This window comes from Gossypium raimondii, chromosome 11 (genome assembly GCF_025698545.1).
Source record: "Gossypium raimondii isolate GPD5lz chromosome 11, ASM2569854v1, whole genome shotgun sequence".
In the NCBI taxonomy this organism is placed as follows: Eukaryota; Viridiplantae; Streptophyta; class Magnoliopsida; order Malvales; family Malvaceae; genus Gossypium; species Gossypium raimondii.
Genome location: NC_068575.1, coordinates 49,523,920 through 49,596,008, shown reverse-complemented (window position 1 = coordinate 49,596,008; position 72,089 = coordinate 49,523,920). Strand labels below are relative to the sequence as shown.

The 72,089-nt window shown below is 32.4% G+C and overlaps 5 protein-coding genes, 1 non-coding gene and 1 pseudogene across 8 annotated transcripts; all 7 read left to right on the top strand.

Annotated features, from left to right (window-relative positions):
* The first annotated feature begins 35,879 nt into the window (after positions 1-35,879).
* On the top strand, positions 35,880-40,281 carry LOC105803346 (serine carboxypeptidase-like 20). Its single transcript, XM_012635471.2, has 14 exons — positions 35,880-36,349; positions 36,467-36,612; positions 36,889-36,965; positions 37,079-37,201; positions 37,287-37,389; positions 37,486-37,523; positions 37,612-37,713; positions 38,224-38,304; positions 38,409-38,651; positions 38,926-38,991; positions 39,062-39,183; positions 39,554-39,667; positions 39,853-39,898; positions 40,022-40,281. Exons 1-14 carry the CDS (start codon positions 36,219-36,221, stop codon positions 40,103-40,105), a joined length of 1,476 nt encoding a protein of 491 aa, XP_012490925.1. The 5' UTR covers positions 35,880-36,218; the 3' UTR covers positions 40,106-40,281.
* A 1,420-nt stretch (positions 40,282-41,701) lies between these two features.
* Positions 41,702-45,170, top strand: LOC105803347 (poly(A)-specific ribonuclease PARN-like). The gene is made up of 8 exons (XM_012635472.2): positions 41,702-42,112; positions 42,404-42,534; positions 42,736-42,930; positions 43,017-43,129; positions 43,272-43,388; positions 43,471-43,585; positions 43,684-43,899; positions 44,055-45,170. Exons 1-8 carry the CDS (start codon positions 41,784-41,786, stop codon positions 44,693-44,695), a joined length of 1,857 nt encoding a protein of 618 aa, XP_012490926.1. The 5' UTR covers positions 41,702-41,783; the 3' UTR covers positions 44,696-45,170.
* A 228-nt stretch (positions 45,171-45,398) lies between these two features.
* LOC105803349 (uncharacterized) lies at positions 45,399-50,059 on the top strand. 2 transcript variants are annotated; one of them, XM_012635474.2, is made up of 9 exons: positions 45,399-45,823; positions 45,910-46,059; positions 46,216-46,430; positions 46,530-46,600; positions 46,709-46,868; positions 48,604-48,778; positions 49,171-49,329; positions 49,462-49,550; positions 49,747-50,059. In XM_012635474.2, exons 1-9 carry the CDS (start codon positions 45,463-45,465, stop codon positions 49,840-49,842), a joined length of 1,476 nt encoding a protein of 491 aa, XP_012490928.1. In that variant the 5' UTR covers positions 45,399-45,462; the 3' UTR covers positions 49,843-50,059. The 2 variants fall into 2 exon arrangements, with proteins under 2 accessions (XP_012490928.1, XP_052480032.1); XM_052624072.1 differs by having other exon boundaries at positions 45,674-45,823; positions 45,915-46,059.
* Positions 50,060-51,957: 1,898 nt separating this feature from the next.
* LOC105803350 (uncharacterized) lies at positions 51,958-52,781 on the top strand. Its single transcript, XM_012635475.2, has one exon. It carries the CDS (start codon positions 52,098-52,100, stop codon positions 52,575-52,577), a length of 480 nt encoding a protein of 159 aa, XP_012490929.1. The 5' UTR covers positions 51,958-52,097; the 3' UTR covers positions 52,578-52,781.
* Positions 52,782-56,061: 3,280 nt separating this feature from the next.
* On the top strand, positions 56,062-56,152 carry LOC128035183 (small nucleolar RNA U30). Its single transcript, XR_008191584.1, has one exon. It is a non-coding gene; the product is annotated as a small nucleolar RNA U30 (small nucleolar RNA).
* Positions 56,153-61,602: 5,450 nt separating this feature from the next.
* Positions 61,603-62,055, top strand: LOC105803352 (calmodulin-like protein 3; annotated as a pseudogene).
* Positions 62,056-64,978: 2,923 nt separating this feature from the next.
* On the top strand, positions 64,979-68,303 carry LOC105803351 (uncharacterized CRM domain-containing protein At3g25440, chloroplastic). 2 transcript variants are annotated; one of them, XM_012635478.2, is made up of 4 exons: positions 64,979-65,253; positions 66,096-66,420; positions 66,616-67,023; positions 67,413-68,303. In XM_012635478.2, the coding sequence occupies exons 1-4, from the start codon at positions 65,087-65,089 to the stop codon at positions 67,947-67,949; spliced, it is 1,437 nt and encodes a 478-aa protein (XP_012490932.1). In that variant the 5' UTR covers positions 64,979-65,086; the 3' UTR covers positions 67,950-68,303. The 2 variants fall into 2 exon arrangements, with proteins under 2 accessions (XP_012490932.1, XP_052479030.1); XM_052623070.1 differs by having other exon boundaries at positions 65,107-65,253; positions 66,118-66,420.
* Positions 68,304-72,089: the final 3,786 nt, after the last annotated feature.

Below are 72,089 nucleotides of genomic sequence, written 5' to 3'. Positions count from 1 at the left end.
ATGCTACATACTGTAGAAGTCGTATACCAAACGCACTAACTTTTGGTTCCTTATCTATTTGAATTGAGGCTTTTACTTACATCAAAGTATACGAGTTACACATACATAGTCCATCATTCACTCAAGATTAATGTATGACACACCATGAACGTCACAAGTGAATAAATTCATAAACAAATTCTAGATCTATTTCAACTAGGGTCCAATCTGATATATTGCCAGTCTAGTCAGCCACATCTATGTCTCTATCTTCAGGGAGTCATTCGTTTTGATGCCCAAGACAAAGCATTTCCCCAATTGGACTTGATAGACGACATATTAGTCTTTTGATTGGTTTGCTTATTTTCAATTAGACTAAGGACATGTTTAGGTTCGTCTACTAATATAAAATGTCTTTTTGTATTACGACCCAACCACATAATATCGCTTAGTATTAGTTAAACATCAGACAACCAGTGAGCTAATATTTGCTTCTATTTTGCTTTGCATGCAAAAATCACGTGAGGAAATATAAAAAAAATGTATTAATGTAATTCATAAAGAATTTTATTAACCAACTTGGACTCAATACAGAAGAGGCTCAAAACCCCCCATAATAATTATGATGGGTGGCAACCCTAGTTTATTTAGCTAGGGTTTGCCACCCCTCTCTCCTAGTAGAACTAAAGGACTTGTTTTTCTATCAGATAAGTATTATTTGTATTCTACTAATTCAACTAGGATTCTTCTCTCTCTTTATAAATAGATGACATTGGTAGAGCTATTTCCACATAAACTTACAATATTATTATTTTGCCTGAAAATAGTCAGAATTTATTTTTAAGTATAAATTCTATTTTTTACGAATAACAATTCTACCAGTTTCTATTTAGAGAGTGTTTTACTTTCTTACTGAAAGTAAGAAAATTATTTATAGTTTTGTGTTTGATTCGTAATTGTTTGAGCTCACACTCAAAATGATTCATGGTATGAGAATAGTGAAGAAAACCATTCGGTTGAAAGTAGGGAACATCAATAATCTGTCTCGCACAAAGCACGAGTACTTTTCGAGAAAATTTTATTGCTATAAATATCACAAAACGACTCATTTTTCAAATTTTTAATTTTTTTGCTGTGATAGAAAATCGTTTTTAAACTGAATTTTTTCCAACAAGAGCTTGGGGAGCTTAAATACTTCCAGGGGATAGAAGTAGCGGGGTCAAGAGGTGGAATCGTGTTGAATCAACGCAAATATGCTTTAAAGCTTATTGCTGATGTTGGGTTAGTATGAGCCAAACCAGCTTGTACTCCTTTGGAGTAAATTTTGAAGCTATCTTCAGTAGAGTATGATAAGTTTGTGTTTCAATAAAGTGATGATGAGTTCATTGAGGAAATAACATTCTATCAAATACTTCTGGGAAGGTTGTTATATTTAAGTAATACAGGACCAGACATATGTTATGTTGTTCGGCATCTTAGTCAAATTATGCAAAGACCAAAAAAATCTCATTATGAAGTAGCAATTCGAGTTGTGAGATATATCGAAAAGGATCTGGAAGAAGCATTTTCTTTGCTGCAGCAAACATTAACAACTGATTGCTTATTGTGATTCAAACTAGGCATGTCCAATGTCAAGAAAGTCAGTTAATTGTTTCTGCATCAAGCTAGGCAAGTCACTCATTTCTTGGAAATCAAAGAAACAAACTACAATATCAAGAATCAAGATCATCGGCAAAAGCAGAATACATGAGCATGGCATCCGCAATTGCTGAGTTAGTGTGGTTGTTAGGGTTAATCATAGAAATTTGTGCTAACACTACACCAGAACAGGTTTTTAGCGGCGTTTTTTAGGCCTTTAGCGGCGCTTTTTAACGCCACTAAAGACATTTGCGGCGCTTGAAGAAGCGCCACAAAAAATGCCGCTAAGGACAATGTCGCTAACTTTTGCGGTGCTTACAGAAAAAAACGCCGCTAAAAATCATGTTCTTTAGCGGTGCTTAGAAAAAACGCCGCTAAAGATCATGTTCTTTAGCGGCACTTGGGAAAAAACGCCGCTAAAGATCATGTTCTTTAGCGGCGCTTGGAAGAAAACGCCGGTAAAGATCATGTTCTTTAGCAGCGCTTAGGAAGAAAACGCCGCTAAAAGTAATGTTCTATAGCAACGCTTGGTCAAAAACGCCGCTAAAAGTAGTGTTCTTTAGCGGCGCTTATTTCACAAACACCACTATTTGATATGACTTTTAGCGGCGCTTTTTTAAAAAACGTCACTAATTTTGGGATTTTTTTAAAATAAAATTTTCTGTTTTTTTTAGCCCTCCTGCAACAACAAATCAAAAGCAACCAGATCTAAACTAACCAAAAACATTAAATTTATATAATATTTCAAATTAAATGACAAATAATATTAATTGATATAAATAAAAGTGAATTCATAGTTTTCTTTACAAAAACGTTAAAAGTTAAAATGATAAAAATATTTATGCAATATACACTATGACGGCGGAAGTTGCGACTGCTGAAACATCTTCATCATAATCTGAAGCTGCTGTTGAAGTTCGTCGTACTTTTTGCTCTGCTCTGCTTCTCTCGATGCCGCATCTTTTTGAAGTCATAGCTATAGTTCTTCATATTTCTTTTAAACCTCTGCTTCTATCACTGCTTTTCTTGCTGCTTTTCTCTCTGTAGCCTCTGCTTCTCTCGCTGTAGCCTTTGCTTCCCTCGCAGCCGCCTCTGCTTTAAGTTGTTGCTGAAGTTCTTCATATTTCCTTTGAACCTCAAATGTGGTCGCTTGCATCTGAGCCATCTGGTCTTTTAACCTCTGAACTTCAGCTTGAGATTGACTCCCCGAAGCCATGTATTGGTGCGAGCTGGATCCAAAATATTGGGTTGGGCTGATAAAAGATCCTTGAAATCGAACCCGACCATACTTTTCAAGACCCAAAACTTCAGTAATAATCCGGTTATCAATGTCTTCAAGATGAACAGAACTATCACTAGAAGCAATCGCTTCAGACTCAAATCTTTTTCCTTTAGTTTTTCCTAATAAATAAATCACATAGTTAGGAACGCAATATATATTAAAAAAACAAATGCAATATAACAATAGTCGCATTACAAGCAATGAATTAAACGATTAGAAAATAAACATTATAAATAACTAAAACAAGTCAAATCGTATTAAGCAAACGTACCATAATTTCACCAGCTTCAGGAGTTATAGCAGATCCATCTTTCTTCTTATATGTAATTTCAAAAAGTTGAAGGCGTCCAACTTTTTGACCGGACGACGTTCCTACAATATAGTAGTAAAATATTATTTAATAGAAAGTTATACATAATTGAGAATATTAAAAATTAAAATACCTCTTGCCTCACTACACATGCAAAACTTCTCGACCTTACTGTGTGAGTGAATTTTTATTACTTTAACGCTTTTCCAACTCATTCATGATCCTACGTTATAAAATTTTTAGTACGTAAATAGTAAATATTATAAACCAAAATAATTACAATAGTTTGGAAGTACGTCGTACCTCGCCTTTACGAGAATGCCAAAATCTAACCGCATCTTCCCATTGGTACCTCAACATACCCGTGGGACATTTTGCAATTTCTCATCGAGGTTGTTTTGTCTTATAATAATTTTTCTTCAAAGTACTTTTATTGTCTCTCTATCTTTTCCCAATGCCTTCTTTACATAAGCATCCGAGACCTCTAAAGCAAACCTCGCACAAAAACACAAGTTAATAAAGTAAATATAAATGAAACTATTTCCCAAGCATTACAGATGACATTAACATTTTGTTACCTTAATATTATCGAGGGCTTGGTTTTTGTTGCTATCGGGCATTTGACGCCATGACTCGTAGTTGATAGGCAACATATTCGCATTTCGTGCTAAAATGCCCATATATCCTGCTAAAAGTCGAGCTTCTGATCAAACAGGCTGACCAAAACTGTTTCTGCATACCTTGACACGCTCGACTGGATCTAACTTATATAACTCTCTAAGTAGCGTACGTCCTCGACCTCTGCGCGTCCCACCATTTTCAGCTACAAATGGTATATTATAATATAAGAATTTGAAAAATAAATCAATTATAAGTCAACGCGCATGTAATTAATGTAAGTTACTTTGAACTTCCGTAGGATCCTCAGGTGTAATCGGAACATTCGAAGATCCAATTGCTGTCTATTGTTCAGTACTATTTGTGCCTGCCGAGTTTGGATCATTTTGAACAATGCTTTCCCTTATAATTTTTCTTCTAGGCATTTTATCTGCAATACACATAAAATGTAATTAAACTTAATAACTAATTATAACAATAATAGCACATATACAATAGTTGAAATATATAATAAGACCAAGATTTAATACTATTGTAAGTTACATATAATTAAACAATCGTAAAATCTTACTACATCATTATTCGTAAATATCTTCATCCGTATCCTGACGAACCCATTGAAATTGTGCACTAATACTAGGGATATTATCGTTTAAGTTTTGTTCTAGAAATGACAAAGTTTCTGATCTGTCGTCGATGTTGTCTCTACTTCCACTGCCCATGTCAAACAAGTCTCTAGGGATGTTACGGAGTACAACGTACCAACCCTCATCAGTTGGATCTTTTGAGTAAAAAACTTGTTTGACTTGACTTGAGAATACATACAGCTCATCTATCAGTTGTTGTCCTGTGTGAATCAATCGGTCAAAGTTCACCATTGTAAAACCAAATTGATCTTGCTTGATTCCACGAGCTGTATTAACATCGGCCCAATCACCTCGAAATAAGACAACTTTCCATTTGCCGTAGTAATCCAACTCAATTATGTCAGTAAGATGTCCGAAATATTCCATATTTCCCTCGACAGGATTATTGTCCCTAGCACTAGCATAACTTGTAATTGCAGAATTAACAACTATTCTACAATTTTGCGTTCTCCTCAACCTCTCGCGATATTTTGTATGAAATCTGAATCCGTTGATGAGGAACGTACTATATCTTTTAACCACTCGATTTGGACCTTGGGAGAGCCATTTAACTTCGTCGTTTACGCTCTTCCCACTCCAAACCTATTGAATGGAAAGTAAACTGAGTAATTAAAAATGTTATGAGAAAGCATTATAATTTGTAAGCGGAAGCTCCAACTGCATACCGTTTGGCTTAACCATTCATAAAAAGATTCTGTAAACAACTTATTGATATCTCGATGTTGTGTTCTTCGGGAGCGCTAACGAGATCTCAATATTTGTTTGTACTCACTATGTTAAAAAAATGTGATCTTTGTTAGAAGATAAACAATTTTTAGTTTGATAAATATTTATAAAATTTGTAAAACTTACTTCCGTAAAGGTTCCAATGATTCGTGGTGAAACAGAACATATCGATGTGCTTGAACCCCCGATAAATGATCTAATTCTGTAATTTCAACTTTGCCGATTGGTTCTCCAAAACTTTGGAACAAATAAGTATCGGCTAAGTTATAGTCCGTGAGTCCAAGATTCCTATTTGGTCATTCAACCTTGTTTCGACATCTTCCAAATATCTTGAGCGAAGGTCATACATTCCTCGCCAAGTAGCCTTCAAAGAATCGATCCTTCGGATATCACGGTTGCGCGAGAAGACTTTAATTTGGATAGGAACCTAAACACAATATACAACATTATCAAAAGTTGTAACTAAAGGCATAGAGGTGAATGAAGGAAAATTTTAAAAATACTTCTTTAACACCTTTCTATGGGATACATCCATCGATAGAAAACGAGTCCGCCAAGAATTGCTTCATGCGGGAGATGAATTATCAAGTGAACCATAATGGTGAAGAAGGAAGGTGGGAAGATTTTTTCCATGTTGCATAAAGTCAAAGCGGCTCGATCCTGTACCTTCTGAAGTTCTTGAACATCCAAAACTTTGCCACAAATGGCTTTCATTATGTTGGATAGTTCAATGATACAAGACGTCAACTTCTTGGACATACAACATCGTAGAGCAACTGGCATTAAATCTTGCATCAAGATGTGATAGTCATGTGATTTTAGCGAATATAATCTTCGATCTTTAACACTAACACATCCAGAAATATTTGATGCATACGCATCTGGAACCTTTATATCCTTCAACACCATGCAAAATAGTTCTTTCTCCGTCTTGGACATTAAGAAAATAGAAGGCGGCAACTGATATTTCCCATTCGAAAGTGGATTGGGATGAAGATCAGGCCGAATTCCCATTTGGACTAAATCAAGTCGACTCTGAAGATTGTCTTTTGACTTTCTGTCGACGTTCAAAATTGTACCCACAATGTTCTCGCAGACATTTTTCTCAAAGTGCATAACATCAAGATTGTGTCGTAAAAGGTGATGCTCCCAATAAGGCAACTCAAAAAAAATACTTCTTTTTTTCCACAAGTCCGCCTCATTAGGATCGTCCTCTTCGTCGGAGTCATCATCAGCTTCATCATTTGATCTTCTGTTTCTTTACATGTTTGGCGGTTGGTTCATCTTCCCATAAATGAAATTCATTTCTTCCAACATGAACAAGATTTGAGAGCCAGCGTCTGCGAAGGAGCTTCTACGAACTCTTGGTCTTAGTCAAATACGAACTCAAATCTAAATCTATGATTTTTCGGTAACCACCGACGATGCCCCATGTAAGAGAACTTCTTCCCATTGTACAACCATTGCGAACATGTTTGTGCAGCACAACAAGGACACGCGTAACGACCCTTGGTACTCCAACCGGATAAATTGGCATAAGCGGGAAAGTCATTAATGGTCCACATCAAAGCTGCACGTAAATTAAAGTTCTCTTTTATCAGCACATCGTATGTCTCGACACCACCCATAATTGTTTTAACTCTTCAATAAGTGGTCGTAAATAAATGTCGATATCATTCCCGGCCCTTTCTCCCGTGGATAATCATAGATAAAATAAGGGAAGATTGCTTCATGCAAATCCACGGAGGCAGATTGTAAGGAACAAGCACTACTGGCCAAGTACTGTACGCAGTACTTATGATCTTGAAAGGATTAAATCCATTAGATGCTAGCCCAAGCCTCACACTCCTAGGATCGCTTGCAAAGTTTGGAAATTTATTGTCAAATGATTTCCAAGCTAAAGAATCTACCGGATGCCTCATCTTCCCATCATCGGTTCGTCTATCATGGTGCCACGTCATAGACTCTGCTGTCTTCGACGACATGAAAAGCCTTTGAAGCCTTGGTATCAGTGAAAAATATCGTAAAATCTTGACCGGCTTCTGTCTTGGGTGTGCAACATTTTCATCGTCGTTCCCATCTTCTATGTTTCTATTTATCCAACGTGATTGGCAGCATATATGACAGCACTGTTGGTTTCTCTGATCGTCCCAATACAACATGCAGTCATTCGGGCAACTATGAATTTTGGTGTACCCAATACCTAAGTCTTTTATCATTTTCTTCATATCTTTGCATGATTGATGGATTTTTGCAAACGGAAACATTTCTCTCAAAAACTCTAACAGCATTGTCAAAGAGTTCCCGGTCCACCCTCCCAAACATTTTAACTGAAAAAGATGAATACAGAAAGACAATTTTGAGAATTTTGATCCCTCATACAGTTCTTCGTTCATGTCATTAAGTAGCACGTAGAACTTTGCCGCGTCTCCATTCGGCTCTTCATGATGTACACTTCTTCCAGGTTCGGTAAAAGCATTTCCACCGAGATTACAATCATCAGATGGCACAAAGTCGGGTGGGAACGACTGTAAACCATGACTGTGAATATTAAATGCTTCCCGCAACATCCCTTCCATGTCATCCCCTCTAACAGACTGATGGTAAGCAGTACTATCATAGTATACATCCATCCTTGAAGAGGAAGTACTAGACGGGCATTCTCCATGAAAAAACAATTGTTTATAACCCCAAACAAACCCATCAACAATTAGATGCTCGTATACAACTTCACGATAATGCCAGTTTATGTTGACACACTTCTTACACGGGCAAAGAATCATGTTCTCTTGGCTTGCATATTGAAATGCAAAATTTAGAAAAGTTTGTACTCCATTTCGATAACCGTCGCTTACCCTTGACAAATTCATCCAAGACCGGTCCATTTCTTATTTCTTGAAGCCTAATCTTGACAATAAATTGCACGGGTTTAGGATTTAGGAATAAGTATAATTAAGCTATGTAAGTTATGTATTATGTAAGTTATTTAGTATGAAAATTATGTAAGTTGTGTATTATGAAAATTATGCTATGTAAGTTATGTAAGTCATATAAGTTATGTATTATGTAAGTTATGTAAGTTATTTATTATGAAAATTAAGTAAGTTATGTAATTTATGAATAATTAAAAAATGTAAGTTATGTAAGTTATGTATAATATTAATTAACTAAGTTATGTAATTTATGTATATTAATTAAGTTATGTAATTTATGTAGAATATTAATGTAAGTTATGTAATTTATGAATAATTAAAAAATGTAAGTTATGTAAGTTGTAAGTTATGTAAGTTATGTATAATATTAATGTAAGTTATGTAATTTATGTATATTAATTAAGTTATGTAATTTATGTAGAATATTAATGTAAGTTATGTAATTTATGAATAATTAAAAAATGTAAGTTATGTAAGTTGTAAGTTATGTAAGTTATGTATAATATTAATTAATTAAGTTATGTAATTTATGTAGAATATTAATGTAAGTTATGTAATTTATGAATAATTAAAAAATGTAAGTTATGTAAGTTGTAAGTTATGTAAGTTATGTATAATATTAATTAATTAAGTTATGTAATTTATGTATAATATTAATGTAAGTTATGTAATTTATGTATATTAATTAATTAAGTTATGTAATTTATGTATAATATTAATGTAAGTTATGTATAATATTAATTAATTAAGTTATGTAATTTATGTATAATATTAATGTAAGTTATGTATAATATTAATTAATTAAGTGATGTAATTTATGTATAATATTAATTAATTAATTAAGTTATGTAATCGAGGATGTAAGTGGATCACTCCCCTTTAATATTTACTACTTTTATCATTTCAACACTAATTTGATTTTTAGATCATTTTCACTTTCAACTTCATTTTCACTTTCAATTTATGTATAATATTAATTAATTTGATTTTTTCGATCATTTTCAGTTTCAACTTTTTAGATAAAACGGTTAGATAAACTCTTAAAAATTTAATGACATTAAAGTGACAACTCACGTAATAATTCATATTTATTGCATAAAAATCAGAAAAATAACAAAAATTTTAAAATTTCAACAAATTTAAAAATTTTCATAAAAACAAATATCTACAACGGTAATAAAGTATACATTATATGAAATGTTATCAATATCATTAAAATTTTAATATAAGTATTTTTTTGCAAAATAAAAATAATTTAATTAAGTTTGAATATAGAAAGAAATGTTAAAAATAAAATTAAGACTGAAATGACGAATAAGCGAATACTAATAATAAATTTATTTTTACGCTTTACGTTAAATAAATTAATAATATATTTATAATTAAATAAAACAATAAAAGCTAATTTTTATTTAAGTAATGTAATATATATATAAATTTTAAGTAATGTAATATATTTAAGTAATGTAAGTTATAACTTTTAGTAAGTAATATATTTAAGTAATTATGTAATATATTTTAGTAAGTAATGTAAGTAATGTAATATATACTGTAATTTCAAGAAGTCGTGTATTTAACATTCATTAAATCGGGTAGCCCATTTTACAATGTATATACAATATCCAAATCTCGTGTAAGAAACAAACAATGAGAGAACTAACAAACTCATTGAACAAAGCGAAATGACATGTAGGAACTCGGTGTGAATTAAAGGAACTTTTTTGTTCTCCATGTGTTCTATATCAATGTTTTAATATGTGTCCGGAATCCAGATATAGCTGTCAGATGGATACTTTAGGAACAATCGAAGAATGAAGAAATCGTGTAACATAGTTTAACATTGTTTACCAACTACACAGAGCTAATTACAGAGTGCTGGAAAATCGATTATGTTCTAAGAAAATTACTTTCAACAATTTTTACTACAACATGGAGAAAAATTTAAAATATATAAAGAAGGAAGAGCAGCTAAAGCATTTACCTGTAGATGCAGTTTTATACTAAATTACTCCAAATCCTCAACAATATATGAATAAATTAGGCTTTGTCCAGCCCCACCCAATAAGTTTTTCTTAAAAGATATTTTAAAATGCACAAAAATTTCCAAGCCGTTGCACAAAACTGTGATGATTATTTGAGGAAATTCACAGTGAAGTCAACTAAAATTAGAGATTGTCGAAGAGTAAACTTTTGTAGTTTTAGTTCAGTTGTTTACCCCTTTTTAGTAATAACTAAATAAATTCAACTCTGAAATCAGAAGGAATAAAAGTAAGGACATTTTGATTAAAATAATATCAGCAAACTTACCTAAATTATCAATAAGGCAGTAACAAATGGTTAATCCACAATTTTGAGTTCTCCGTTCTTTAACAGTTGGGCAAATGCAGTGTTACTTCTGGGGAACAAAACTTGAACATAAGAACAACTGTTATTTTTAACTCTTCAACAATGAGAAGAACAAACTAGAAAGCAAACACAGACGATCGGTACTTCTTCCCAAACCCTAGACACGCAAAAATTCCCAAATTCCCCAAATTCCCAAACAAACTGGTACAAGCTTGGTAATTGAACTTGGACTCTAAACCCCAAATTCCCAAATTACACTGAACCCAAACCCAAAATCAAGATACAGTGTTTTAAAAGAAAAAAAAGCTTACCTTTTAACCACAAATTCCGCAACCTTGATAGTATCCTGTCAAGATTGACTCAACTGTTGCTTCGTTTCTGATGATTTATGAGTTCTCCTCTCCCTTTTTTCCTTTGTATTTTCTCTTTCGTTTTTATCGCTTTCGTTTTGTCTTCTGCTTCTGTTTTTGTTTGTGTTCTGCCTTATAGAGAAAATGATAAGTTAAAACACGATAAACAGAAACGGCGTCGTTTTGCCAAAATTTTAAGACACCATTCCGGCGTTTCTTAGAAAAACGCCACTATTGCTTGTATATTTGCGGCGTTTCCAAAAAACGCCACTAAAAATTGAAGTTATAATCTGAAACGGCGCCGTTTAATAAAGCTTTAATGCATATTTCTGGCATTTTCTATAAAAAACGCCACTAAAAAATAATTTGCTTAAGCTAAACGCCGTCGTTTAGCTAATATTTAAGGTCACTTTTGCGGCGTTTCCCGCGAAAACGCCACTAGAAATTAACAGAAACGGCGCTGTTGAATTAATATAGAGAAAATGCTAAGTTAAAATTCAAATACAGAAACGGCACCGTTTAGACATTGTTTTAATACCCTTTTGCGGCGTTTACTGAAAACACGCCGCTATTGATTCCAAAATTTCTGGCGCTATCACCAAAACACCACTACTACTTAACGTACAACAAGCCAAACGGTGACGTTTCAAGTAATTAATTCTAAACTTTTTATAAGTTAAAAATCGTGTAGACAGACGGCGTCGTTTACTCAAATTTTAAAGACACTTTTGCGGCGTTTCTTGAACAAACGCCACTACTGCTTCCCACAGTTGCGGCGTTTAACCCCTAAAACGCCACTAAAAGTTTAACTATTCATTCGAAAACGGCGCCATTTTCGAAATTTTAGATTTTTTTATCATTTTTTGTTTTTTTTATTTCATTTCTTATGTATTTGGTCCTAAATATATCCATCCATATAAAATATATCAATATATTTTTTAACTTATTTATGAATTCTATTTAAAATAATATTTAAATATATCAATTGGTACTTTAAATTGATTTTTTAAAATATTATTTAAAGAAATTAATCTAAACTAACCTAAAACCCTTATCCGACCCCTAAAATCCTAAACCTTAAATTCTAAACCACTAACCCTTAACCCGTAACTCATAACCCCTAAACCCCTAACCCTTATATCCCAAACCTTAAATCCATACCCCCTAATCCTTAAAATAGCACGACCATCCAAAATAATCCCTAAATCTTTAATAATCATAAAATAGTTATAATTGATTAAACAATAATTAATAGTAAAAACTTTTTGTAATATTATCTTTATAATATTTATTTTTTTTGTATAAAGTTTGAAATTTATAATATTTAATTTTATTGATAAATAAATAAATTTAAACTATATACTCATAATTTCAATATATTAAATTTATTATTATATATTTTAGAAATATATAAGAACATATTTAATATAAAAATTAATAAAACTAATTAATCTAAACTTAAACTCTAACATAATCGTTGAAACCCTAAACCCTAAATCCATAACCCCCTAACCCCTTACCCTTAAATCCCCTAACCCCTAAAGCATAACCCTTAACCCCTACATCCCCCTAACCCCTAAACATTAAATTTTCAATTACACAAACAAACGGTGACGTTTTCACAAAATTGTAGACATATTTGCGGTGTTTTCCCAGAAAACGCCAATAATAGAGTACATCATTCAACTGAAACGACGCCGTTCTGATAGAGTTTCAAGAATATTAGCGGCGCTTCCCTATAAAACGCCACAATAGAAACTAATTCCTAACACGTAACGACGTCAGATATTGCAATATTTGTATGCTTTTGACTAAAACGCTTTGTAAGGCTACCTTTTATGCGTTTTTATATAGAAACGCCACTAAATTTCTCTTTTTTGTGTCTTACATTTAAATAATTAATTACCTATTTATTTAACAAATACATAATTACCTACTTATTTATTTGTTTATTTATTTATACCAATATTATTTTGGTCCTATATATACAAATTAAATAATTAATAACTATATATATATATATATCCATATATATCAAAAATATCAAATGGCCATTAATTTGGGTTAAATGTTTTAAATAATTAACAATCTTCAAATTATAAATTAACATGCATCCATAAAATGATCATCTAAGTACCACACACCTATTATTTATATATATATATATATATATATATCTATTAATTATAATATAAACCATACTAAACTTCAATATATTAAATTTATTGATCTGGATTTATTTTACAAATATATAAGAACATATATATATTTACCGTAAAATTAATCAATCTAATATTAACCTCTTAAAAACCCTATCATGACCGTCTAAACCCCGACCAAACCCAAAAATTCCCTAAATTAATATTCTTTAATAATCACAAAATATAGTGAAAATCTATTAAACAACAAGTTATATATAGTTAAAAATGTTGTACAAAGTTGAAATATGCTAGCAATATTATCTTTATGACAAAAATTTTCGTATGGATCTAAATATAAGTTTTATCATTTTGAACTTAAGTATCGATATTTTTGCATCCGGTATTGCTACTTAACCATATATATATAGCCATATATATCAAAAAATCAAATGGTTAGGGTTAAATGTTTTAAATATACAAGATAATTAATTGTATCATTTAACAAGTCTCAAATTATAAATTAACCAATCAATCGACATGCATAAAATGATCATGATTTACCTATTATAATATTTAATATATTAAATTTATTCGGATCTATTTTACAAATATATAAGAACGATATATTTACCATAAAAATAATCAAAAACTAATCTAAATTAAACCTAACACGATCGTTGAAACCCTAAATCTCAAACCCCTAAACCTCTAACCCCCTAAATTAACCTTAAATCCCAAACCTTAAATCTATACCCCGTACTCCTTAAAATACCGTCCATAAAAAAAATTCCCTAGATCTTTAATATATATAATAATAAAATATAGTTAATAATTATTTTTTAAAAATATATTTTGTATAAATTGGTGTTTTATATTAATTCCTTTGATTTATTTAGTCGAACAATACTACCAAAATTTATTACTCTTATAAAAAGTTAATTCTATTTTTAATTTATTCTTTACAATACAACAATTTAAGTTTTATTATATTTTATTTTATTCATAATTTAATATATTTTCTCTCGTAAAGTAGTTTAAATCAACTTTAATTGAAAAATAGTAATAAATAGTTAGTCATATATATATACGACTTCTCTTTAATAAAAACTTTTTATATTAATCAATATTATTTGTTAATTATAATTTAAATGTAAATTGTACCACTATATAATAAATAGAACAAAATATTAATTATTTCAACTTATAAGATTTTTGTTACTATTAGCGGCGCTTCGGCAAAAATGCCGCTAAAGGTAAATGCATTAGCGGCGCTTAGCTACAAACGCCGCTAAAGACAAGAGAATTCGTGGCGCTCAGTTAAAAACGCCGCTAAAGATCCGAGCATTAGCGGCGCTTATATAAAAACGCCGCCAAAGGCCAGAGAATTAGCGGCGCTCAGATAAAAATGCCGCTAAAGGCCAGAGAATTAGCGGCGCTTAGATAAAAACGCCGCTAAAGGCCAAAGAAAATCGCAAAAACGACGTCGTTGGTCTTAGGTTTTTGTGGCGCTTTATATAAAACGCCGCTAATTCCTATTTTTAGCGGCGCTTCTGGGAAATCGCCGCTGATGCTCTACCTTTAGCTGCGCTTTGGCTAAATCGCCGCTAATGCTCGCTTTTTTGTGGCGCTTTTGTTCCAAACGCCGCAAAAAAGTACCACTAAAAGCCTATTCTGGTGTAGTGTAACAATATCAAACCAGCAATGTTATATTGTGACAGTTAAGCTACGTTACAAATTGTTGTTAATCTGATTTACCATGAGAGGATAAAACATACAAGACAGTTTGGTTCAAACGAGGCATGTATCTATTAAAGAGCAACATGCTAGATGTTATGAGAAAAGCACTTGGAATGTACAACATGAAGAGATTCCAAGTTGGGGTGAAAGATATTGACCACCCTCCACCTTAAGGGGGAGTGCAGAGAGTTGAAGGTTGTTAGTTAGTTGTTAAATAGTTGGTTAATTGTTAGTAGATTGTTAATTTGTTAAGTTATCAATTAGTCATTGGTAGCTTAGTATAAATAGTCTTCTGACTGTAACTTTAGATGACATGCTTTGAGGTATTTATATTGAAAGTGTTAGTTTAATCTTTGGTATTTCTCTTTTCATAAATCACTAATTCAAGCTATTGTTAGTATTTTAACACTTTCAATATAAATATATATATATATATATATATATATAATTTGTCTATTAGTGTTTAACTAAACCCAAAGAAAAATATCTAATAAGTTTTTGGGAAGAGAAAGAACTCAAAAATACCCTTTCATTGCAATTTTCTTTATTCAACAATGGTAATTTGTGAAAATTTTAACAGTTTTAAAAATAATAAATAAATTAACTAAATCAATTTCCACAATTTCAAAAACATAAAATTATAATTAAAAAAAAAGTAGTAAATTAAACTTACCATGCAAAGGCGGAAAGGTTGAAGGATTTAAAATAACTTCTAAGTTTTCTTAGTTGTGGTTTCGGTGGAAGAAAGAAAGATGAAAAGAACTGTTTCTTTCTTTTCACTTTTGTTAGTAATATTTCACACATATCATAGTTTAATTATAATTATAATTATAATATTCTTTATAAAAACATCACACTTAACCGTCGACTATATAATTAAAATTGTCTATTTTCCATTTAAACATTAGTTTAATTCCTATATAAATCCTTCAGCAATTAAAAATCTTTAGCGATTAATAATTTTTACGATTTTTACAATTTAATCTTTATCCAATTAACAAAATTAAGGGACCGAATTTTAATTAATTTTAATACTAACTTCATGGATATTAAATAATAATATTTACAGACTCAAACATCGGAATTGAGATTTTGAAATCATTGTTTTCGATACCACTAAAAAACGGGTTGTTACAATAGATGTGCTAATGGGCCGAGCCGACCCCATGCAAGGTACCTGGACCAAATTTTCAAGCTCGAAAAATCGGCGTTCCATGGGTTCGGGGACGAAAAAATTAGAAAAATGATGACTTTTCGTTTTTCGGCCACCGCAGACGGCGGTACCTTGGCCCTTTCGCGTTTATTCGTTTTTTTTAATTTACTCCCTCCCATTTTTTTAAATTTTTTAAATTTGGCCCCAGAATTTCGCTCGGTATTCGATCAGATCCTTGTGCGAAACGGTGCTCATGGGCGATGGGAATAATTTTCTTTTCAGTCCCCGCACTTTTGCACGTGATTTGTTTTAATCCCCCAATCGACCCTATCATTTATTTTCTTCCTAGATTGGCCCCCAATGTATTATTTAAATTGCATTTTAATCCAAGGTTTTTATTTATCTATTATTCTATCTGTTTACCTATCCACATTTTTATTTATTATTTATTTATTATTATTCCTTCAATCATTGCATTAAGAAATAAACTTTAAAACATTTTTTTATATATGCCCATGGTGCGTTTTTTTTTTTCCCTTATGTCATCTTGTTAAATATAATTATATTAAAACACAAATAAATATAATAAATATTTTATTGTGTTAAATATAATTTTAAAATTTTATATTCGGGTTGAGTTATTTAGTTGGGTAAGTGTTTTTTAAGTTTTGGGTAATTGATTGAATTGTTACTGGATTAGTGATTTAATATAATTATAAATATATATATATAATTATTATTTAACATATATAATTAATATAATATTTTTATAACATAATATATTCAAACTGGGTCGGGCTTAGGCAAAAAATTTTGCTCAGTGCTCAACCTATATAGAAAATGAGATTAAACCTTATCTAAACTTATTTTTCGAGTCTTGTATTTTGTCCAAACCCTCTCTTTTTTTAGTGAACCTTCGAATTAAGACATATCATTCAATTTATCCACATTTAATGGGTAATTTTAATTACCGCATGTGTTATTGATATCTGATCTAAATCAAAGTTGATCTAAATCAAAGTTGATATATATGCTTCAAGAATCGAAACATATCACATGCACTTTGCTTTGCTAAAAATATTGTCCTATTTCCCCTCGTCTCCCGGAGTATTAAACGGTTTGTATAATAGAAGTGATCGAGTAATGGCTAAGGTTTTATTTTATAATACACGTATTTTTTTTATTCAATAATACACATTTTTCAAATTTTAGAAATCTTTTTGGATTGAATTTTAGTTTTATTAGCATGAGTATTTGTCAATGCAGGAATATGTGAGTTTAAGTATGCTGAAGCCAGCCAGGGGCGAAGCCAGAACAATTTTTTAGGGGCAAATGAAATTTTAATTTCTTATAGACCTGTCCATGCGCCGGGCGGCCCGGCCGAACCGACAGCCCACCCGAAATATGGGAGGATTCAAGCAAAAATATAGGCTCAAAATATGGGCTTGGGCAAAAAAATGAGGCCCGTTTAAAAACGGGCAGGCCTCAGTATCACTTTTTGGCCGGGCCCAGCCAATTCCAACTCGAATATAATAAATATATATTTTTTAATTTTAAAATACTTTTTTATTTTTTATTTTTAAAATAATTTTTAATGTTTATTTTAAAAATGGGCCAGGCCGGGCCGGGCCGGGCTTATGATATTTTTCCCTGGCCGGGCCTGGGCAAAATTTTAGGCCCATATTTCGGGCCGGGCCGGGCCCAAGCCTAGGAGGCAGGCCGAAAATTTTTTCTGGGCCCAGCCCGGCCCATGGACAGGTCTAATTTCTCATAGCCTATATATTTATAATTTTTAAATAATTAAATCAAATCTTTATAATTTTAAGAGGGCCAAAGTGTAATTTTACTTTTATTAATTTAAAATTTTTAAAAAAATTAAAAGGCTTAAATAGCAATTTTTTATTTTAAGCCCCCTCCTCTGATTAAAGCATATTATGCTCCTCCTATTTATGAATTAAAGAAAGAGTTTTATAGATATTATCTAAAAAACAAAATAGATATAATCAGAACATGTGATAAAATTATTTAAAAATAAAAATCTTCCTATATATAATTCAAGAGAGAATCATCAACCTCAACGCCTTACCTTAAGCAAATCCCGAAAGCAGTGTTGTTGACATCCGGTAAACTATATAAAACTGTCATTAATTAGATTTCAATTTTTTAATTTTATATTACAAGAATTTAATATTTTTGAACGATAGTTATAATGTCTTATTTTTGGTTATTTTTTTTAATATTAAACGTTTTCTTTTCATAAATATAAAACCTTGAAATGTGAATCTGATCAACGACATATATTTTAAAACCTAAATGGTTTATAAAAATAAGTATAATATAAATTTAGCCCTCAACGTTTATATTTTCTATTAATTTGATTTTATTTTAAGTTAAATTTAACTATTAACCTTTCAAAAAAGTCAAATTGCTTTTCTTTAATAGAAATATCAAATTAAACATTAGTTTTTAACATAGTAGGCTTGACAGCCCACGTTGTACTCCATGTGCACTTCATGTTAACATGATATTATTTATCTTATATGTTACACCAACAAATAATTTAAAAATTAAATAAAAGTAAATCAAATTCAAAAATATAAAACTTCATTAAAATTAGCATGAAGTACAAATAGATTATCATGCAAGCTGCCACATTTAAAATTTAATGTTTTAGTCCGTATTTTTGTTAAAAAATATCATTTGGACTCTTTTAAAATATTGATGATCAAATTTAATTCTTTATTAAAAATTGAGAGTCGAATTTAACTTTAAAAAAATATATAAGTGTTAAAATACTAAAATTAACATTATGATATAAAAATATATAATTAACTTTTTGGTATATATAATCACATTGCTGAAGTGTCTAGGTAGGTCAACTTGGATCAAGAAAGGACTATCAACCTTATACAAACAAGACACTTGTACGGAGAAGATCACACCAAAGTCCAATGGATAGATTTTGGGTGGGTTTGGATGGACGGTGAAGTATGGTGCGGTGCATTTAGCTTATTTTTTTGTCTCATGTTGCAGTGTCATTAGAATATCTAATCTTACCGTCACCTCTATTTTTACAGTAACCGCAGATAAACGCACCGTCCATCCAAACTCACTCTCCATCTATTATTAAAAAGACTCAAAAGCTTGTTGCTCCAGTATTGATACTCTTCCCAAACCTCTCTTCAACACTCTCAACACTCTTAAACTACATCACTGGCAGCTTTTGACATCCTATATAAATAACTCTAACACCACATTTTATATTAATATTTTCTTTCAAATAACAGCTCTTTTTTTTTTAAAATAATTATCAATGAGGACTACCCTTAATGGCAAGGTTAAGACTTTAAAAATTTTAAGATCCTACACTTTACATATTTAGTTATTGTATAGATTTATTTTAGGGTGAGTTTGGATGGCGGTGCGTTTACCTGCGGTTAGTGTAAAAGTAGTGGTGGCGGTAAGATTAGATACTGTAGCGATACTTTTGCGTGAGACAAAAAGTAAGCTAAACGCACCGCATCACACCCAATTGCCCATCCAAACTCACCCTTAGCTCCTGATTATCAATTTAATTGTGTTTTATAATGATTGATTCTAATTACATTTTTTTAATATATTTTTTGTAATTGCAATGTGACTGTAACTTACATGTATTAATTGGATAATATATTTTGGCAACTAGGTTTGTTTTAATAAATATATATAGAGAGAGAGATATATTGTTCAATTTAACACTTGAACTTGACAACTAGGTCCGTTTTGGTCTCTGAACTTGAAAAATATAAAATTTTGATGATGTGGCACATTGAGATCATGCCATATCATCACTTGAAAATTAAAAAAAATGTATATAAATTTCTAGGTGATGATGTGGTACAATCTCAGAGTGTCATATTCATTGTTTTAATAATCAGATTGGTGGTTGAACAGGTCAAACCACCAGTTCTCGATCAACTAGTTCAATCGATTCAACTGTCATATCAACAATAATTAAATAAATATATAGTTAAAAAGTTATAAAAATAAAAAATTTATTAAACCGATTCAACTTGTTCAACTGACGATTTTTGTTCCAATTTTTTGTTTTTATCAATTTCAAATAATTTCTAGATTAATCAATTCAATTCCTTTGTTTGGACCATTATATTGATAAATTCTTGATTTGTCTAATTCGACCTTATTTCAATAACACTAGAAACATCATTAAGTTGAACATTATGTGATCACTAATCCAAGATCTACAAAGAGCTTCTTCTTTTTCATTTTAAGAAAATCAATATAAGAATTGATATTATGTATTTACCCTTTTAATTTTCTTAATAAAATGTATTTACCCTTTTTAAATACCATTAGGAGGACTTAATGAAACAAAATATACTTTCTAAGAATCATGAATTTTGTTATTATTGTTGGGCATAATATAACAGTATAGTAGAGATTGACAAAATGAAGCTCAATGGTAAAAAAAAATAAAAATTGTGTGAGAAAAAAATCCAAAAAAGATAAATAAAGTTAAAATGAGAAATAGAGTCGAAAAGAAGAAGTAAATGTGACCGTATTTGGGATTAATGTGACCTCCTACTCCACGTAAGTTTATTTTATTCATTTCGTGAATTTATAATATCTTTTTAACAGAAAAGATAATTAACATAATTGAGCCTACATCGAGATGATATTATTGTTGTCGCAATATGTGTTTTATCCTTCGATTTATAGATGTGGGGTAAAAGATTGTCGATTGAACCTTAATTTTATTAAAATTATTGTTATTATAATAATTAAGAGGACATAAATTTAAACACAATTAAGCATACTTTTTTTATTTAATGATTGATTATTAATAAAAGTAACCATTAGATAAATATATAAGGAGAATGATATTTAAAAATTATCCACAAAAAATTAATTGTCATTTAACTAAAAACCCTAAAAATTTTTCTATTTTTTTTCTCTTGTTTTTTATTTTTCTATCGCTCGCCTTTTTCCTCTCCCATCAACCCTTTCTTTCTTTTTCTCATTCACTACACACGTCTTCTCTCTTTTCAGCTTGTAGGTCTATTTATCTTTAGTGTCTTCACAAGTTGTGATGGACAGATGACGGTGCCTGTAATAGCTAGTTTCTGAGTCTGTTCGGAACAGTGGTTTCGGGACCACTTAACCGAATCAAAATATTTATTTTACTATTTTAATAAGTTTTACAGCATGATGAAATTATAGTATAAAAATTTCATTAAGAAATTTTACCGTTTAAATACTTAATTTAATTAAAAGTATTTAATCGCGTCAAATGCAAAATTAGAATGTTATATGTAAAGGTACCTATTTGTTATGACTTTTATTATATAGAGTCCTTATGTGGTAATTTAATCATTAGAATATTGCATGGTCAAAAATAGACAGCCATTAGGTGTTTTGTAATTTTTAACTATTAAGGTTAATATGGTCATTATGTTAATAAGTTTTTTTTTATAATAAAACAAAACATGAAAAATCAATGATCCATTCTTCTATACTGCCGAAATAACAAAGGAAAAGAAAGCTTATGAGCAAAGTAGGGTTCGGCACTTTTGGTTGTTGATTAAGATCAAGATAAACAAATACCGGAACTTGATCGGGGGAAACAAAAGTTAGACGGGTAGACAAAAGTATTCGAGCAAATACGAGGTAAGTTCGTGTAGCTAGAATTGAATTATTAAATATTTGTAATTGTCCAAAAATGAATGTATGTAAGTTGAATGAATGATCCACTTGAATTTTAAATTACCGATATGCTATTATATTACTGTTTACATGAATGCAAATGAAATGTTACAAATACTATATACGTTATATAGATTTGGTATAATAATAGGCATTGAATATTAAATTTTGAGTATTTAAATGTATGTATTTAATTATATTAAATATATAAATACGCATATGAATTGAGAAATTGAGCTATTGATTTTTCATTTTTTAATTGATGAAATTGGATAATACTGAGCCCGTTTGAACTTTAGAAAATCGTCGAATACGAGTGACTTGTCACTAGGGTTACTGTTTGGTCGAGCTCCTGCATTTGTTGCGGACTCACCACAGCTTGTATGAGCTTACCGTTTCAGCTCTACGGAGCTTACCGTTTCAGCTTGATAGAGCTTACCGTTTATTAGCTCGGAATGAGCTTACCGATCATGGCTCGAAAGAGCGAAAATGACAATGAATTGACGAATTTCTGATAAATACACTTATAGTGTATCACCCGTGTATCCTTCGATGTTCTAATAGGTTCAACGGGCATAATTACTGTTACTGGTCATATGAATAAGTTATATAATTATTTGGATGAATTACAGGTTACACGATTAGGATGGAATTGATATAAATGCTATATGATTTACATGAATTATTTGTTTTATGAATATATGAATTATATGGACAACATGATATATTTAGCTATATAACTAACTCGTGGATGGTGATGTTAATAGACTTTGTGGACAAATGAGTTGAATTTAATTGTTTAAAATGCTTAAATGTTAAATTGGCAAGTTTAATTCTATATTATACGACTTACTAAGCTTAATGCTTACTTCATTTATTTTTTTATGTTCTATAGACTTCGGAAGCTAGCTCGATTTTGGACTGGGTCGGAGATTTGCTATCACACTATCCAAGCAATTTTCAGTACTTTTGGACCTTATGTAAATAATGTAAATATGGCATGTATAGTTATTTTTTTTTTGTTATGAATTTTGGGGTTTGATCAAGCTATGTGATATGGCTTGAGTTGGAAATGTTTAGTTTAGAATGGAAACATTATGTGTTATGTTCATTTTGGGTGCACTTTGATTAATGGTATTTTGGTATATTTGAATATATAAATGCCTTGGTTGAAATACTGGAATTGGGTTGGTTATATTTGAAATTTTGCAGGGGGTTTAATGTAAAAATAAGTTTGAAATCTTTAAAATTTTATAAAATAAAAATGAATGAATGAAATCAATTAGTAAAATTTATATGAATTATGATTTACTTTAATATGTTGGTTGTTTATTTTTAAATTATGTGTAAATTGTGTGATATGTCCGGTAATGCCTCGTAAACCTGTTCCGGCGACAGTTTGAGGGTTAGGGGGTGTTACATTTAGTGGTATCAGAGCTACGATTTAGTCGATTCTAGGACTACCGTAGTGTTTACGAGTCTAGCTATACATGCCATATTTAAACTGCGATAGTGTGATATCTCCTGACAGCTTTTGACTTATGTTTTATATAGTAAATAAATCCAAATCGAGCAATGGCCGACGATGTAGAAAGTAACGCGCCAGCTTCCACTCAAGGAACTGCGCCTTCTGAATCGAGCCCTGTTACGGGCGGTCAGGGAGAAGCTAAACAAGCTTTCTTCCAAATGATGTCTGAATGGCTTTTTGAATTTGTTCGAGCAAACCCGGATGCTCAACAACCTCCACCCCGTCCAGTTCCCCAACCAAACCCTGAAAATATACAAGGTACGGATTCTTTACGATTGAATAGACCTCCTGTTGATAAGATACGAAATCAGGGTCAAGAATTGAGCCTCGACTAGTGATGATCTTGAGAGGGTGAATTCGCTTGAGAATACAATCGAGTTTTCGATGAATTAGCCTGTACACCAGAAGAATGCTTAAAATATGCTATTTCATTGTTGAGAGACGCAGCATATCAGTGGTGGAATACTCTAATATCTGTTGTTCCACGAGAAAGAGTTACATGGGATTTCTTCCAAAATGAATTTCGAAAGAAATATATTAGCCAGCGGTTCGTCGACCAGAAAAGAAAAGAATTCCTTGATTTGAAACAGGGCCGTATGACGGTAAACGAATATGAAAGAGAATTCGTACGACTCAGCAAATATGCTCGTGAATGTATTTCTACTGAAGCTATCATGTGTAGAAGGTTCGAGGATGGGCTGAATGAAAATATTCGATTGTTAGTCGGAATTCTTAAATTGAAAGAGTTCGTTATGCTGGTTGATAGGGCTTGTAAAGCCGAAGAACTTGCCAAAGAGAAACGAAAAGTTGATTTTGAAGCAAGAGATTCTAGAAAGAGATTCGCGAGTAAACCGCATCATTTTGGATCAAAGAAATCTAAATACTTCAATTCCTGTTCCACTGCTTCAGCGGGTATATCAATCAGAGAAAGAGATGCAAGATCATTCAATCCGAAGCCCCAAATGACATCCATTGCTAGTGTGGGCAGTATGAGAAATTAAGGACCTGATTGTAAACATTGTAACCGAAAGCACTATGGTGAATGCGGATCGTTAGATCATTTCTTACGAGATTGTCTTGAAAGATCTACTGCTGATAGAGAACAAACAGTTAAAGTGGGTAATACTACTACCAGGGGTAGACCACTCCGAAATGCAGGGAATCAAAGTGGAAACCGCAGTACTGCACGAGATTCAAATGTGAGATCAGAGACCCGAGCACCTACCCGAGCTTATGCTATACGCGCACGCGAGGAATTCTCGTCGCTTAATGTTATTACCGGTACTTTTTCTCTTTTTAACACTAATATAATTGCGTTGATAGATCCATGATCAACCCATTCTTATATTTGTATGGAACTAGTGTTTAGAAAGAGTTTACATGTTGAGTCTACAGAATTTGTAGTTAGAGTATCGAATCCATTGGGTAAGTCAGTGTTAGTTGATAAAATTTGTAAGAAATGTCCATTGATGACTCGGGGATACTGTTTTCTGGCTGACTTGATGCTCCTACCATTTGACGAGTTTGATGTGATACTGGGCATGAATTGGCTGAATTTGCATGATGCAGTTGTAAATTGCAGACGAAAGAGTATAGAACTGAAATGTCAGAATGGTGAAATTCTTCAGATTGAATCTAATGATTCGAGGGAATTACCGCTTGTGATATCTTCTATGCGAGCTCAGAAATGTGTAAAAAAGGGTTATGATGCGTATTTAGCATATGTACTGGATACTAAAATGTCAGAATTGAATATTGAATCTGTACCGGTTGTCAGTGATTTTCTAGAGGTATTTCCAGAAGAACTACCGGGTTTACCGCCAATCAGAGAAGTTGAATTTGGCATCGAATTGTTACCAGGTACAACACTGATATCGATAGCTCCGTATAGGATGGCACTTACAGAATTGAGAGAGTTAAAAGAAAAGTTACAAGAGTTAACAGACAGAGGATTTGCAAGACTGAGCGTATCACCTTGGGGTGCTTCGGTGTTATTTGTTAAAAAGAAAGATGGATCAATGAGAATGTGTATTGATTACAGGCAACTAAATAAAGTAACTATAAAGAATAAGTATCCTTTACCGCGAATTGACGACTTATTTGATCAGTTGAAAGGGGCTGCTGTATTTTCAAAGATTGATTTGAGGTCAGGCTACTATCAGTTGCGAGTTAAAGATTCAGATATACCGAAGACTGCCTTCAGAACACGATACGGTCACTATGAATTTTTAGTTATGCCTTTTGGTTTGACTAACGCTCCTGCGGTATTTATGGATTTAATGAATCGAATATTCAGACCGTATTTAGACAGGTTTGTTGTTGTGTTCATTGACGACATTCTGATCTATTCCTGTGATGAGACGAAGCATACTGAACATTTGAGAATTGTGTTACAGACCTTGAAAGATAAAAAGTTATATGCTAAATTCAGCAAATGTGAATTTTGGCTTCGGGAAGTCGGATTTCTGGGTCATATTGTTTCAGCGGAAGGCATCAGAGTTGATCCAAGCAAAATATCCACAATTATAGACTGGAAACCACCGAAAAATGTATTTGAGATCAGAAGTTTCTTGGGATTAGCGGGATACTACCGGAGATTTGTAAAAGGATTCTCGATGATTGCAGTACCGTTAACTCGATTACTTCAAAAGATGTAAAATTGAGTAGGCGATAAGTGTCAATGAGTTTTGAACAGTTAAAAACACTGTTAACTGAGGCACCGGTTTTAGTTCAACCTGAATCGGGTAAGGAGTTTGTGATTTATAGTGATGCATCACTAAACGGATTGGGTTGTGTATTGATGCAAGATAGAAAAGTTATAGCTTATGTTTCCCGACAGTTGAAACCACACGAGAAGAATTACCCAACACATGATCTTGAATTAGCTGCAATAGTATTCGCATTAAAGATTTGGCGACACTATCTGTACGGTGAGAAATGCCGAATATTTACAGATCATAAAAGCCTGAAGTATTTGATGTCACAAAGAGATTTGAATCTGCAACAACGGAGGTGGCTCGAATTACTGAAGGATTATGAGTTTGTAATTGATTATCATCTGGGAAAAGCTAATGTTGTAGCTGACGCTTTGAGCCGTAAGTCTCTATTTGCTTTGCGAGTAATGAACACTCGGATGATGTTATGTGATGACGGAGCCATTCTAGCTGAATTAGAAGCTAGACCGATATTTCTACAACAAATCTGCCAAGCTCAGAAAAATGATAGAGAGTTACAAGCCAGACGAATCCAATGTGAGTCTAATTCTGATTCTGAATTTAGTATTGGAACTGATGAATGTTTAATGTTCCGAAATAGAATTTGCATACCTAAATATGCTGAATTAATTCAGAAAGTTTTGAGCGAAGCACATAGTAGTCGCTTTTCTGTTCATCCGGGTAGCACTAAAATGTATAATGACCTGAAACAGTTGTACTAGTGGTTGGGAATGAAACGAGATATATCAGAGTTTGTATCGAAATGTTTGATCTGTCAACAAGTAAAAGCCGAACATCAAGTACCGTCAGGATTATTACAGCCGGTGATGATTTCGGAATGGAAATGGGACAAAGTTACTATGGATTTTGTATCGGCATTGCCTCTGACTCCGAAAAAGAAAGATGCAATCTGGGTTATCGTTGATTGATTGACAAAATCGACTCATTTTATACCGGTGTGTACAAATTACTCCCTGGATAGATTAGCTGAATTGTACTTATCTGAGATTATACGATTACACGGTGTACCATTGTCTATTATCTCTGATAGAGATCCAAGATTCACATCGAGATTCTGGAAGAAATTACAAGAAGCTTTAGGAACAAAATTGAACTTCAGTACAGCCTTTCATCCTTAGACTGACGGTCAGTCCGAAAGAGTTATACAGATACTCGAGGATATGTTGCATTGTTGCATACTTGAATTTGAAGGTAGCTGGGAAAAACACTTGCCTCTGATTGAATTTGCATATAACAATAGCTTCTAGACAAGTTTGAAAATGGCTCCGTATGAAGCTTTATATGGTCGTAAATGTCGGACACCATTATACTGGATAGAATTGAGTGAGAAAAAAATTCACGGGGTTGAATTGATTAGAGAAACTGAAGAAAAAGTGAAAGTGATTCGAGACAGTTTAAAAGCAGCCTCAGATAGACAGAAATCATATGTGGATTTGAAACGTAAAGAAATAGAGTTTCAGGTTGGAGATCGAGTATTTTTGAAAGTGTCACCGTGGAAGAAAATTTTTCGTTTTGGCCGTAAAGGAAAGTTAAGTCCGCGATTCATTGAGCCGTATGAAATTGTTGAAAGAATAGGGCCTGTAGCATATCGACTATCATTACCGTCTGAGCTTGAAAAGATACATAATGTATTTCATGTTTCGATGTTACATCGATACCGATCTGACCCATCACATGTGATCTCTCCCGTTGAGGTGGAAATACAATCAGATTTATCGTATAACGAAGAACCGATCAGAATTCTAGCCCGAGATAATAAAGAATTAAGAAATAAACGTATAGCACTTGTGAAGGTTCTTTGGCATAAACACGGGATAAATGAAGCTACGTGGGAACCTGAGGAAGCTATGCGAAAACAGTACCCTAATTTGTTTACTAGTAAGATTTTCGGGGACGAAAATCCCTAAAGGAGGGGAGAGTTGTAACAGCCAGTTTCTGAGTCTATTCGGAACAGTGGTTTCGGGACCACTTAACCGAATCAAAATATTTATTTTACTATTTTAATAAGTTTTACAGCATGATGAAATTATAGTATAAAAATTTCATTAAGAAATTTTACCGTTTAAATACTTAATTTAATTAAAAGGATTTAATCGCGTCAAATGCAAAATTAGAATGTTATATGTAAAGGTACCTATTTGTTATGACTTTATTATATAGAGTCCTTATGTGGTAATTTAATCATTAGAATATTGCATGGTCAAAAATAGATGACCATTAGGTGTTTTGTAATTTTTAACTATTAAGGTTAATATGGTCATTATGTTAATAAGTTTTTATTATTATAATAAAACAAAACATGAAAATCAATGATCCATTCTTCTATACTGCCGAAATAACAAAGGAAAAGAAAGCTTATGAGCAAAGTAGGGTTCGCACTTTTGGTTGTTGATTAAGATCAAGATAAACAAATATCGGAACTTGATCGGGAAACAAAAGTTAGATTCGGTAGACGAAAGTATTCGAGCAAATACGAGGTAAGTTCGTGTAGCTAGAATTGAATTATTAAATATTTGTAATTGTCCAAAATGAATGTATGTAAGTTGAATGAATGATCCACTTGAATTTTAAATTACCGATATGCTATTATATTACTTGTTTACATGAATGCAATGAAATGTTACAAATACTATATACGTTATATAGATTTGGTATAATAATAGGCATTGAATATTAAATTTTGAGTATTTAAATGTATGTATTTAATTATATTAAATATATAAATACGCATATGAATTGAGAAATTGAGCTGTTGATTTTTCATTTTTTAATTGATGAAATTGGATAACACTGAGCCCGCTTGAACTTTAGAAAATCGTCGAATACGAGTGACTTGTCACTAGGGTTACCGTTTGGTCGAGCTCCTACATTTGTTGCGGACTCACCACAGCTTGTATGAGCCTACCGTTTCAACTCGACGGAGCTTACCGTTTCAGCTCGATATAGCTTACCGTTTATCAGCTCGGAATGAGCTTACCGATCATGGCTTGAAAGAGCGAAAATGACAATGAATTGACGAATTTCTGATAAATACACTTATAGTGTATCACCCGTGTATCCCTCGATGTTCTAATAGGTTCAACGGGCATAATTACTGTTACTGATCATATGAATAAGTTATATAATTATTTAGATGAATTACAGGTTACACGATTAGGATGGAATTGATATAAATGCTATATGATTTACATGAATTATTTGTTTTATGAATATATGAATTATATGGACGACATGATATATTTAGCTATATGACTAACTCGTGGATGGTGATGTTAATAGACTTTGTGGACAAATGAGTTGAATTTAATTGTTTAAAATGCTTAAATGTTAAATTGGCAAGTTTAATTCTATATTATACGGCTTACTAAGCTTAATGCTTACTTCATTTATTTCTTGTGTTCTATAGACTTCGGAAGCTAGCTCGATTTTGGACTGGGTCGGAGATTTGCTATCACACTATCCAAGCAATTTTCGGTACTTTTGGACCTTATGTAAATAATGTAAATATGGCATGTATAGTTATTTTTTTTTGTTATGAATTTTGGGGTTTGATCAAGCTATGTGATATGGCTTAAGTTGGAAATGTTTAGTTTAGAATGGAAACATTATGTGTTATGTTCATTTTGGGTGCACTTTGATTAATGGTATTTTTGTATATTTGAATATATAAATGCCTTGGTTGAAATACCAGAATTGGGTTGGTTATATTTGAAATTTTGCGGGGGGTTTAATGTAAAAATAAGCTGAAATGCTGCCAAAATTTTTATAAAATAAAAATGAATGAATGAATGAAATCAATTAGTAAAATTTATATGAATTATGATTTACTTTAATATGTTGGTTGTTTATTTTTAAATTATGTGTAAATTGTGTGATATGTCCGGTAATGCCTCGTAAACCTGTTCCGGTGACGGTTTGGGGGTTAGGGGGTGTTACAGTGCCAGTCGTTCGCTAAAACTCCACCAGCCACTAGTAGTTTTTTTTTGGAAAGTGGGTGGCTTTTTGTCAACTTCTTAATTTTTTCTGGTTTGAGAGTATTTCAGAATAATAAATGATTTCACGTGTCGATTTAGACCCGTGTTGTCTTAAGTTTTATATATTTTTTGTTTGTTTTTCTATTTTTTAATAAGTCTTTAGTTTTAGAAGTTTTTGTCTACTCTTGTAGCACATTTTTTAGTTTTACTTATGCATGTAATCTTAGTTTTACAAGTGATTTTATGGATGATTTTGTTGTCGTCCTCTCTAATTTGGTGAATGCTCGATTATTTTGTTGATTTTTGCTCGCTGCTTTGGACCATCCGGGCTGATTTCCTTATCGTATTAAGTGCTTGCGATCACTCCAAATATGTCGTGCTTGAATTGTGACAAAGTCAATTGTCAACGTATCATAATGTTCTATTGATGCTGAGGCTAAAGTCTTTTTTATGTTGATGGGCTTGTCCTTCACCATCTACGACAAGTCTTTGCTATTTTTTTTCTCTCTGAATTGTATGGTTTCATTTATTGAATGAATTAATGAATTTACCTTTCAAAAAAAATTTATCTATAAAAATTAAAGACAACCACTTATATTTTAAAGTAGATAATAAATATTTCACCCGCAACTCATGCTCTCTCTCCCTCTTTTTTTATTTGGAAAAAATCAAAATGAGAGTTGTTCTGATGTATTCTTTTTATATTTGGTTATCAGTGCTATAGTTATTAGCTTCTATTGTGGTCCGCCCATTTTTTTTTTTTTGAATCCTAAGCCTAAAGAACTCAACGAGTCGCACACTAAGCATAACAATTATATCAAATGATCAATCAAATTTTTATTTAATCTTATAGAATTTTCTATAGAATTTAGAATTGCTCATTTTTTTTATGTTCAATCAAAGAATCAAAGAATTTGTTATTTTTTGTTCTATCCCAGAATAGAACGTAAAGACAAGTAAAGTCGTATTTTTATTATTCTTGGTCCATCAATATCCAAATTTTGATTCCTAATGCCCCATAGATAGTTTGAACTCTATAAGAGCAATACTCAATTTTCGTTCCAATGGTTTGTAGAGGAACCCTACCTTCTCGGATCCATTCGACATATGAGATTTCTTTTCCGTCGATACGCCCTGCGATTTGTATTTGAATTCTTTTTGTATCCACTTACTCAGTTAATTCAATAGCCTTTTTCATTGCCTTTCGAAATGAAACTCGATTCTTTAATTGTCCGACTATAAATTCGGCAAAAATATTAAGGTGCCCATAAGAATTTCCAATTCTTATAATATCAATGTTGAATTTTCGGCTCATACAATTAAGTTCTTTTTACATATAATTATATTTAGCCATTTAGATACAATCGGGAGACAATTAAACAAAATATAGTTGCTAAGAATCATGATTTCTTTTATTGTTGGTCATAATATAATAGTATAGTAGAGATTCACATATAAGTTTGGCACCAAAATGAAGTTCAATGGTAAAAGATAATAATTTTAATAAATTTTATGAGAGAAAAAGCCCCCAGAAAATAAAATAAATAAAGCTTGAGAGATAAATAGAAGTGATAGTATGTAAACATAAAAATATTAGTATTTTTATAATAACAAAAGAAACTAATATAAATAATATCATCACAAATACATACATATATATATATATTTAAATTTAATCATTTGATATGTTTAAAATACCATATAAAATTGTCGATTGAGTCTTAACTTAATTGACATCGAAATTGTTGTCAGAAGCGCATTTTCCTCCTATCTAAGGGTTGGGAGTGGTTATGAATAGTTCTAGACATTATATCCAAAAAAAGTATATATGAAAGAATTTATAATGAGATTAATGTTACAAAAGTACACATAAAATACATATATATATACAAAAGATTATATATATTGAATAATATTTGGAGTATTGTCGAGGCTTGAGATTCATGCTTCATCACAATTGAGTAAAAAAAATAGTGGAAGTCATAAATAAACAAAATAATTTTATTCAAATGCAATTAAATATTAATTATAATTGTTATATTTTTCAAATTTTAAATTTCGAGTTTAGGGTTTAGAATTTAAGGTTTATATCGTGTTTTAAATTTATGATTTATGATTTTGAGTCCATATTTAAATAAATTTATTACTATTTATTAATTATTATATTTTGGAGGTTTGAGTATATGGTTTATGATTTAAGGTTAGGACTTATGTCTAATTTGAGCTTTTGAATTTTGGTATATATTTAAATAAAATTATTAAGATTTATTTTTAAGTTTTCTATCATTTTTATATATCACCAATGGTAAGGTGTGGTGCTGTTGCTGACAGGCAATGCATGAGAATCTGACAGTACATCAAATATTTATCCTATATAAAAATACTAATAATTTCTTTCCTTATACTTTCAGTTTGATTCTAGCATAATGCCAATAAGTGGTAGCGATTTGAAAAGCAAGTAAAACTTGGTCCCTTCGATGTTTCATTTTCCAACCCCTTAGACGGGCAAATTCAGAACCTCTTTTTTAGCGGGGGCCAAAATTTAATTATAATTTTTCATAGATTAAAATATAAGTTTATTATGTATTAAATTATAATTTCATAATTTTAAAGAGACTAAACAAAAATTATTTCATTTTTATGGAGATTAAAGTGTAATTTTACTATACATATTAATTTATAAAAAGACTGAATTGAAAATTTTTCATTTACTATATATTAATTTATAAATTTTTTATTCATAAAAATACTAAATTGCAAAAAATTCATTTCTACCGCGTCTGAGATTAGAAAGAGGCCAATCAAAGACATTGTGTGGTTACTAATACAAGAAACGAAGTATCCAATGTGCAATTTGTAGTCCTTTTGCCCCTTTAAAACAATTATCCCATGTGTACAATTTGGGGGACCGGATCAGACAAAATATACTTGCTAAGAATTGTGATTTCTTATTATCACAAATATGGGTCAAATTACACATAAAAGTCCTATTTTTTTTAAAATTTACCGAAATAGGCCCTGTATTTTATTATTTACCGGAATGGGCCATTTTCCGCCAAATCGCGTCCACGTCAGCGCGATGTCAGGGGACGTGTCAGCAAATCGCGTCCTCGTAGGCGCGATTTGTGTCCACGTAAGCAAATCGCGCTGATGTGGACGCGATTTGTCGACACGCCCCCGACATCGTCTTGGACGTGGACGCGATTTCGGGGAAAATGACCCATTTAGGTAAATTTTTAAAAAATAGGGCTTTTTTTGGTATTTTGCCCAGCATCTTAACCAACTAAGCTAAACTAATTAACTGACATATTATAAAAATACTGTTATTATCTTAATTATATTACTTACGTTCTAATGATTTATCAGACGTATTCCATACACGTGTCAAATTAGAAAAAATAATACAACAATTCTGTAAAAAAAAACTGGTGTTTACTTCAAATAAATAAGGAAAATAATGATTTGAATGTTTCAAAATTCAATTTTAAACCGAAAAAATCAAAATTTAGACGCAAAAAAGGATCTTTTTCGACGAAATCGCAAAACCGCCTTCACCGTTTGTCGTAGCGTGATCTCGAAAAGTTATTCGAAGTAAAAAAAATCGTCTCAATCGGACAACCGAGCCAAAAGTTATGACCTTTCAAAATTTTCCAAGCTAAAAAATATAATCTGTTCATGAATTATTGTTTCCACGTCAGCAAATCGCGCTTACGTGGACGCGATTTGTTGCCATGTAAGTAATCACGCTGACGTGAGCGTGATTTGCTGACACATCCCCTGACATCGCGCTGACGTGGACGCGATTTCGGGGAAAATGACCCATTCCGGTAAATAATAAAATACCTATGACCCGGGAAAAGAAAAAAGAATAAAAGGATTGATGAATGTTATAATTCGAGTCAATTAATTATAACAAAATTTTAATCATTACATTTTCATAACTTATTATCCCTTAAACATAGCAGGTTAAGTAAAAGGATTTAATTAATTTGGCTAAACTATATTTAAAATATTATTTTGATATTTTTAAAATTTTTCTTAATAATAATTTTACAAAAATAAAAAGTCAAATCTAAAAATATCATAAAATATTTTAAAAAAATTTTAAAATCCATAAATTATAATTTTTTAAATTATAAAAAATAATTTTGAAAATTTAAAAGAAATCATTAGACTTCAAAAGATAAGAATTGGTCATGTTACATTGTACGAATGAGCACGTGCTTTCTCTTAACACTCGTTGTTGATTGTCTTTAGACGCAGGAATGATTCACACCAGATGTGGGGGGTGGTTGCCTCCTTTAGAATTTTCAGATTTTTGAATTTTATATATAAATTAGCATGTATTTTAGATTTGGTCTCCACGTTATATAACATTCGTCTCCTTGACCAAATAATAATAATCAAATATTAATGTATGATGGGTCTTGAAAGACTAAACTTCAATGCCCAATATAGACTTTAAAGCTAAATTTCAAAATTAATTGATTTGACCCATACCTATACATAGAAGTCCTCAATTTAAGTGCTCCGTACAAAGCTAGTCGACGTTGGTCTTGCATCCAGAAAGATAACCTCACAATTGAGCATCACTACTGGTTTGTATGTTCATTGTTGGTATCGATTCATTGCTAACAGAAATTTCTCGCTTTAATGATGAGGTAGTAAAGTTACTTGTTCTTGGCTCCACATTGGATCCACACAATAATTACAAAGCTTTTCTAGTGGAAGATATCTGCAAGCTTATGAACGATTTTTATCCGGACGATTTTACGGAGTAAGAAAAACTACACATGAAGATTCAATTGGAGCATTTTCAACTTGATGCTCATTAAAGCATTGAATTGTAAAAAGCTTCTATAGTTGTCAAGTTGTGTCAAGTATTAGTTAAGATAAATTAGTCAAATATTTATCATCTTCTTGATAGAATTATTTGTCTTGTGCTAACTCTTTGCGTGTCCACTGCAGCAACCGAATGATCATTTTTAGCCATGAAAATTGTGAAGACAAGATTTCGCAACAGAATGGATGATGATTTTCTTTCAACTTACTTGGTCGCATACATTGAAAAATAGATAGCTCGAGAATTTTCAACATACTCTATCATTGATGGTTTCAATCTTATAAAAAGCGAAAGATGCAATTTAGATGCCTAGTATTGAGAAATAGGACTAAGCCCAAGTTTTTTAATTTAATTTTTGGAATTATAATGATATTTATGAAATTTTCAGTATAATATTAGTTATTCTTTTTTTGCATTTTGAAAAAAATATTTTATTTTATATAGTGTGATTTTTAAAAACATTAAATTGATTTGTTTGATAATAAAAAAAACGTATACGAGAAGAATTGACACTTTTTTTATGTTAAAAAAATATCGTTCAAATTTAGAAGTTTTGCCCCTCTTGGAGTAAAATCTTGGATCCGTCCCTGTTTAGACGATATTGATCTCATTTAAGAGATAAAGGTGGGATATTGTCAGGGACAACACAATTGATGTCAATTGTTTGTCTATTATCTAACAATAAGTCAATTATATTCTTGGAGGTTATCATGTTTTATTTAATATTATTATTTTTAAAAAGTATAAAAAACATAAAATTATTAAAAATGCGTGTCTAGAATAAACTTGAATAAATGCAGATCCAAATTCATCTTAACTTAATCATAATATATTAAGTTTTTATATTATTATTTTGAATCTAAATGTAGACATCTATTTACCCGATTCATTATACACGAAATTAAAAAAAATATTTGTATTTAAAATAACTAATAAAATAATTATTTATCAAAATGATAAGGAATGATTTTTATATTTTTGGTTGGGTTAGTGTTAATAATAATTAAAAAAAAGAGTTTTGATGACTCCTTTATAAATATAGGTATTTGACAATGATAGTCATATTTTTATAAATAACAATTTCAAAGTCAATATAATAGAAGTTAATTAAATTGTACCATATTTGAAATAAAAAAATTAATCTTAATATAAAATAATTTAATATATTTGATTAATAAATATTAAAAACTAATATATATTGCTTATTTCTCCATCTACAAAGGGGCCTATGATTTTTACCTTCGGTAATCGTACAGCAACCTCTATCTCAGAACTCGAGTGTGATTAGCAAGTGGTTTTCTGTTTCATTGAATCATTTGGATTACTTAAGTCGTCAGATCATTTATTTGTCTTTCCATGCCCTTTCGTCTGTTTTTCTTGCCTTGAAAGCATAAACAGATCAAACTTTTAACCAACTTGCAAAAAGAACAAAACCTCCCATCATTTTGTGTCATTATCTTAAACCAAAATCATAGTTTCTTGGGTACATTTCAGGGACAACAATCTCTTTAAATTCCACAAATATAGCATCAATCAATCCATAGTGAGAAACTTCCACTCCAAAAAACTGTAGCTATGGCTGACAATTTCCTATATTTTTGCCTCTTCTGTAGCTTAGTTGTATTAACTCAGTCAGCTCCTGAGGAGGCTCTGGTCACTCAACTCCCTGGCTTTTCTGGCACTTTTCCTTCAAAGCACTACTCTGGGTATTCACTGATTTCAACATTTTCGTTATTAATTTCCATCTTTTTCTTGTTTCCTATAATTTGGGCACCATAAAAGTCTTGGTCAAACTCTTTTTTTTTTTTTTTTTGTTCTTGAAGGTATGTGAATGTCGATCAAAATCATGGCAAGAACATGTTTTACTATTTTGTGGAATCTGAAAGGAATCCATCAGAGGATGCACTGGTTCTTTGGCTCAATGGTGGACCTGGATGTTCCAGCTTTGACGGCTTTGTTTACGAGCATGGTATATAGATATATAGTAATATACTGTAGAACATAGACCATAAATCAATGCAAATACTTCATCTGTTTCACCAGATATTACAACATTTCAGATTTACCTTAGGGTTTACAATAATCTGCTTATTTGGGTTTCTAGACTTTGAAATTATTTACTTGAACAATGAGTGGAGGAAAGGTAAAAGTTCTGCAATTTATTTACTGGGGTATTAGGGATCCCCTATAGTAACTCAGTTGTTCCTGTTTTGTCAAATTTATAATAATTGCTTTGAATTAACAGGGCCTTTCAATTTTGAAGCAGCAAAGGCAAATGAGAGTTTGCCCCAACTACATCTCAATCCCTATAGTTGGTCCAAGGTTGTAATTTTTCACTTTTGTTTTATAGGACAAAAGGGAGATGTTTGATTTGTTTATGTACGTTTCCCCATTGTGGTAAAGATATCATATTCACAGTTTTCTTTTTCTTTTAGGTCTCTAACATTATATATTTAGATTCTCCGGTCGGTGTTGGGTTTTCGTATTCGAAGAACAAAAGTGATTATGAGACTGGTGATGTACAGACTGCCATTGACACCCATGCATTTTTGCTCAAGGTTATACATCAAATTTATTCATTATTATTGCTGAAGTTCTTTATGAACTGAGATACTTATGCTTTAAGTATCTGTTCTGTATCAGTGGTTTGAACTATACTCTGAGTTCCTTCCAAACCCCTTTTTTATTGCCGGAGAGTCGTATGCTGGTGTATATGTGCCTACTCTATCTTCTGAAGTCGTGAAAGGTACGTACATATATATATATTTATATACATCCTCTTAGTTTAGACTTTAATAAGTTGAAAGGATAAATCTAAAGTGCAGATATGAATCGTTTACAGGAATTGTTGCTCAGAAAAAGCCTATTCCTAACTTCAAGGTACAAAATTTTCTGGAAACTATTTTGATTGAAGTTTAAGCTTTTAAGCACATGCATTCTAGCTATAACTTGAATACATCATGCACAGGGATATTTGGTGGGAAATGGAGTTGCAGATGATGAATTCGATGGCAACGCTCTTGTTCCATTTGCCCATGGGATGGGCCTGATCTCAGATGAACTATATGAGGTGCGTGGAGCAGTCCCTGATTTCCATATATCTTCTTCTAGTTCCAGTTTCATTTTCCTTCATAACATTATATTTTCCTTTCAATGACCCCTCATGGAAGGTGCCAGTACTAGTTGTAATTACTGGGTCTGAAAATTTGCTAAACTGAAAGTATTTGAACTTCCTGTTCTATTTTTGACCTGAATCTACATTTCCAGGTAGTGGCTTTTCTTAGTTTCTGGCATGTTATCCTTTTTCTGGTCCATGGCCCGATATGCTATATACTTTTTACCTCTTTGAACTAGTAGATTTAAGTTTGGTCCTAGTAACCAATGCTTGTTACAAATGCATGATGTGATTAAGCAACTGTAGGAACCTAAGTTTTTCATTTTTTTTCTTTAAAGTTTCCAGATTTGTTATTGGAAGCCTATATATTCTAACTTGTTATAAGTGCTAGGTTGAAAAAAAGGCCATGGTTCTTTTTCCCCAAAAACATAGTTCTGATACTTCAATCTTATTACATATTTTCAGGAGGTTAACAGTGAGTGCAAGGGTAATTTCTACATTCCACTCAGTGAAACTTGTGAAAGCAAACTGGAAAAGGTTGAGAAGGTAATTGTGCTTTAGTTGCTTATTTACATTGATTAAAGGGAAAGTCCAGATAATCAGCACTTGCATTCTCTTTGGTTTGCTTCTAAACTTTTGACTAATTGCAGAACATAGAGGATTTAAACATATATGACATCCTAGAACCTTGTTACCATGCACCGGAAACGCTTGAGAATACAGATATTAAGATTAGACTACCTTCAAGCTTCCGGAAGCTTGGTGAGACCAACAGGCCTCTTGCTGTAAGGACAAGGATGTTTGGTCGTGCCTGGCCGCTTAGAGCTCCTGTGAGAGATGGAATTGTTCCAACATGGCCACAACTTCTTGATGCCGAAAGTGTTCCATGCACCGTAAGTTCTAACTTATTGTTTGTGATGATTGCTTGTTTTTATCTTGTTTCACATCTATTTTGTAGCTTTGCTCTTTTTCTGAGGTCAATAACCTTCAGTTTATAGTTTCGACTTTCACCTGCTTTTTTCTGTCAAGTTCTTAGCTCAGCTATTCCTTTTGTGCATACAACTCGTGTAACTGATTTGTTCTTATTTATTTGTTATTCGTCTCAAACCATCTTATTGGAATTATATTGATAAATTACATACTCAAAACTTTATATTAATTGTGTAGGATGATACAGTAGCAACACAATGGCTGAATGATCCAGCAGTTAGGAAAGCAATTCATGCTGAAGAGGTAAGCACTCTCGAAGTCATTACTCCATTTTTTAAAATAATATTAATTTTATGATCCTTTGGCACCATAGGAGACTGCAATCGGGAAATGGGAGTTATGCACAGACAAGATCTTGTATGATCACGATGCTGGTAGCATGATCGTGTATCACAAGAATCTTACTTCTGGTGGGTATCGGGCACTCATATACAGGTAAATCTCCTTTTAATGTTGTATAATATTACAATTTCTTTCAGACTTTTTTTCTCATCATGGACCCGAAAAGAATTTAAGGACTTTTAGCCTTGGTGCAAGGCATGTTTCACTAATCTTTTTCCTAAATGAAAAAAAGATTACCTAAAAGAATGATTCATTGGTCTTGATATGTCGAGTTTGTAACTTGTTATGGATTTGAACTAATCGTCCTGGACATGCTAAGCCAGTGTTAACTTTATTTATCTGAAGCTGCACTGATCGATTGAATTTCATGATGTTTAATAATGAAATCCGGGTTTTAAGGCAAAATGAGTGCTCGACCAGGTAATGTTTTCTGATAAGTGTATGTATGTAACTTTTGTGGCAGTGGGGATCATGATATGTGTGTTCCATTCACTGGGAGCCAAGCCTGGACGAGATCCATTGGATACGAGATAGTAGATGAATGGAGGCCATGGATGTCCAATGGACAAGTTGCTGGGTAATTTTCAGTCCTTTCTTTCACTTAACATATGGAAAAAGTATTTTACAAACCGATAACCAGAACCGAATCTCATGCTGAATCTGTCACTGCCTAGATTTCCCGTTTTCCTTCCGAACTAATGCTCGTAATGCTTTATTTTACTTCATAATTGACTTTGTATATATTTTGGAATGCATTTGCAGGTATTTACAAGGTTATGCGAACAACCTGACCTTTTTAACCGTAAAGGTATCGACCGCATTGCGGACTTTCTGATAAAATAACAAGGATGAATCTGTATGTAAATGGTCTAAATCGTAAAATTTTCGAATTCCCAGTTTTAATTCAAATTTTTTTTTGGTATAAATCCAGGGAGCAGGACATACTGTTCCAGAATACAAACCTGAAGAGGCATTAGATTTTTATAGCAGATTCCTTGCAGGGAAAGCTATATGATGCTTGTTTTAGTTCCTCCTAACTGTATGTTGATGATGGCTTATCCAAGGAATTAATTTAATGGAAGAGCAAATTCCTGGATTGCTTGCATCTCTATGAATGAGTTAGCAAGATTTTAATGTTATTTTCTCTTTTATTTAAAAAAATAAATAATTGAATGTTACTTTCTTTGGTCATATGATATTATTTTACGTAATATATTTTCTTGCCACTGTCAAAACGTCATCTGCTTCTGTATAAGCATCCTTCCTTGCCAGGGGCAGACAAAAAATTCTTTTAAGTTCTAAACAATCCTTATATTATACCTCTTAGTGTAATTTGGTCCTTTTTATTGAGGATTAAATTTATTATTATGCTTTACACATAAAACACTAAAATAAGTATTTAACAACAGATGAATTATTTTATTCTGACATGTAGGGATTAATTTATCCATTTTCAATAAAAAATTAAAATGTACAAAAGTCTATTATAATATTTTTACCTAGCAAGGCCATGTTGATAATTTGAGGGAATAATAAGACGAAATTGATATATCATATTTGCTCATTTTCTTTTCAAAAGTTAAATTCAGAAAAGGTAAAGATATTAATATTTTTAGAAAAATTATTTGATACATCACTGAAAACTTTTAAATTTCACAATTAGAGTGAAGTGTAATAAAATATTAAATAATTAAATAATTTTTTTAAAAACATGTAACAATTTTTAAAATTACTTGTCCAATAAAAAATAAATATTAACCCATATGTGTAATTTTGGCCCATGATATTGACGTGTAGTTTCACTTCTATACATGTATTAACGTGCTAAAAATAAGTATTATATTTTTTAATTATCAAAGTAGACCATAAAAAGAGTATAATATCAAAATAAACCTAGATATTAAATTTATGGGTTAAAATTATATTAACCTTTCTAATAATATTGCTTAAAATTTATTAAAATATTTTTTCAAATTTCAATTAAGTTAATGTTGAATAAAAAATACATTAAGTTGATTGAAAGTTAACTTAATTCACGTTATTGTATTGTAATAATTAAAACAACACCTGCTTAAATGCGTTTTTATTCTGATTTAGGCGTTGGAGATAGAAGTGATCATGTGCCGGGTCGGGCCAGGACCAGACAAAATTTTAGGCCCGTTTTCTTGGCCTGGGCTCGAGCCCGGCCCAAAATAAAATTACTAAGTCCGAGCCCGACTCGACCTATATTTGATTAAAAATAAATAAATATATTTAATATGTAATTCAAATTAAAAGTCTAAAAATATATATTTAATAAAAATATATTTGATTAAAAATAAAAAATATATATTTAATATAATTCAGGCCGGGCCCGGGCTAAAAAAGTCTTACTCGAGGCCCGACTCGTTTTCTAAACTGGTCTCTTTTTTACCTAAACTCATATATTGGATCTATATTTTTACCCGAACTCTCCTATTTTTCAAGCGAGCCGTCGAACCGGGCCAGATAGCCCAACCGATGATCACCTCTAGTTGGAGAGGAGTTCAATGGAAATACTCACTACTAGTGTCACGTGACACTAGTAGCTAAGCTTTAACCCGTTCCGATATATGGGCGTGTTGCCGGTTACCCGATCCAACGGAAAATTTATTTGACAACACCGAAGCTAAAACCACTTCAAAACCCCAGCGGATCAAAGCAAAAGACTGAGAATGGTGACTTTAATAAGGAGACGTTTTTTTGGCACCAAAATATCCCCAAACAGCCATCGGCATAAGCTCCAATGGAGCGTAAAGCAGGTTACCAAATCCAACTTCAGTGATTCACTCCAGGAGTTCAAGTCCCACCTTTCCGCTTCCGACTTCGTCGCGGTTTCGCTCCAGAACACCGGTTCTTTCTCCGCTCCTTGGAACCGAGTCTCCTCCTTCGACTCGCCGGAAACCGCTTACCTCAAGGTCCGTCGCGCCGCCGAACGCTTCCAGCTCCTCCAGTTCGCCATCTGCCCCTTTACCATATCTGGCTACAAAGTCACTGCCCACCCGTCAGTTCTCAACCTTTTATTTATATAATGATTCATTTTATCTTTGAAAAAATTATAATATTCAGTTTTAGGATGTAAATTTCTGTTCAAATTTGAAAAACATTCGGTTAATTTGAAATTTTTTCAGGATTATCATTTGTAAATTAAAGATAATTTGGAAAATTAGAAGTTAAAATTTTAGTTCTGTGGAATTTCAGGATTACATTACGGGGTGAAATTTTAGGTTGAAAGAATTAGCCATTATTTGTAAGAATTAAGTTGCAGCTTTCTTTTTTTTATTTTTCATTGCAGGTATAATTTCCATTTGTTCCCAAGGGATGAATTAAACACTGGGATGCCTTCTTACAGTTTTTCATGCCAAACTTCTTATTTGACAGCTATGGCTCGACAAGGTTTCGATTTTAATGCTTGCATATATGATGGTAAAATCCTATTCTCTTCACTTTTTTAACACTTCCATTACTGATATGATATTTGTGAAACATGATGACAAGTGTCAAAACTTAGTGAAAAGCTTGTGCCTTTTGTGCATTACTGCATAATTCAAGCGAATTAGAATCAGGATATAAATTCTCTGTGGACTTTTGAGCTAAGCCGAAAGAGTTACTTTGTTCTTTTTATAGGTATATCGTACTTATCGAGAGCACAAGAGTTGGCAGCAAAAGTTCGAATGGCCAATCCAATTAATTTAAATCATGTTGTGGAAGCTTCTTCTTCCCCTCCGACTGTTGCTGATACAGTATTTGTAGAAAGGGTTAAATCTCGTATTAAGCATTGGAAAAAGTCCTGCACCGACTCCACAAGCAAAAAGATAGATGGTGAAAGATTTTGCATTAGATGTTTGGTTATTTATTATCTTTTCGTTGCTTCCTGTTGTTCAGTGTGTTAACTTTTTTGTTGGCAGATGCTCTTGTAAAATCACTGCAAAAACTTGTCTTAGGGGGTGAACAGTATGGTTCTAGACCATGCATGACAATAGACGTATGCAGTGAACGTCAAGTTCAACTTGTATTAGAGGTAGACTCACCTGATACTAGTTTCAATCCGTAATTAAGGGAGTGATGCAAAATTAAATCTCATGTAATGCTGTTATGGAAAGTGGGAATTTTTGGGCTTTTCTTTTGTGAATAATGTCATGAAATTTGTTTATTTGATATAGATGTTGAGAGAGTTCTTTGATGATCTTGTTGCTTTAAAAATCCCAACAAAGGGTGGAGGAACCCAGGCAGTTCGTGTTGTTTTAACAAGTTCAAAAGAAGACAAGAGTCTTCTTGAGGTAGCAAATAAATCTCGATCCTTGATCAGAATGAGCGGTTTGGTTCTTTCTAAACTTTGTAAATGGGAATCTTGATTAACAGAGGGAGCTTCAGAATGCTGAAGAGGAACAAAACAAGAAAATGAGGGGCTTTCGAGAGGTGATCGAATTGGTATCTGCTTCACAGAAACCTGTTGTCTCCCACAATACCCTTAATGGTGTATCTTTATGGCAAAAGTTCCAGTACTTTTAGTCTATATCATTATGTTTATGGTTTTTTATTAATGGTGACCTAAACAATAACTTGTTCCTGCAGATTTCTCTGTTATTCATTCAAAATTCATAGCTCCACTTCCTCTCGATGTGAATGAGTTCCTTAACTCTTTACAATCCATTTTTCCCCATATATTTGATGTTAACCATATGATGAAGGGAATTGGTCCTCTAGAAAATGTGACCAGCATACCTGCAGCTGTATCTTACCTCAAGAATCGTTTCTTTGCGCCCATTGAAATGGAACTTTCCCATGGAGGTTAGTAGGTCTCTCTAGTTATGCTATGCAGCTGATTTTCATAAATTTTTGCTTTCATTCTTAGCTAACTTAGTAATGTACCAGAACTACCAATCACTAGGTTATTGCTCATGCTTCACATTTATGTCCTTCATACGTCATGTTGTGTTTTTCAGCTTTGTTAGATGAAAGCAAGATTCATGGGCGAACTGTTGTAAGAATATGTTATTTATTTGCAAAATTGTGCTCTGTACTGAAGATCACCCCCGGTTCTATCCAGTCTAGTGATGGAAAAGTCCTTGATGGGTATGCAAATGCCTTCAGATCATGTTCTGGAAATTCCGAAGAATCACTTGACGGGGGTATCAGAATTTGGACAAATAGCCCAAGAAAAGTAGATTGCAAGGATTTAGTTTTCTTGTGGGGATTCAGGAACAGGCTGTCTGCTGGAATGCTTAAGAGCCTGCTTCAAGGGTCCCATGATGTTTTCTCTGAAGAATTTGATGTCTGTTTAGTTGATAAGAGCTGTGCCATTCTGGTTTTCTTTCATCCTAATTTATCTCAAGCTTTCCTGGATGTAATGAATAGTGAAGAAATCAGTGGATCATTGAGCGAATTGGTCTCAGAAGGCTTAAGGGCAGCAGATTATGATACATACAAGAGGGCCTGTAGTTTGGGTTTATGGGAGACAGATTTAGCAAGTTCCTTAGACAAAGCCTCTGCAACTCCTGATCGCTTATCTCAAAGTGATCCGGAAACAAAGCCAGCCGAGATTTACTGGTGCAATGACTTAATTATTAACTTGGACGACTTATAAGGTACTGACATTTTCATTTCTCAGGGATATTATCTGTATTTGCAACAGCTGAGCAGTGGCTTAGAGTTGATATTAGTGTTGGTACTAGTCTGATACCAATCTTTAAGCTGTGATCATTCATCGCTCGGAAAATGTTCTTATAGACCAATCACCTGGATTGCAGCAGCATATATCAAGCCGGATTGACCAATATTTGGTTTCATTTAGTATTGTTTTCCTTGTACCTCTGCTAATACTGTGCTAACCTTATGCACATTTGATTTGAGTAATCATCATTTGTCATGTGTTGAAAACTTATAAGATTTTGGAAGGCTTTGATAAGAAGGATATATGTAAGAGAGGTCGGAAAAACTTCTTGACAGAAGTTCCCAAGTTCCATGTTGGGAGGAAAGTTTGCTTATACAATGACTATATATGTCATTCATCAATAATTAGTGAGATAATAGTTTCAAATATATATATATATTTGGCTCTACTTCGCATTTAACTTTTAAATAATTTCATTTGGATTTTAACTTGATTATTTTTGTTTAATTATCCAAAATTTTACAAAAGTAATTATCAAAGTTCACATGTAATGTAATACCGTAGCAGATATTAGATTGAAATTAAAAAAAAAAAAAACTAGAAAAAAACCTGACTGAAAAGGAAAATTGAATGGGCTTCAACCAAAAGCAGCCCAGTTTGTACTTTCTTTTTTCCTAATTGTAATTGAAAAATAGTAAGTGAAAAGGGGTTTAAACATCAAAGCAGAACCAGCAAAAACCATGTCTTCAGCTTCAATTGCAGTTAACTCCCCAAGCTCCTCCAACCATTTTATCAAAGATGGCGTCACTTCAGTCAATGTAAATCGATTATGTTCCTTCTCATTCGAATCAGGCTTGTTCGGATCCAAAATCCCAACGAAAAAGCTCTCACTCTCGGTCAACGGAACCAGACCAACCCGACCCGAACGCATCAGTTATTCGGGTTTAGAACCGGTGAAGGCCTCTTCCCGTTCTTTCGACGTCGTGATTGTGGGCGCAGGAGTCATCGGGTTGACAATCGCCCGACAATTTCTAACCGGATCGGATCTATCCGTTGCGGTCGTCGATAAGGCCGTACCTTGCTCCGGCGCCACTGGTGCTGGTAAACCCTCTTATTTTTAAACTATTATCTTCTCCCGCAATCCTTTTCTTTATTATTTGCATTTCCTAAACTCTGATTGGGTGTAGGACAGGGCTACATATGGATGGTACATAAGAATCCCGCAAGTGAGACATGGGAACTTACCAAAAGAAGTCACCAACTGTGGAAGATGTTGGCTGAGACGATACGAGACCAAGGCATGGACCCACTTCAAGTATTGGGTTGGAAGAAGACAGGTACTAGTTTAATGTTTACGTAGTTAAAATGATTGCTTGTCATTTTCGCAGCTTGCTATCCGGTTTCTTTTCGAATCTTTGTTAACTATTTTAAAAGTTCAAATTTTGAGTTTACTTTTTCGGAAGTCATGTAATATATGGTGTTTTGAGGTGTAGGAAGCTTGTTAGTGGGCAGAACTCCTGAGGATTCAGTCATGTTAAGAAAGAGAGTGAGTCAGCTGTCTGAAGCTGGTGTGAGAGCTGAGTATTTGTCCACTGATGAATTGCATTCCAAGGAACCTGCAATTTATGTCGGGACTGATGGTGGAGCTGCTTTTGCACCTGATGATTGCCAGTTGGATGCTCATCAAGCTGTTTCTTACATCGAAAAGGTATCTTTATAACCATGTTCTTAATTTTTTATGGCATTTGGCATAATTGTTGGTGTCTTAACTTCATTTGTAACTAACGCAGACTCCAATGATCTATAGGTTAACAGATCTTTTGCACCGGAAGGAAGATATGCAGAGTTCTATCATGAGCCAGTTACAGGTTTAGTAAGGTCGGTCGTCATTTTCCTGCAGTAAATTAATGATGATGCAAAGAGACAAAAACATATTTGTATATCATTACTCAGGTCTGTGTAACTCTCTTAACTCCTGTAGTTCAGATCTACGAGTAGTGGGGAGTTTGAAGCTGTTCAGACTTCCAATAATACCTTGTATGGTAAGGCCATTGTAGTTGCAGCTGGTTGTTGGAGTCGGTCATTGATGCATGACCTATTCAAAGGTTCACATATTCAATTGGATGCCCTTGTAATGCCTCGTAAGGTGAGAATGGCTCTTTTTACCCCTTGCGGATGCTGTTATAGAATAATAGGATGATAGATCTTTCTGCTATATCATGACGTTTCAAAAACACTGTAATTGTTGATAAATATTGGAAGCTAAATTAGATATATTTATTATTTATGTTTAAAAGCTCCCCATCATGCTCTAGTCTTGATTGTTCATCAGAGTGCTCTGTGACTAGGGGTGAGCATTCGATCGAATCGAGTTGAATCGAAAATTTTCGAGTTAATCGAGCTTTCGAATCTCATTTTATCATACTAACTTTATTTGAAGTTTTCTCGAATCGAGTCGAGTGAGATGGAATTCGAATCGAATCGAATATATTTATTCGAGTTAAATTTTAAAAAATAATTTTGGGTCCTTGTAATTTTGTCACCCATCGTAATAAAATTTGTCTACCTTAATCAAAATTTTTATTAACTTTCATCACTTCATAATTTATTTATTAATTTTTATATATTAATTAGCTTCTTTGCTTGCTTAGTTGTTTCAATTATCTTGATTCTTGTCACTATGTATTTTAGAATTAAAAATATATTAAATGTAAAAATATGATTTTTAATAAAAGTTATTTTAAAAATAAAATGTGAAATTGATACCAATATAAAATTTAACACGATTATTTTATGGCATAATAAATAATTCAATTTTAATATAAATATTTAATATGACTAAACAATTTAATAATATAAATAATATAAAATGTGAAATTTAATTTAATAATATAAATAGTAGATATAAATAAAATTATTACTATTTATGTTTAGTGATTTTTTTTGGATAATTTTGATTTTTTATTTGAGAGTAAAGGGTGAGAAGTAAAAGTTTAGGAGAATAAAAGTTTGAGGGAAAGTAAATAGATGGAGGGAAAATATTAAAAAAAATTGGAGGGGGAAGGGTTTGGGATAGATGGGAGGTGGGATGGGAAGAGAATAAAAGTTTTAGGGGAAAAGTGGGAGGAAGTAAAAATTTTGGGGGAAAATAAAAGGTTTTGAGGGTTTTTGGAAGTAAAATTTTGAGAAAAAATAAATGGGAGAGTAAAATTTTGGTGGGAAATGGATTTTGGGTAGATTGGGGGGTTGGGAGGGGAGGGGAATAAAAGTTTTGGGGGGAAAGTGGGAAAGAGGAAAAGTTTTGAGGGAAAAGTAAAAAGGTTTGGGAGTTCGGGGTAAAAATGTAAAATATTATAGTTTGATATTCGAATTATTCGAGTTATTCGAATTCGAAAACTTAACTCGATTCGAACTCGAAATTCGAAAAAAAAATTCGAGTTGATTCGAATAACTTGATTCGTTTAACTTGAAATTTGAATTTTTTTCGATTTTTTCGAGTCGAATCGAGTTTTGCTCACCCCTATCTGTGACAGTTGTAAGCTTGGTAAATTATAGAAAAAATCGCTGATGTGGTTGCTTGGGCTTTATAAATTTTGTGTTTTTTATATTTTCTGAATTAAACTTAACCTGCTTCCAACGTGCAATGCATGAGCATGCACATATATATAGACTAGAACACGGTTCTATTTCATAATATTGGATGCAAAGCCTTGCCCACTAAAATGCAGTTGAAGAGTGCCATACATATCTTGGAATGAAAGTTCCTGCAAAGTACTAGGATGATATTTATTAATTTTGGTACTGTAATTCTTTGGTGCTTCTTCCATGCTTATTTCTTTAATTCTCTTTTATCTCTGCATTGCCTTTGATATGCGCCTCAGGGTCACCTTCTTGTCTTTGAGAACTTTAATCCCCTTCAACTGAATCACGGTTCGATGGAGGTTGGTTATGTTGATTATCAAAATGCAACTTTTCCTTTAGGGCTCGATGATCAGAGCCAAACCCTTTCTGTTTCAATGACAGCCACAATCGACATGATGGGTAATCTTGTTCTAGGTAAATTTTAACACTATTACTTGCTATTATCAATGCTTGGCTTTTAAATATACATTTACATATGGTAAAATGATAATTTTGGTGTCCCTGTGGTTTTATTATTCTGATTCTCTTTAGCACTCAAGGAAGTGTAAGAGTGAATGGAACTCCAAAATGTTGTTTGTTTTCCCTGCTCTTAACAAAGTCCTTCAGTTCTAACTTCTAGATCTTATGGTTACATAGTCTGATAGATGATTACCCAGTAGCCTTTATTTCTGCAAAACAAAATGCATAAACATGCTTAATTATGTCTCTCTTTCGTTCCAGTTGTTCACTTGTTCTTTGTGTACATGTCCTTTGTATCATGTTAATTTGTTGTTTTACTACTTATTTTGTCGTAAATTTAATCCTAGGAAGCAGCCGTCAGTTTGCTGGGTTCAGCACCGAGGTAGATGACTCTATCGTCCTTCACATATGGAAACGGGCTGGAGAGTTCTTTCCCAAATTAAAAGAGCCGTCTCTTACAGATTTCATCAAGAACCGAAAAGTGAGAGTAGGACTACGCCCTTACAGTAAGTCCACGTGCACTTCATCTACTGTATATTTTTGTATCATTAGGATAAACTGCTATTTTGAAATTTAGATATGCAGAACAGTTGAATCAACATAAAATTCCTGAAACAATGTCTTTATTTATATGTCAGTGCCTGACGGGAAGCCAGTCATAGGAAATGTTCCTGGTTTGTCAAACTTGTTCCTTGCAACTGGACATGAAGGAGGAGGTCTCTCTATGGTAACTTTTCTGTCTTCTGTTCCATATTCTGGGAACTTTTATATTGTTCCATTTCGGAATAAACAATATGGGTCTTTCCTCGTTTGTTTGCAATCTGTTGATCAGTCAACCATAGATCTTACAAGGTTTTGTTCTTCAATAACTCCATATCTTGTATGTTGAAGACATTTATTCATCAAGTTTGTTTAATTTTCAGGCTTTGGGAACTGCAGAGATGGTTGTTGATATGGTATTGGGCAATACCACTTATGTTGATAGTTCACCATTTGCTGCTGAAGGTCGATGTTGTTAGTTCAAAGTCTCTATGAAACAGTAAGGAGAGAAATATTATAGAGGACAGGTCTAGTTTTGGACCAAATCATAAGCTGCTGGTTGGACTTTGAACTTTCATTTTCTGGTCTCAAATGTAATCTCTACTTTCAGAAGTAGCGATTAGAAAATAAACTAAGCTTGTGAACTCTATGGTTTCTGGGGAAATAAAAGGTTTATGAAATTCCAGCTTACTTTAATTGATTTGTGATATTCAGAAATTTGAATTTCTGTATTTTCGATTAAAAAATAGTTTAGATTTTCTCAGAAAAGTCACTTGAAAGGTGAGTGTGGAGTTTATTGCCCATAATTATAAATATTGGAATTGATGTTAAGATTAGTGGTAGAACTAAGATATTGTAAGTATGAAAATTAATAATAATTAGTAGAGTCGGATTATTAATATAATATATAGATATTTAAATGTATTTATTCGAATCATGGGTTTCAAATTTTGTTCTTATTTTTATAAATATATATTTGATATTTAGTAATTGTATGTATATACATTTTATTATTATCATTATATTTTTATTGAAAATTTAAATATAAACAATTTAGCTTAATATTTATATTATAATATAAATTATATAATATACAAAATAAAAACTTTTAACATAATTTTTTAGGGTAACAAAGAATTAACATATGATGATTTTTCTAGTATGATCATAAATATTTTCGTCTGTTCCGCGTTTAAGACTAGCTCTATTAGGGTAAGTAATATTTAGGTAAAGTACTCAGCTGATTTACCAATAAAAGCTTAAATTTTTTTATAAATTTACCGAAATGGGCCCGTTATTTTATTATTTACCGGAATAGGCCATTTTCCGGCAAATTGCGTTCACGTCGTAGCGATGTCGGGGACATGCCGAAATGCGACCACGTCGAGGCGCTTTCTTGACGTGGCAACAAATCGCCTCGTGGACACGATTTGTTGCCACGTCGAGAAAGCGCTTAACGTAACGCGATTTCCTGACTTGTAGGTTTTGGATTTTATGGTTTAGAGTTTTAGGATTTTTAGGGTTTTGGAGAAAAAAGTAAACAGATAAGTCGCGCCCACATGTATGCGCTTCTTTATGGAAACATCTGCCCTTGAATCTACAAATGTTGAGCATGCATTCACTGAAGTACTAACTCAAATACATCATGTGATCAGTCGAAAAGCACTCGAAGGAGGGAATGATCAAACAACATTGCCCAAGGGACAAACCATCAATGTCGGCTCTCGGGATGATGTTTCAACTGTGAAGAAAGACGGCTGCTGTTCTGCATAATTGTTAGATGATTCTGAGTGTCCAAATTTGCTTCCTCATTAAGCACAAGTTGTCCTCACTATGATCTTTCTCGAGATCTTTCGTTGAAGACGAAGAAATCACAGCATTCCAGGGATTTTCTTTTAGTTTGTTCAGACAGATCTAGTTTTAGTATTTTAAATGATTTTCATTAGTTGTGGAGAATAAATTTTAAATTAGCTATCATAATGTTTTGTATTTTCAAAGGAGTATTTTATGTAATATAACAAATAAATAGGGATAATTTAGGTATTATAAATAATTTAAATAATTTAGTGCAACTATATACATCAAATTTCATTAGTTGCACTGTTCACGCGTTGGGCAAGTCGTACACGTCGCAAGAAAGCCTACCGACGTGGCCATGATTTCTGGCATCGCCCCTAACGTCATACCGACGTGGGCGCGATTCTTTGGAAAAGGCCCATTCCGATAAATAATAAAATACCGGGCCCATTTCGGTAATTTAAAAAAAGAAGAAGCTTTTTTTAGGAAATTGCCCAAAGTACTCTTAATAATAATAACTTTAAGATTCGTAATATATTATAATTTTTAAAAACGAATCATTTCAAACTAAAACATCGAGCATTAGAGCTTTAATTTTACTCATATTTTAAATATAAATTTCATTTTTAAACTCATAAATTTTTTTTTCTCAAAAATTAAGCTTCAAATTTTTGTTTACAGCTAATCAATATCGGATCTAACCTTCGAATATTAGCAATAAAACCATTCTTGTATATTAATTTTCTTTTATTTTGGCAAGGAAGGAAAACGTAAGGTTAGGTTGGCACCGCAGGCTTGCGAACCGTAGGGAACCCACTTTGCAAAAGTCAAGCTCCGAATAACCGAACCAAATCGCTGAAAAGAAATACAACACTGAACGGCCCACGGAACTGAACCTCCTCTCCAATCTTTCTCTACCTCTTCCACACCCCCCAATATGGCGATTTCGACGCTCCAAAAACTCACCTCCCAAATCCACCGTCTCCCATCTCTCTCCTCCCAAATCCTCACCCGATCCTCCGCCACCTTAACCTCCTCCCCCTCCTCTTCCAAAAAAGTTGCTGATCGGCTCGTCAAGCTCTTCGCTATCGACCCTGAAGGCCAGAAGCGTGAGGTTGTCGGCCTCGCTGGCCAGACCTTACTTCGTGCCTTGACTAACAGCGGCCTGATCGACCCCGACTCTCACCGCCTCGAGGAGATCGACGCTTGCTCCGCCGAATGCGAGGTCAACATTGCCCAGGAGTGGCTCGAGAAGCTTCCGCCGCGTACCTATGATGAGGAGTATGTGTTGGTGAGGAATTCGAGGGGTCGCATCTTGAACAAGCATTCCAGGCTTGGATGTCAGGTCGTGCTTACGCCTCAGCTCCAAGGTATGGTCGTCGCCGTCCCCGAGGCTAAGCCGTGGGATATTCCATAAATATTTGTAGGGGAAAAAGAGATGAATGTGGGAACATTTAGTGCATTTCTGTTGTTTTCCTGGAAGTAATAATAATTTTGTTACTTTGAATGAAACGAATTTTATTTATGATTTTTATGCATTGCTGCCCCATGTGATTTGGGTGCTTGGAATTTAAATGCAAGATATTCTACAGTTTTTTTATGCTATTTTGCGATTTCTTCATTGTCATGCTTTATTAAATTTCTAGAAAGTTATATTGCTTCTTTGGAGAGAAATTACAGGGACATGTGATTGAATTGACTGAGATTTTCTTTTTCAAGTATTGAATATTATGTCAGTCGATTGATTTTCTAGAGCTGTAGCAAATAAAGAAAATCAGATGTTTCTTTGGAAGGTGTCTGATTTGTTAATGTGAGGTATCAAAATTGTTTATTGGAGGTACATTTGATCTTTTTTTTTTCCTTCATCACTCCTGTAGAGCTGTATGCTTAAGTGGTGATATTTAATTCCCTAGCAAACCTAGTTTATGTATAACTGATTGTAGGCAACGTTATTCTACAGATTCTAATGATTTATGAGCAAAGGGAGTGTTTTTGTGTAGTGACTTAACAGACCAGATCAGTACAGCATCAGACTTTTTTAGCTATAGTACAAAGATCACACGACTGTAATTGCAAACTTGGTTGAGTATCGGATTGCTTAGGAACATAGGGATGAGTGGATGACATACTCTGCAGAACAGTGTACTTGATATTCAATTTCAATTAAGCCGTCCATTGTTAGTTTAAGCCACATAAGTACAGGAAAGAGCTGGATTATATTCCGATGGGTTTAAAATAATATAACTTGCAAACAAAAGAAGATCCTACATAAGTTGATTTTCTTGAGAACTCCAAGTTAAAGGTCCTCGATTTCAATACACTTTAATTCCAGTTCAGGCTTTATACTTGTACTCCTAATATGAATTTCTATTCCCAGTAAAAGGGGGTTATCTTTTATGAGTTACAATAGGTTAAATTTCTGTAGTTCATTTAGTGGAAGTCATTCTTTTCCCCTCTAAAATGTTATAATAACTTTGTCCCCAAATCAGACTTGGGATTTTGTGTATACCTTTCTTCTGAACTAGACCTGACCATGCCTTTCATTTTGTGATGTTAAAGTTATAATCTTCAATGTTGTCTCAATTTTAGTGTGTTAGCTTTGACTACAGGGTATGGTTTAATCTTATGCATACTGGTTTGGAATTAGGATGTCTCTCATTCAATAACTGGATTGATGCATTGTATAGGCAGTAAAGAGTTTGAAATGATGGAGGATATACTTCAGATGCTCAACATACTTCGGTTTTAGAAAGCTTAGTTTACAATATTGAAATTGCTGAAATCCACTCACAGTACACAAGAGAACCTCATCTTATCATCTCTTATATTCAGTAACTATATTAGTCATTTAGTGGGGCATTTGGTTCACAGAATCTCATGTTCTTGGGTTGCTGTTTTCGAGCCAGTAAATCTTTCCTTCTCAGTAGTGCCAAGATTCCGAAATATAGAGGGTAACCACAATACATCTTTCTTAGGTAATGTAATGACATCTCGTAAGAAAATTTGGTGCTACTTTGGTTTTAGTAGTGTCAGTTTTTTGCTGTTTCGTGATGTAAAGCAGTGGAGCATAAAAATTGGTTGAATTCAACCTTGAGTTGTTGACCTTGTTTTCACCCAATTATAATAGTGTGGCATGTTGATGTGCCCACTCGATGCGATGAATCTTGATATTGTTACAACTACTGACGTATTTCTTGAGAGCAGGCACTGTGGATTCTTGCGTTTAAAGTTGAAGCTTGTAAAATATGTGTTTGATTCTCGTTTTTGATTTCATATCTTGTTATTGTGTTGGAGCTCAAATTTCAGTAGTAATAAAAATCAAATTTGACTTATTTAATAGCTTGAATGACAATTTAGTCTAACTCAAATTAACTATCAATACGTGTGTTTATAAATATTTAGATTCATTTGGTTTTTAATTTTTAAAAAATTCAGACTAAAATTTTGTTTTTAATATTAGTACCTATTTTCTTAATATATGAGAAATGCAATTTTAAAATTCTTTATATTTAAACATTATTGAATAAAGCATTTTTGCCTTTATATAATTTGAACTCTTGTTAATTCATTTAAAATTAAAACCTTTGGTTTTAACTCTCTTTTCATTTTACAAAGGCTTTTAGGTGTTTTGATAAATTGAAAAATTAATTAGTGAATTTAAGCTATAAAATTCGTTTGATATATTTATTAAAATTAAGTATGAAATATAATTAGATCCTTTAATAAATAAAATATTTAAAGGATCATGTTAAAATAAAATAAGTCATTTTGTTTTCATTTTCTTGAAAATTGGAAAACATTGAAAAAAATTATTTGGTTGAAAGTTTTAAAATGATATTTGAAAATGAAAATGAAAATATGTAAAATTAAGAAATAATAAAAAGTTATTTTCATTATTGTTCACTAACAAAAGCTTTATAAAAGTGAAAATATTTGAAAATAATATTAACTTTCTTTTAAGTTTTGGAAAATAAAAATTAAAATTATCATCTGAAAATAAAAATAAAAATAAAACATATTTTAAAAACCAAAGGAATTTACTTTAATTTATTTCAATGGATTATCAGATGAGTGAAAATACTGAAAACAAACTTTTAGCATTCCTAATTTTTATTTTTCAAAAATAAAAGTTTTAATTTTAATTAACCATATTATTTTAAAGGATTTTCATTATTAAGAAAAACGAAAACAAAAAATTATGATTTAAGTATCTAGCTTGTAACTTGGACCGACTGTTTTTGAGTTTCGACCCTTGGAACTTTTTTTAAAGAAAAATTATTAGATTAATTTATTAAATTTTTTTTATGATGGAAAACATTTCAATTTTGAGTGACTATGCAGTATGCACCATCACTTAAATCATATTACAAATATACTGGGCCTTTGGGGCGCAGGCCTGATTAGCTACAAAACCCTAACTTCCTTTTTCTATATAAATAGTATCCCATTCTCGCCTCTTCTTCTCCGCAGCTTGTGTTATGTTAAGAGCAGAATCATTTTTTTTTTCCTTGGATTTTCGTATGTTTCTAAATTTTTTTCATGCTTTTTGTGAGTAAAAATTTGCATGATTTTAAAGCAAGTCAGCTTCTTGGTTGGGTTGCAGATAGAATCGACTCAGTCAATCAAATAATGGAAAAATACTTGCGATATGTAAACTCAGCCGGTATCACTCACCTGAATCTCATCTTTTTCCTTCTGGTTTTTCAGGCCCTGTTCTTACTGGCATATTCCTTTTCTTTTCCTTCTTATTTTTTAAATTTTCTTCTTAAAAGAAAAAATGGTTGCAAACGCACTCTGCGAAAGATGAATTTGTTTTGAGGCAGTTTCTTCGTTTGCCATATACCATTCGTCTATATGAAATCTGATGTCTATGTTTATGTATGATTGAAGAAGGAGGAGATGGCGATGATGATTATAGAAATTTTAATCTCGTTAATCTGATTCTATATATGAGGATGAAACTTTCCATCCATTCTTAAACATTTTCTGAGCCTCTTCTCTCTCTTTGCAAAATCAATTTTTTTTGTCAGATCAGCAACAAAAAAAAATGTAAAGCAAAATGTTTTGGGAACTTGAACATTTGTTTTACCATCACAAAAGTATTTCATGTAGATTATTTTGGCAAGTAAGACTAACTAGTGAGAAAAAACTGGCTGCCTTTGTCATGTAATCCAGTTTTAGGTGTTACAATACTTAATATCAGTAAGTTCAAAAACTTAAATATGAAAAAGAATCTTTAACCATATTTGGTAGTTTTTAATTTTAGGAATAATTTATTTATCAAATGTAATCATTTAACGTCAAAGGTTAAATATTTTCTTGAATTTGAAAAATTATTTTAACTCGAGAGCTTGGTAAAATACATCAATTTGATCCACTCTAGTTGAAATGTTCTTTCATTGTTAAGGTTTAGTAGGAGGTTAAACTTTATATGATATGCTTGTAGCAACAATGAATTCAACTTTTGAGCTTGATAATGTAACAATTGATTGCTTCTTAGATGATCATGAAATTCATTGTGTCAAGCATAAAAGTATAGCTTGTAGTGCTCATTTTGTTATCTTAATCTCTTGCATAATCATTGTTGGTGAAGTCAATTATGTTTGACGTTTCACTTTTCTTGCATAAAATCTTAAAATTCTTTGTTCCTTATAAGTAACGAAGGATTCTCTCTTGACAGCTGATAAATGCTTTTTGGTTGGACGTTTCATTTACTTGCTAATAAGACTCATAATGTTTGGCCTCACAGTAGTTAGATTCCTCAAACTGCCTACAATTTGCTTGTAAAGTGTGCTATCCACCTTCGTCCCATTTCCTTCTTTAATTGACTTTAAGCCAAACTTTGTTAGAGTGTTGATAGAGTTGCAATTTATCATCTTGAATTTATTTAAAAATATATTCACATATTTTTTTTAGGAGAAACTGCATCATAATATTGCATTTAGGTCAAGAAAATAGTGCATCTTCCAAAGATCAAACATTTGAAACTAATCTATCATAGATCTTTTAAAATAATCAAACCTTACCCTATCATTCTCAGTAAAAATAAGATTGTTAACATTTAACCACATAATCAACATTTTCCCATTATCTTCAATTTGAACAAAAAGTGTGTTCATATGGGAACTTTTGAAACCCCACTTTTAAAAAATAACCCTTAATGTGACCATACCAATAACGTGGAGCTTGTTTTAGTCCAGAAAGAGCTTTCTTTAATAGATAAATCTTATGCTTATTTCCAACCTTAATATAATCATGGGGTTGTTTAATAAATACCATTTCATCCAAGTATCTATAAGAATGTTGATTTTACATCTAACTAGAAGATAGGCCAAGAGTTCCACATTGCTAAAGCAATCACTGATTTGATAGTGTCATGTCTTACAATTGGGGCGAAAACTTTTGTATAGTCTAAATTATAATCTTGTTTGTACCTTTTAGCTTGTCAGCCTCTCTATTCTCCTTTAGCTTTGTCTTTTAGACCCATTTAACTCTAATGATTTTGTGCCTCTTAGGACGATCAGTCAACTCCCAAGTATCATTTCTTTCAATTGTTTCGATCTCAGCATTCATTGTCTTTTTTCCATTTTGTCTCCTTGACAACACTTTCAAAACTTGTTAGGTCTCAATATGCAAATAATGCAAAATGAGTAATTGTATCATTATTTTCTCCAATTTCGACTACTTCATAATCTTGCAACCATATTGGGCCTTCTTCGAACACAATGAAGTGCTTCAGTTACTGCACTAGTTTCTTCTCTATGTGTAGGCAATACTTTAATGGCTGGTGGAGAAGTATTATTCGGCATTTCTTCAACTTCATTATCACAAAGGAATTGAGTAGGTTGTGCTTCATCCTAATTTCATGTGTTCTCTTCATCAAACATAACATCTTGGCTAATCATGACCTTATTTGTCACAAGATTGAACAATTTGTATGCCTTTGATATTTTGCTAATACCAAGAAAGACGCACTTCTCACCTCTATCATCAAGGTTATTTCTTTTCTCCTTTGGGACATGTGCCTAGGCAATGCACTCAAAAATTTTGTAGTGATCTACTGTTGATCTCCTTTCACTCCAAGCCTCCTTCAGAGTCACATTTTGAAGAGCATGAGCGAGACTCCTATTCAAGATGTAGATGCTCCAAATTATAGCTTTTGGCCAAAAAACCTTTGAAATTCTCCCTCTTGCTAGTAGGCTTTAAACCATGTTGGCAATGATTCTATTTTTCCTTTTCGATACACCATTTTGTTATGGTGCATAAGAGGTTGTGAGTTCTCTTCGGATGCCATGAACGCCACTAAAAAATTCAAACGCCTTAGAGTAATATTCACCACCACGATTAGTTTGGAGAACCTGAATGATTTTTCCATTCTCATTTTCTATATGAGCTTTGAAGCTTTTAAATGCATTAAAAGCCTCTAATTTTTCTTGTAGAAGGTAAACCCAAGTTTTACGAGAATAATCATCAATACAGGTAATAAAATGCATTTTACTTCTATCAGAAATTGGATTTATTACCCCATAAATGTCTAAGTGCACCAACTTCAATACATCTTTTGCTCTTCATGTTTTGTCATTGAAAAATTGAGATCAATGTTGTTTGCCAACAACACATTCTTCACAAATTAGGGAGAGAGATAATTGGAGGAAGATAAGTCACCACATTTTTTCAAGTATCTTCAAACCACTGAAGTTTAAATGGTCATAGCGAAAATGTCATAGCCATGAAGAATATTTAATCTTCAATGGAAACAACCTATTCTGACTCATTTTCACAATAGTAACAAATTTCTAAATGGATTAGAAATCTCGAGGCACCTTTTCTAAGAGCGACAACATACCTCTTTTTCAACAATTAACCAACACTCAAAAAATGTTTTTTAAAGCAAGAGCATATAACACATTAGACATGATTTCCACAAAACCATTCTCAGTTCTAATATTGATGTTACCTTTTCTCATGACATCTATAGTAGAACAATCACCAAAGCTGACTGTAGAACAAATATAATCATTTAAATACAAAAAATATGATTTACTTCCACACATATGGTTATTGCAATCTATATCTACATACCAAACATATGGCTCTAGCTTGGGTTCTTTTTTAACTTGAACCACCATCAATAATGTCTCTCCTTGTTCTTAACAAAATGTGATAGTCCATCATTGTCACTTGGTAGCCTAGTAAAACATTCAAAATGATAATGACCAAACTTTTGACATTTAAAGCATTTTATCTTGGATTTATCAAAATCTCGTTTTTTTTCTTTACTTTGGTAATCATTGATTTTGTAATTCCTGTTTTCATTTCTGTTGCCATCATCTCTACTACATCGATCTCCTCTTCCTCTACTTAGACCTCTACCTTTACCCATTCCTCTAAAATTGCAAGAAGAAATAAAAGTAGAAGCCTTTAAAGCTTATTCTTTAGAGGCTGAATTACGATTCATTTTTTGCTCATGCACCAACAAAGAGCTTTGCAATTCATCTATATCTTTTGACTCTTCAATGGCGCAAATGACATAGTTAAACTTCAGTGTCATGAAGTGCAAAATCTTCTCCACTATGGTGACATCCTCCATCTTTCCACCATGAAACCACATCCTGTTACAAATCTCTATGGTTTTAGCATAATAGTTAGTGACAGATTCTCTTTCCTTCATTTGTAGAGTCTCGAAATCCTTCCTCAAGACTTGAAGTTGTGCTCACTTCACTCTAACAGAGCCTTGACACTTTTTCTTCACGAAATGCTATATATCCTTAGAAGTATTTTTTTTTGCAAAGAATAGTTTCTAAGATGGGAAGATCAATAGCTTGAAATAGATAATTTTTCGCCTTCAATCTTTCAGCTTTCTCGCTTTGAACTCTGCTTTCTAAGCATATGCCAAAGGTTCTCCTTCCGTAGGCTCTTCGATACCTGCCTCAACAATTAACCAATACTCCTTTGATCATAGTAAATTCTCCATCAACATACTCCAATGGTCATAGTAACCATCAAAACAGGGAATGACTGCTTGAACAAAACTACTTTCTGAGGCCATAGGTGAAACCTTTTCTAAGCTAACAAGAACAAACCTGGCTCGGATACCACTATTGCACTTACAAGTAGGGAAAGAGAGAAAAATGAGCTTTTAACTTAAATGAGAGAAGATGATTTTTTATTAAATTAATGTATAACTCCAAATGGTTCTAGTCTTTTATAGGCTTTACAATAACTAAAATTAGGAAGCTCAAAGCTAAAAATAACAAAACTAAATGCGAAAATAAGGGCAAATAAAGAAATAATTTGATTCGAAAGATAAGAAATAGAATTGAATTATACAAAAAACCAAGTTGATTAACTTTGTATTAGGTTCAAGACAATAAGTTGGTTGTTGATTGGGGTTTAGGGTTTAAGAGTGATTTCTAAATTTGAAAATTCAAGAAAAAAGATTAGATTAAGTGAAATTAGCCATTTATTAAAAATTATATTAAATTATTTTATATAAAGGAATAATATTTTCAAATTAACCTCAAATCTATTAATAATAGGAAAGAAAATTACAACTTGTAAGTGTGGGCATCATGAACAATTGTAATTTGATTGGTTTTGCATTTGGAAAAATTCAATTTAATGAATTAAAATTTTAATTAATAAACAAATTTAATTTAGACTATTTTGAGTTTATCGAATCAGCGATAACTTAACCCTTTGAAATATATATAGCGGTGATAGTGTTAAAATTTCAAATTTTGATTTATTGTGTTAAATTTTTTTCAAAGTTTGATTTATTAGGTGCTGTAATTTCATTAAGGGAAAAAGTGATATTTTATAAAATAATACCTATATTTTACTTGTTAAATACCATAATCAAACAAAGTAAAATATTTGTGTAAGATGATTTTAAATTTATCTACCGTTATTTATTAACCTAAATTATTTTTCTTCGTATTATAAGCATTTTCTTAAATTATTGTACGAGTAACCAAATAAGATAGTAAAATTTTAAAGATGACTTATATAACGATATTTTAACTCTACTTGTAAAATTAAAATATTTTATGAACATATGATATAAGATTTACATTCTTATAAATATATTTTATATTTCTCCATAAATTTTATTTAAAATTATCTTATAAAAATGCGATAAAAATAGCCTAAATATACCAAAACACCAAACCGACTCCTAATTACTCTCTAATTTTAGATCTAAATTGATAACCATTGATTTTCATTAAACCATATTTTTTACCTTTTTAGTGTGGAATTAGGATGGTTAAAATCCCATTTTTCCTCCACTCCCACCTTATTCTTATTTTTCTTCATCTCATTCACTTAGTCCCTTTGAATTTTCCTTGTTAATAATTACATTCTCTCATTATTTAATTTTTTTCCCTTTGAGCTTCCAACATTGTTTTCTTGTTAAAATTTACATTTTACTTGTTTTTTGGATGGATCCTACAAAACTTCATCGAATGTTCGATAGACACGGAGACGGTAACATCACAAAACAAGAGTTTAGCTATTCGTTAGAAAATCTAGGCATCTTCATCGCTGACAATGATTAAGCCAAATGATTGAAAAGATCGACGTGAATGGAGACAATTACGTCGATATCGACGAATTCGGAGCGTTGTATCAAACGATAATGGATGATAGAGATGAGGAAGAGGACATAAAAGAAGCGTTCAAAGTATTTGACCAAAACGGAGACAGATTCAGTACAAATGAGGAGTTGAGAACGATTTTGGCATTATTGGGGTTGAAGCAAGGAAGAACGATAGAGGATTGCAAGAGGATGATAAAGAAAGTGGATGTGGATGGAGATGGAATGGTTAATTTCAAGGAGTTCAAGCAGATGATTAAAGGAGGTGGAATTGCCGCATTGAGTTCAGGTTGATATGTGGAGGGAAACAAATTCTAGGGTTTCAGTTGATGTGTGGAGGGGAAAAAATTGTTCAAATATATAAATATATTCTAAACTAACCTTAAATATGGTTTATGATTAATTTCAAAGATATTTGTGTATTTCAACGAGGCTTAAACATTTGTGAAAGATCATGTTTGAAATTTAACCGCTGACTTCAATTAAAGTTCAATTGGAAGGTGGTAAGGTTTAATCTGTTATTTGTAATTTAAAAATTATGTATTTTTTTTATTTGTTAGTAATTTTTTCTAATGTTGAATTGGATATTGAGTCTCACATTGATCTTCATCATGAGGCAATGAACTTAAACCTACTTTAAACACTAGTAGGAGAAAAAAAAAGTTCATCACTTAAGGGGGCTACTTTATACAATGGATGGATGAGATAAGGTGCATGTACTTACTAACATCTCTAAAAAATTGAGTTGAATACGAGAAATAACTTGCGTAGGCATCCTCATTGGGGACTTGGGTTTGAATGGTTAGTGACATTTGTCAAATTGTTATGAAGACACACTCAGGTAGTGCGCAAGTTAGATAGGTTTGATATGCACTTGTTGATGTCTTTATTGACAACTCAATTGTATGCATTGTTGCCTAAACCCAGGATGTTGTCCTTGTTGAATATGAAACGACAAACCATGTATATTAAACCAATCGTAATAAATCACTGATGGTGCAAAATTATCATCCATGATCCATGCGCCTTCAACAATAATGCTAAAGACAAACATCCCAAAGGTTGAGCCACTCTCAATGTGTATTGAGCCAATGTCACTCGTTCTCCCCACACAAATCAATCTTATGTGGTTATTTTTTGTTACAGTGTGACCTCAAATCTGTTGAGGCCAATTTGAAATTTTATGCCCTCATGGATTTTTAGCTTCTTGGGGTATATGAAGGGATCACATAAATGGTCTTGACACATATGGATTTTACTGCAGTTTAGGATGGTCTAAGACATTTAGAGGGGGCCAAGGAACCTCAATACACTTTATTAGTTTGATTTGTGTGGAAGGAATGAGCAATATTGGCTCAGTACTCACCAAAAGCTGCTCGACCATTGGAATAGTAGTCTTCAACATATTATTGAGGGTGCATGGATCCTAATAATAATTTTGCTCCATCAGTGGATTACTACAATTGGTATATGATCCATAGACTACTATATCTTATTCAACAATGACAATATTCTCAATTTAGGCAATGACATATATAATCGAATCGTTGAAAAAGACATTACCAAACACATGTTGAACTTATCAAACCTAATACCTAACCCACATACATACCATTCAAGTGTAACCTCATATCTATTTGGCAATGAAGTTGATCCTTCAAATCTAGATTTTTTCCTAGTAAGGACAAATACGCTAAATGTTTCAAGTATTTAGCTCGATTTTGCTCAAATGCTAATGAGCATGGAGAGTTGGTACACACCTTATCTCATTCATCCATTATATTGTTACTCACCAATGGACCCATCGTGTATTTCTTATTCTCTCACCTACTTTGAAACAACTATAAGTTTATTGCCCTAAAATAAAGATTGAAGTGAGACTCAAGATCTAGTCTAACTCTTATGGTAATGGAATCAATTATGTAACTGTGGATAATTGTGTTGTGGAACTCATTTGCCCTTATGCAACAAATGATTGTATATATTTTTCATAGATTAAATGTATATAATTTGTTTTTAATTAAATTTTATACAACTTATTTATTTATTTCAACTAACTTGTATTTATTCAACGTGTTATAACAAACATTAGAAAGAATTATCAATAAATTCAAAAAGTTTATTAACATAACATTAAAAAACATAACATAACATCAAACTAACCTTTTGTTTTATTACAATAACGTTTAAATTACATCACATTTTGTTTTTGAAACAACAAATCTTCAATTAAACCCTAAAACCTTTCTGTTAAACTTTAATCGAAGTCGACCCTAAACTATTTTGTGAGAATAAAGCAAAGGTGCAAATAGTAGATGGTTAAATTCATAGGGAAGAATGATGGTTATTTAATTCTTAAAGGATAAGATTGTATTAATTTTGATTTAAGTTAAAATTGAAAGATTATAGGATTTAATCTAAAGGTTAGGCCTTAAGAGGTTTGGGGTGTGTTTTTAATATTAGGGGAAAGAGAAATTCAGATTTAGAGATCAGAATTCAATATTCAATAATGATTAAAGATGTTCATGTGTTAGGCTGAGATCAAGTTTAGGTCGAGTTTAAGTATGATATTAGCACACTTTATATTTATCTAAATTCGGCTTGAACTTAAAATATGAGCCTAAAATGTTGATAAAATCCACTCATATTTATAAATGATTATTTAAGTTACTTTTAAACCTGCCCATATTTTTGTTTAATTTTTTAAAATACTTATATTATTTTAATTTAATATTTAATGATTTTATATACTTTTATAAGCATGTTAACATATATATATATATTAATTTCTACATTATAGTATTATATATTATTATTACAAGGAAGGATCTTTTACATTATTTTGTATCTCTTTATACGATTAATATTTTATAATGATCAAACTATCATTTTATATTTCATTCATATAAATTATTTATGTCAAATTTGATATAAATTAGAAATTTCTATCGTTCAATAAATATTAATATATATATATAGTATTTTAGATTAATATGGTAAAGATGATATATTGGATTGTTTTAAAATTTACATATATAATAAATATAATTATATTGATAAATTCAAATATTAAATTATTAAAATATTAATGGTAGAAAGAAATATTAATTCACTTATTATATATTATAAATTTAAAATGATTGAATATTTGAGCTAAATCCCAACTTATATTTTAGATCAACTTAATTTTTTCCCAAACCTATTTTCGGGTTCTTTTACTCGAACTGTCCAAAATTTCGAGTGGAATTTCAAGGTTCGGCGCAACCCTTTACTAACCGTGCGTGCGGGCCGGTATTAAACCGGTTCAGAGCTTATAATTACAAAGCCGAATGCAGAATCTGAGCAGAGACCCGGACGGAGTGAAGAAGAGAGACATAGAAATGGCGGGTAGGGTTTTATTTTCAGCTTCAGTGGGTCTCCGAAAATCTCATAGCCTCCTGATTCTTTTCTCTAATTCATTCATTTCCATCCCAAATGAGTCCCTTCCCAAAGCCAGGTACCTCTCTTTGTATTTGTTCTTTTATGTCTTTTAGTGGAGTTGAATCTGTTTTTTCTTTTTCTTTTTTTTCCTTTGGCTATGGATTTATTCTTTAATAGTTTCTCAGCAGCCACCAGTTTCCCAACCCCGTAATAGGGTTCTTTTCTTTGTTCCAATGCCATTCTGTTTGAAAAGAAATGTGTTAATTCACTGAAGCAAACCCACTTCTGTTTTTCTGTTCATACAAAAAAGAGCTTGGCCGTCTTTGGCAATTTGGGATGATTTTCAACATGAAATGGGTAATCTTTGGGGCTCGTATTGGATGGGTTGCTTTCATCTCCATTGGAGTTACAGTTTATGTTCACAAAACTTAATGCAACATTGATTTTTTGATTGTTGTAAATATATGATATCTTAGAAGGTTTAGTGGGAATTTGATGTCCCTTATATTATATTCTTTAACAAATTTAATTGGATCCAACTAAGAACCCTTTGGCTTTGGTTTCATTGTAAAGCCTTGTTAGCTTTTACTCCTTTGCTTTCATAGAATGGAGAATGGCTTCATGATGTCCGTTTTTCAAATGATCTTATTGCCTTTAATGTATGGATCCTGTTGTTTGTTTTTTTTATATGCTTTTTCCCCCTAGTTTTCAAAAGCCCATTGTCTGTTTTCTGGGAAACATACTGATAAAAACTTATCAGATAACCAGTTAGATGGAAGCCTTCCAGGCTTTAGCCCTGTTGAAGAATGTGTTTAATATATCATTTGCGCGTGTGTCTATTTGTGTGTGTGCATCTGAAAATTTCACTAGAAAAGAAAGAAATCCTGAAAAAATTCGAATGTGCTAACTATGAAGTAGTTTGGTTGATGTTATGTGCAAGGCTTTTGGTCCACAGCAAGCTTTTTCCCCAACCTATGACAGAAAGAGGTTTCTGCTTGAGAGGCATGTCTGGATTCATTCAGCTCCATCTCTGAATGCTTCTGAAAACGTTGTTGGGACAGTCAACCATTCTGAGGGAGTTTCTAGCATCAAGGATGCTTATAGTGGTAATCTTAAGGCAAAGAGGAAGAAATTAAAGGGTAAACGAGCTGTAGTAAGGTGGTTGAAATTCTTTAGGTGGAAGAAGAAGAAAGATTATGAAAGAATGACAGCTGAAGAAAAAATTCTTTACAAACTTAGAAAGGTATTCCCAGTTTTTCTTCTAAAATGCTTGCATGTTCATTTGGTTGGGTAATTTCAAGCCATTACTCTCTCTCTCTTGTGAGAGATCGAGTGATTTTGAAGTTGGGTTTGCTTAGATAGTCTTATATCAGCTAGTACCTAAAGATTCTTCTGTTTTAAACTTTTTTCACGTGCATTTTCTCCAATTGTTCTTCAGGCTCGGAAGAAAGAAGAAAGACTTGCTACAGCATTAAATAAGATTGAGCCCGCAGAATCATCGGAAACAACCCATGATCCAGAAATATTGACTCCAGAAGAGCACTTTTTCTTTTTGAAGATGGGCCTCAAGTGCAAAAATTATGTGCCAGTAGGAAGACGGGGAATTTACCAGGGTGTAATTTTGAACATGCACCTCCACTGGAAGAAACATCAGACTTTGAAGGTGGTGGTTAAAACATTCTCACCGGAGGAAGTCAAGGAGATTGCTGCTGAGCTTGCAAGATTGACAGGTGGGATTGTGCTCGACATTCATGAAGATAATACAATAATTATGTACAGAGGGAAGAATTATTCTCAGCCACCAACAGAGATTATGTCACCCCGGGTCACTCTTTCTAGAAAGAAGGTTTTCTTCTCTCCTTATCTTTGCTTCGTTCTGTTTTTCACCCTAGTATTTAGAATCTAAAGAATCCTGGATCATTAGCATACAATTTACAAACAGTTCCTTAATATGAGAGACTCTTCTAATTTCTCCCGTAAAGAAAACATGTGATGGTTGTCACCCTAGTCACTTTGTACTAATTTCCGTATCTTGGAAAAGTGTTCTCTTCTTTGAGATTATTTTTGTTTCTCCACTATATGATTCTAACCCAAGCTTTGAGAATGTTCTCTTAATACAAGATCAAGCATGCTATTTAAGCTCCCATTTGGTTTATTGCCAGCAGAGAGGTTGCGATGTCTTTGATTTCCATAGTTGATTGTTTAAATTTGCTTCTGTTCATTCCTGCTGTACAGGCTCTTGATAAATCCAAATATAGGGATGGCCTTAGAGCTGTTAGGAAGTACATCCCAAAGCTTGAGCAGGACCTTGAGTTGCTACGTGCTCAAGCTGCAAACAACTTCAATCCTGTGCAACATGTGCCAAACGCTGATGATCAGAATGTGGGTTCTGGGAAGAGTTCAAGCACGCCACTGGAGGGTTCAAATAAATTGAAAGAATTTTTGGATGAGAGCAAGGAACTTACAGAAAATGAATCCAAAACAGATTTGCTTTTGGCTTCTGATTCTGAGGACTTGTCAGATATTTTTGAGACCGAGTCTGACACAGAGACAGAGGAGAGGGAAGAACAACCGCTTTTTCTGGATGAATTTGAGAAATTTCCAGTAGAAAGTGATGGAGAGCCCGAAGATTTTGAGGAGCACTTACGCCAAATAACAATGGGCTCTAAAGTCCCAGTGGCATCTGAGGAAGATGTTAACTCTCCAAACTTTGATGAGGTAGATCGGATGTTTTTACGTGCTGCTTCACTCCTAAAGAAAAAGAGGAGTTAGGAAGATTCGTGATTAGTGTAATTCTCATAATAGATGTTGTAGATGTACATTTACTCTTGCTTCCCCTTTGAGGCTTGACTGCATAGACAGTACTTAATGCATGGAAAAGTTGCAGTGCGGCATTTTTCGGTAGAAAGAGGTGCATGTGCGACATTTTTCTAGCAGGCAGAATCTGTAAAAGCATGTCAAATTGCTCGACCTCAAGTTTCTCGTTGCTATTGTATACCCGTCTCTTCAAATTGCCATGTATTGATATTATCTAGGTTCAGAGAAAGCAACTTAACATTTTCCTTCATAATTGTACAAACACTTGGTTCTGATATAATTTCGTTCAGAGGTTTTATGAATTTACAATTTGCTTGAAAGAAAGAATCCATTATAGGAAGAAAACATTAAGGACCATTTACTTCGTCTCCGTACTTGAGCATGCCTACAGTTCTATTCCTACTTGATTAGGTACGAAACCTGAAAAAGTGATGGCTCGCCAATCTCGATCCTTACTTTTCGATCATCTCATTTATACCGATGTGATATCATGAACCAGTAAAAGCTAATCTCATATGCACCTTGATTTGCAATTAGAAGGCTGATCAAATTATTCTGCAGACTGATATCAGTGAGTGATTATGCTCCTTTGCAAATTTGGTAACAACCCCTTTAACCCCATCCCTTGAAGCCAGTGATAGGTGGGGGAGGCAGAACCTTGTGTTTTCTATACATTGTATCTTTACAAATTTGGTAACAACCCTTTAACCCCATCCCTTGAACGTCAATTATGATGGATTCGCACTTTAAAACAAATGCGCCTGCTATGAACAACGTAAAATTCCTTTGCATCATCTCTTGACTTGAGCTCTATGCCTATATACGGTTCCACAGCATTGCCTAACAAAGGCAAACTCCCGCTAGACTCTTCTATGATCTTGCCAACTTCTCCCAAGCATATATCAATGTTGTCTGAAAGCTCGTGACCAGCCAGTTCCTGCTCATCAAAGTTTATCAGAATCTATCCCTTTGATTAGATTTGCTCTGCATTATGCTCTTTCTTCTACAAAATAGTTTATCTTATAAGAAAGCTGCCGGCAAGCGAAACTGAAATAACTTTATTCTTCCTATTTGTACAGAAATTTTGAATCTGACTGAAACTGAAAAGAAAAATAAAAAGATAAATGAGATATAAGAAGAAAACGAAGAAGAATGATGGAATGTTTAGCGACTATAAATACACTCAAATAATAAGCAACTCCATAACCGACATCATGAACCCTTACTTTAAACTCTTACCGGATGATCACTGTATACAAAATAGTGGATGGACTAGCAAGGGTCTCTAATCATCTCAAGAACAAAGCAATTATGTGAAAATTTAACTCCTTTCACTCATAACAATATTAATTTTACTCGTTTTAAATATTTTAATAACTATTAACGATTTGGGTTTTGATCAAGTTTCGTGTTGCCCCTCAACCCCGTACTCGAGGGTGGCATACTAATGATATCAACTTGACCAAATCTTCCTTGATTAGTTTTAGTCTATATTTTTATCTCATTTTTAAAATTTGATTTTATTTTGTTCTTTAAATAATTTTTGTTATCTTTTTGTTGTTATTTGAATAAATTACATTATTTTATTTGTATAAATTCAGTTTGTAATTTACTTTTTCATCCTTTCCAAAACCTTATAAATAACTAATGGTCAAATCAACTCGCAAAGCCTACCTCAACATTGAGGTTCTACTACTTATTCCATTGCACTAAGAAAAATGATCTAATTAGTCCTTTCCAAAAAGAAACATGTTAAGTAAGAGCTTTCTCAAGTCTAGCAAAATACATACTTAGAAAAGTCATTAATTTGAACTACTTAATGATACGGTTCACCATCATTAAGGCATTTAATCAATTCAGTTTTTCATCTTAGATCAAGATTTTCACACTTTAGGGGGCCCAATTTAGTCACTTGATTTGCTAGGTTCACAGAACAAGGTTAGAAGAGCTTGTCAGGTTCACATGGAGGAGACACCTTAAAGGTGCAAGAGACAAATCATCCAAAAAAGACTCTAGAAGACTCTAAGAGGCTCTCTGTCGCCTTACTGTAACTAAATTGTCTTAGTGTAGATATTTCAAACTAGAATTGATCTTGATCGTCCTTTAGATAAATATTGGCTATTGGGTGTAAGGGGTAGCAACTATAAATAGGGATCACCTCACCCCTCTTGTACATAGTAGGGCACTATATCTTTGTTCTTTTTCTATTTCACAAAATTTAATTTGACAATATTTTAACTCTTATTTAGGCTGAATTTAGCCACACTGATTGCTAGTTGTTTAAATCTAACGATGTATCTAGCTAAACTATAGCTTCCGACACATGAAATTAACTTACCCTTAATTGATTCATGTAATTACTTTTAAAAGTTAGCACTTAAAAATTTTTCAAAATTAAAAACTTAAGCTCGTAAGTTGAATAATCGGTTATAATTCGAGTATGCAAAAGTACACAAATAATCTTTAAACCTACTAATTCTTATACCAAATAAATTAAATTCTACCTATTGCCATAAAAGGTTTTCATTTTTAATGTTCCCCTACCCTACATCTTTTTCAAAAATAAGTTGAGAGATACTAATAACTACCTGCAAATAAATTATGAGTAAATCATTAAATTCAATAAAATAAAATATTTTATAAAATAATCTTAAATTAATTCATAAATTAATTATTTTCAATAACTGCATAAATTGATTTCAAAAATATTTTTTAATTTAATTTTAAACTTAGATTCAATTAAATTAATTAAATACATTTCATTGCACTAACCGAGATAGTATTTACTCGTCTGTAACCATATTATATTTGTGATATAATATTTTTAAAAAAAATGGCAATATAATAGAATAATTAAAGTCGAAAGTTGTATTTCGTATTGTACAATCACTTATATAAAAGATATTATATTTATTATATAGACAGATATCATAAATAGAAATTAAATTATATTAATAATAAAAGTTATCGAAAATTATGCATTTATATGTTTTTTTTTCTAAAATTGGATTTGGTAGAGGGAAAATATTTTCCTCACATGTTTTATTATTATTTTCCTAAAAACAGTAAATGTATTGATGAAGCCAAATAAACTATTTTGCCATATTTTAATAAATCAATTAAATTTGTCTTTAAAACAATTCGCATTGATATTTATCAAAAACCTTATTTTACTTTTTATAATTTAGAGTTGTCGTTACAAAAAGTTTTGAAAGGAACTTATTGTTGGTATCTACAGTTAATCAAATCATATTTTGATAAGCCAATTGTGATTGGCTCGGAAACAATTGATTGCATTGATATTTATCACATCCAATATCAAAAGCTTCATTTTATCCTCTAGAATTTAGAGTTCGAATTTCAACCAGCACCTATTGGTGGTACTTACTAATTGGCTTTGAAACAAATCACTGCATTGATATTTATCACATCCAACATCAAAAATTTCATTTTACCCTCTATAACTTAGAGTTCTCGTTACTAAGATTTTCAAATGGCACATACAAGATTCGAGACAATTATCATATTTGACATTTTTATCAAATCCAATATCAAAAACCTCACCCTCTATAACTTAGAACTCTCGTCGCTGAGAGTTTCAAACGACACGTGTTGGTTGTACCTGTAAGACTCAGGACAAATATTAGCATAGGGGATATGAATAATTATGAAGTTTGTTGAGTGTGGGGTGACTCGAACCACTAAACAAGGCTACAACCATGGTATCACGTAGGCTAAGTGGTACCATGCTTGCAAGTAAATTATTTTTAGGCGTTGGTTGATGGTTCGAATCCCTTCGCATGTACTCTTCATAATAATTATCAGCCCCTTCTTCTCACTCTCAGGCAAAAGACTTGCCAAAGCCTCAAACCCCAACATTTACACAGTGTTCATGTATTTACATTTTAAGGCAAACAATAACAATATACATATTTTTGTTTTAGTTATATTTATTGTAATCACTAACGTTATTGAAATTTAATACTCCTTCGTTTTGTTTTAGTAATTTTTATTGTAATCACTAACATTGTTTAAATTTAATACTCCTTCATTAAATCATTAATGTGTTAGTTTTTATTGGCATAATAATAAATT

What these genes read in the sequence shown, in the direction of transcription:
- LOC105803350 (XM_012635475.2), top strand. Translation starts at nt 52,098, where the DNA reads ATGGCGATTTCGACGCTCCAAAAACTCACCTCCCAAATCCACCGTCTC.
- LOC105803351 (XM_012635478.2), top strand. Translation starts at nt 65,087, where the DNA reads ATGCAGAATCTGAGCAGAGACCCGGACGGAGTGAAGAAGAGAGACATA. An exon ending in GAGTCCCTTCCCAAAGCCAG is followed by an intron (nt 65,254 to 66,095) that starts GTACCTCTCTTT and finishes ACTATGAAGTAG; the next exon opens with TTTGGTTGATGTTATGTGCA. An exon ending in TTCTTTACAAACTTAGAAAG is followed by an intron (nt 66,421 to 66,615) that starts GTATTCCCAGTT and finishes ATTGTTCTTCAG; the next exon opens with GCTCGGAAGAAAGAAGAAAG.
- LOC105803347 (XM_012635472.2), top strand. Translation starts at nt 41,784, where the DNA reads ATGGTGACTTTAATAAGGAGACGTTTTTTTGGCACCAAAATATCCCCA. An exon ending in CACAAGCAAAAAGATAGATG is followed by an intron (nt 42,931 to 43,016) that starts GTGAAAGATTTT and finishes TTTTGTTGGCAG; the next exon opens with ATGCTCTTGTAAAATCACTG. An exon ending in CTCCCACAATACCCTTAATG is followed by an intron (nt 43,586 to 43,683) that starts GTGTATCTTTAT and finishes TTGTTCCTGCAG; the next exon opens with ATTTCTCTGTTATTCATTCA.
- LOC105803349 (XM_012635474.2), top strand. Translation starts at nt 45,463, where the DNA reads ATGTCTTCAGCTTCAATTGCAGTTAACTCCCCAAGCTCCTCCAACCAT. An exon ending in CTCCGGCGCCACTGGTGCTG is followed by an intron (nt 45,824 to 45,909) that starts GTAAACCCTCTT and finishes GATTGGGTGTAG; the next exon opens with GACAGGGCTACATATGGATG. An exon ending in CCCTTGTAATGCCTCGTAAG is followed by an intron (nt 46,869 to 48,603) that starts GTGAGAATGGCT and finishes TATGCGCCTCAG; the next exon opens with GGTCACCTTCTTGTCTTTGA.
- LOC105803346 (XM_012635471.2), top strand. Translation starts at nt 36,219, where the DNA reads ATGGCTGACAATTTCCTATATTTTTGCCTCTTCTGTAGCTTAGTTGTA. An exon ending in ATCTTCTGAAGTCGTGAAAG is followed by an intron (nt 37,390 to 37,485) that starts GTACGTACATAT and finishes AATCGTTTACAG; the next exon opens with GAATTGTTGCTCAGAAAAAG. An exon ending in AGCCTATTCCTAACTTCAAG is followed by an intron (nt 37,524 to 37,611) that starts GTACAAAATTTT and finishes CATCATGCACAG; the next exon opens with GGATATTTGGTGGGAAATGG.